The sequence below is a fragment of the Lithobates pipiens genome, unplaced genomic scaffold (genome assembly GCF_037356315.1).
Source record: "Lithobates pipiens isolate NorthernLeopardFrog02 unplaced genomic scaffold, aLitPip1_a1.2 Scaffold_16, whole genome shotgun sequence".
Lineage (NCBI taxonomy): Eukaryota > Metazoa > Chordata > Amphibia > Anura > Ranidae > Lithobates > Lithobates pipiens.
In genome coordinates, this window is record NW_027507748.1 from 261,698,613 (window position 1) to 261,770,701 (window position 72,089).

At 43.7% G+C, this 72,089-nt stretch overlaps 1 protein-coding gene across 2 annotated transcripts; it reads right to left on the minus strand.

Moving 5' to 3' along the window:
• Positions 1–14,991: 14,991 nt before the first annotated feature.
• Positions 14,992–54,238, minus strand: LOC143982530 (triggering receptor expressed on myeloid cells 2-like). Of its 2 annotated transcripts, XM_077481358.1 has the most exons (5): positions 54,088–54,238; positions 41,437–41,842; positions 37,736–37,852; positions 16,470–16,563; positions 14,992–15,298 (listed from the first exon to the last, which is right to left on the minus strand). In XM_077481358.1, the coding sequence occupies exons 1-5, from the start codon at positions 54,128–54,130 to the stop codon at positions 15,287–15,289; spliced, it is 672 nt and encodes a 223-aa protein (XP_077337484.1). In that variant the 5' UTR covers positions 54,131–54,238; the 3' UTR covers positions 14,992–15,286. The 2 variants fall into 2 exon arrangements, with proteins under 2 accessions (XP_077337484.1, XP_077337483.1); XM_077481357.1 differs by lacking the exon at positions 16,470–16,563.
• Positions 54,239–72,089: the final 17,851 nt, after the last annotated feature.

Genomic DNA, 72,089 nt, shown 5'->3' on the forward strand with positions numbered 1-72,089 from the left:
GAGCCGAATTGCGCCAAGAAAGATTCACAAACCCAAGCCAGGCCCCACCACCTACACCCCCCTGATCCAACTAGTGGGCATGTTTCAATGCAAGAAAAAATTATGTGTGATGTGTAAATTTGTCCAGCAAGGACAAAAAAGCTTCTCTACAAAAGGAAAAACTTACCTTATAAAATTGCTCTAGTGATCATGTAGTATACTGTCTGACCTGTCCTTGTGGCCTCCTATATGTTGGCAGAACCATCCGTACCCTCTGCCAGCGGTTTGGCAAGAACAGGGATGCGATGAGCACAGTGTGCAAAGACATTTTTTGACTGAACATCAAAAGTCTACCAAAGGCCTGAAGGTGTGGGTCATAGAGGCCATCTCCGGAGGTTTGCTTGTGGAGCATTTCAAACAACTCTGCAAGCGTTTCGCCTAAACAAAGGCTTCTTCAGGGGAGCCAGTAATTGACATAAAGTGGTTGTAGAACAGGGAAAATTGTGCTGTAAAATAGAATACAACAAAAGAAAATTTAATTGGATCATTAAAAATAGAGTGCAGCCCAGACCTTGCATGCTCGCACAAATTTTAAAGGAATATCAATAAGTTTTAAGAGGCTTATGCTTGGGATAAACACTATGCCTACCTAGCTCCAACCAAAAGCCCCGCCGATACGATTGAGTAGGGATGCCTTTAAAACATGGAGAGCGGACCAATATAGAAATCCCCAAATGGTGGCTGCAGGAGACAAATGGAACAGACAGATGCCCACTAGCGTTAGAATTTATGGAGCCAAATAGGCTCCCAATGTCAAAATACCATGCTAAAAGAATTAACGGTGTGGTTAACCCAAATCACACCCACCTTCACTACCCCATCCACACATGCACTAGGCCTTGAGGTGGTGAACCTGTCCTCGGTCTCCCTAAATAGGGAACAGATTGAAATATTAGAATTAGGTCTCACGTTTTGTCCATCAACCAATCTAGACAAATTTCAATTTGTTAAGGATATACATCTCTTTGCTAGACGCCTTTTGTTCAAGGTAATGTATGACAAATCTCAAGTAACAAATAACCCTGTCCCCTCCCCTATGGAACTCTCGTCCAGTGAGCTTCAGGCCATGGAGGACCTGATGTCGCTGTGGGACGAGGGGAACACTGAGGATGAACAGTCATTGGATCTAATCACACCTTCAGTTTCAGTTTCGGGAGTGTCTTTTCCTCCCTCAGCAACATTTAAATTAAAATCAAAATCCTTCCCTTTGCTTCAAAGCAATCCAAACATATGGGCTTTTGTGAGCCAACTAACTTCAGAAATTAGGAATCTTGAACTGGACGAACAGGAACCCCATAACCTCTCTCACAAACATCGTAAGGCATTTCAAAACCTTCAGAGTAACCTAGATCTGATAATAAAGCCTGCAGACAAAGGGGGTAATGTGTGTGTTATGGATGCCCAGGCATACAAAAAGATGTGCCTCGACATCCTACACATTAAAGATTGGTACCGCCCGATATCCAAACTTATAATTGAAAATTTCAATACTGAATATTATCAACTTATCTTTAAAGCCTATCGTCAGGGCATTGATTTAAATACTTGGAAATACTTGAATGTAAAAAACCCACAAATTCCTACATTCTACTCTTTACCAAAACTGCACAAATCACTTGTTAACCCCCCCGGCCGACCAATTGTGTCGGGATGTCAGGGATTAACTGAAAATGCCAGTGCATTAGTTGACAAACACCTATTCCCACATGTATTATCTCTACCTTCTTACGTGAAAGACACTATTGACTTGCTAAGAATCTTGGACGGAAAACAACTTCCCTTGAATACTTGGCTGGTCGCCTTAGATGTGGAGTGTCTTTACAACTCCATTCCACATACCGGGGGCATTCAAGTCATACATTCTTTCTTGAGAGAAAGAGGACCATCCTCTGAAGCGTATGATGGGTTTGTGCTCCAACTTCTGGAGTTTATCCTCACTCATAACATTTTCATGTTTGACCGTTCCCACTACCTCCAGGTACAGGGTGTAGCAATGGGCACCAAATGTGCCCCTTCCTATGCCAATCTGTACCTGGGGGGGTGGGAACGACAAATTTTCTCTAGCGACCAACCCCAGGATTTGAGTCAGCTCATCCTGGGTTGGCATCGCTATATCGATGATATCCTGATCCTTTGGACAGGTACCTGTGACGAACTACATGAGTTCTTTGATGGTTTAGCCAATAACCAATTCAATTTGAAGTTTACAATGGAGTACAGCCAGACTCAGGTCAATTTCCTTGACTTATGTATTAAATTAGACGATAGGGGTGTAATCAACTCATCCCTTTATCGCAAACCTTCAGCAGGCAACACCATTTTGCACGCTGCAAGTGCACATCCCAGATCACTATTAAATAGTATCCCCTACAGTCAATATTTACGTCTTCACCGAAACTGCACTCAAGATCAGGATTTTCAAGCAGCTGCAAAAGATCTGTCCACCAGATTAAACCAGAGGGGCTACAGTAAATCTTTGCTTAAACGCACTTTCAATAAAGTGATTAAACTAAATAGAAACGATCTAATCTACCCTAAACCAAAATCCACTTTGAATTCACCTATACGCATCATTACCCAGTATTCACGGCAACATAACCAGATGAGGGAAATTCTCACCAAGTACTGGCCTTTACTCCTAGCCGACCAAACAATTCAAAAATATATTAAACCATACCCTCAACTCACATATCGGAGGTCACAGTCTATGAAAGATCGACTAGTCACAAGTCATTTCGATATGCGACGACCTACCAAATCAAATCGCACTGGCACATATCCGTGTGGCCACTGCGATGTCTGTCGTTTCATTTCTAATTCACCACACACCACATTACCTAATGGGTCTCTTCACACCATCAGATATAATGTAACATGCAAAACCATAGGAATAGTCTATTTTGCAAGCTGTACCTGCGGGTGTTTCTACATCGGTAAAACTAAGCGTCCGTTCTTTAAACGGATCAGAGACCATATGTCACCACTATTCAAACGCTTATGCACCACAGCACTGAATAGACACATAGGTCTTTTTCATAACTTTGACCCTAATGTTGTGCATTTCTCGGCCCTTGAACATATACCCCCCCATGTTCGAGGGGGTGAAATCGATTCCCGCCTTTTGCAATTAGAAACAAAATGGATATACACTTTAGAGGCCACAAGAAACCCGGGTCTAAATGAATACATAACTTATAAGCATTTTCTCTAAACTAACCCTGATTTTCTAAAAAGATTGATAAAATAAAAAATTGACATGCATTTGGTGGTATTCATCTATACAATCTGTGAATGAGTCCTTAACATGGCTCGTGCTAGGATCTGTGCTCTGTTGGGTCCTGGGCCAGCTTTCCATTAATTGCTGTGTGCTTTTGGCCCCTTCCCCCCCCCCCCCCCTTTTTGTTTTTTTGTTTTTTTTGTTTTGTTTTGTTTTGTTTTGTGTTTATGTGTTGATTATTTGTTGTCTGTTTTTTGCCTCTTGCACTAATGTTCGATTTATCAAATATTATTATAAAACACTATAGTGCTGTCCATGATGTTCAGGATTTTTATATTTGTTTCATTATTGACTATTTTGTTATTTTTGACCATGTCGGTATGGGACCTACAACTGTGCTATATCATTGTATGCTATCCAATGACTAATTAACTGCTTTTATTATACTAATAATTGTGTGATATATTTGTATACTATGACTATATCATTATCATTTTTCTATTTATTGCTATTGTATCTGAGTGGATCCTGGTTAACGAGTGCAGCCCATCACCTTGCCTGCTGGCTTATTTGATCAATATTTATTTATTCTTGTAATATCATTCTTTTCATACTCTCTTTAGCCTTATTAGCCACATTTTTTCTCCTCCCTGAGCCCATCCTTTTGATGGGGACCCCCTTTTTGGGAGTGGACCTCTCTTTTTGTCCCCATGATTGGTGCCTGTATGGACGCATGGGTCGGGCTGTGTGGAAGCTCGACCCGTTCTAACGCAGGCTGCCCTGTTCTAGCAACGTGTCCCGTTGTGTTTGGTTACTTGCAGCTGTTTGCTGTTCACAGCAAACCTTTTACGCTGCTACTTCCACGGTCTTGGGGATTGTAGGCTCCACCACCCGGGACACATGCGCAGTCCTGCTTTTTCGTCCGCTCTCACTCGGCGTACGTGATATGACGCTGAGTGTTTGGGAGATAAAAGGCACACCCACTGTGCAGGTGTGCTGGCCCTGCAGGACACTTTAGCCTGGATACCACGAGTTGAAGGTTAGTCTGATGATCAGAGCATGGACTATCCACACAGTCCATTTCTCTCTTCCTACCTTTTGGCCATATTTATTTTTCATGTTTTGAACTCTTTGTCACATTTGTGCCCATAGGATCAATCGGTGCGGTTTGATTGACTCGATAGTGCAATCTAGTGTCAGACTCCTCAACTACAGTGTGCTCTAGCTTTGAGTCTAGTGGAGCACTGTAATTCCTTCCTTTTGTTAGTTCATGGTAAGCCCTTTTTCTTTCTAGCAACCTATCCAAGTATTTTGAGCATAATGCCATATTTAAAATTATAGCCTAATTATCTTTTATTATTATTTTTATTTACCCATAAATGTACTCGTTATCCATATATCAGCCTATTTAGGGAAACGTTCTCATTAACTACATTTCAGGGCTTTCCATCCGTATCTTATCCAATTTTGGGAGCTGTTTATCCGTAAATATTCACCCCACTTATGAGATACACCGAATATTAATTTATTCAGGTAGGCTTCCAGTGTCTTTCAATTTTAAACCACACCGTTAATTCTTTTAGCATGGTATTTTGACATTGGGAGCCTATTTGGCTCCATAAATTATAACGCTAGTGGGCATCTGTCTGTTCCATTTGTCTCCTGCAGCCACCATTTGGGGATTTCTATATTGGTCCGCTCTCCATGTTTTAAAGGCGTCCCTACTCAATCGTATTGGCGGGGCTTTTGGTTGGAGATAGGTAGGCATAGTGTTTATCCCAAGCATAAGCCTCTTAAAACTTATTGATATTCCTTTAAAATTTGTGCGAGCATGCAAGGTCTGGGCTGCACTCTATTTTTAATGATCCAATTAAATTTTCTTTTTCTTTTGTTGTATTCTATTTTACAGCACAATTTTCCCTGTTCTACAACCACTTTATGTCAATTACTGGCTCCCCTGAAGAAGCCTTTGTTTAGGCGAAACATGTTGGGACTCCATCAGAACAGCCAAGAATTTTTCGATTTGTATTAATTGACTAAGTGTGGACATTGTATTCCTAATTACTGTATTGGTACTGGTATCTGTAACTTCAAAATTAGAATTTACTTTTATTATTATCCTCCATTATTATGTTCAATAAAGCTTTTTTCTTATTTTATACTATATAGTATTTTTGCCTCTATACTCCCCCTTTGAGGGGGGCATCCCCTGGTTTTAAATTGACTGTACAGCACCGCAATAGTCCCGTTCTGTTCCTCTTCTTTCCTTATATTATATTAATATTTTGTATATATGTATGTGTGTGTGTGTGTTTGTGCAGACATATATGCATGTTGCATGATCCATTAGGTGCACCCCACTTGGTACCCACACCATGAGGACACACACACGCACACATATACATCCCTTGTATACCAACTAGGGGGAACACAGCACCAACTTTATCTTTACTGTTCATTATTATTATTATCAATTCTTTACACTGCAGCCTGTTCCCCCTCCATCACCTCTTCATGTTTACATGCATACATAGTTACATAGTAGGTGAGGTTGAAAAAAGACACAAGTCCATCAAGTCCAACCTATGTGTGTGATTATATGTCAGTATTACATTGTATATCCCTGTATGTTGTGGTCGTTCAGGTGCTTAACTAATAGTTTCTTGAAACTACCAATGCCCCTCACTGAGACCGCCGCCTGTGGAAGGGAATTCCACATCCTTGCCACTCTTACAGTAAAGAACCCTCTACATAGTTTAAGGTTAAACTTATTTTCTTCTAATTTTAATGAGTGGCCACAAGTCTGGTTAAACTCACTTTTTTGAAAAAGTTTTATCCCTATTGTGGGGGTCACAACCCCCCCTTCTTTCTATTTTACTTGCTTGGCCCTTCATACATCATCAACCTCTTCAGTAGGCTTCTATACATATAGAAGCAAACTATGCTTTAAATATTTCCATGAGTATCATTTAACCACTTAACAAACGGCCCATAGCCGATTAACGGCTTCAGGGCGGTTGTCTAACTCTGAGAAGCCGTTAATTAACAGCTTCCCAGAATTCAGCTCTCGCACGCCCCCTGGGGCGTGTACTCGAGAGCATCCGTGACCGCCGGGTCCACAGGACCCAGCACATCACGGATCACGGTAAACGGCCGCTCATCGCAGCCGTTTACCACGTGATCGCTCCGTCAAGTGACGGAGCGATCACTTGTAAACAAACCGGCATCATGTTATGACGCCGGTTCCTCCCTCCCCTTTCTGTACTGATCGGTACAGCGGAGGGGGAAGAGATTGGTGTCAGCAGCGCTGTGGGCTGCATCTGCAGTGCCCACATTGCTGCTCACCAAAATGTAACCCCTTTAATTCCCTGCCAGTACTCTGCAATACTCTGCCATACCCTGCCAATCTCTGCCAATACTCTGCCAATCCCTGCCAATACTCTGCAATACTCTGCCAATCCCTGCCAATACTCTGCCAATCCCTGCCAATACTCTGCATTACCCAATACTCTGCAATACCCTGCCAATACTCTGCATTACCCTGCCAATAGTCTGCATTACCCTGCCAAAACTCTGCATTACCCAATACTCTGCCATACCCTGCCAATACTCTGCATTACCCAATACTCTTCAATACCCTGCCAATACTCTGCAATACCCTGCCAATACTCAGCAATACCCTGCCAATACTCTGCAATATACACCAATACTCTGCAATACCCTGCCAATACCCTGCCAATACTCTGCAATACCCGCGATACTCTGCAATACCTGCCGATACTTTGCAATACCCGCCAATACTCTGCAATACCCAATACCCTGCCAATACTCTGCAATACCCTGCCAATACTCTGCAATACCCTGCCAGTACCCTGGCAATACTCTGCCATACCCTGCCAATACTCTGCCAATACTCTGCCATACCCTGCCAATACTCTGCCATACCCAATACCCTGCCAATACTCTGCAATACTCTGTCATACCCTGCCAATACTCTGCAATACCCAATACCCTGCCAATATTCTGCAATACCATGCCATTTTTTTATTTTATTTTTTATTTCAGGCTTCCCAGCCTAGAGCTGAGATGCGGGGTCTTATTGACCCCATATCTCACTGTAAAGAGGACCTGTCATGCCTATTCCTATTACAAGGGATGTTTACATTCCTTGTAATAGGAATAAAAGTGATAAAAAAATGTATTTAATAAAATGAACAATAAAAAAGAAAAAAAAATTTAAAGCGCCCCTGTCCCCATGTGCAACTTTCACAAAAACCAAATAATATCCACCAATTTGTACTTATTTTTACCAAAGATATGTAGTAGTATAAATTTTGGCCAAAATTTATGAAGAAAAATTACTAATCTGCTAAATTTTATAACAGAAACGAAGAAAAATTCATTTTTTTACAGAATTTTTGGTCTTTTTTTCTTTTATAGCAAAAAAAATAAAAAACCAAGTGGTGATTAAATATCACCAAAAGAAAGCTCTATTTGTGTGGAAAAAAGGACAAAAATTTCATATGGGTTTTGCATGACTGAGTAATTGTCATTCAAAATGTGAGAGCACCGAAAGCTGAAAATTGGTCTGTTATTAAGGGTGTTTAAGTGCCCAGTGGTCAAGTGGTTAAAAAAAGAAAATCTATTTTATTTTATATAATTTTTTTTATATATACATATATTATTATTATTTTTTATAATTGTATATATATATATATATATATATATATATATATATATATATATTATTTTTTGTCAATCCGAGACTGGTCACCCCTGCTTCACCTTGCCCCTTGCTATAATTTATTGTTTACTGATTGGTCTGCTGGAAGTTCCAGTCCCACGGCCACACCCATAGGCTCTCCATTGTGTATATAAAGCTGTCCTCCCCTAGATGGCAGTAGGCCAATAGAAGGAGCAGTCGGCTCCGAGCGCATAGCCTTTCATCACTGCAGCCCTGATTGACAAGATTCCAGCCCTGCCTAGGTCCAATCAGATGCCAGTGACATCACTTCCTGTTCCATGGTCCATGCTGGTCTGTGTGGTGCTGCTTGGCTCCTTTGCTCCTGGAGAAACACTGTGATCCATTCCAGCCAGCTGCTCAATCCTTTCCAGCTATCCGAAACAGTGGTGGGGCAGAGCCAGGTTGAATGCCAGGGCTGCACTTTATTTTGACAAGCATGCATCTTCTATCATTTTGTAAGTAGGGATGAGCTTTATGTTTCGGGTCGAACATGAGTTTGACTCGAACATTGGCTGTTCGATCGTTCATCAAAGTATGAAAATTATGAGTGGCGCGTTACGAGTGGCGCGTCACGCCCCATAATGCACTGTGACATCGTAACACATTGCTGTCTGATGATTGGCCAAGTATGCACTATGACTCACATGCTTTGGCCAATCACAGCACCGTCAGCAAAGAGAGCCATAATTTGCCAAAGGCAGGGCGCCTTTGGCCAATTATGGCTCAGGGGGTTAAGTCCACGCCCCACACTGTATAAGACTGCGGCCCTATGTAGTGTGTTGCTGGTGTTGACCGGGAGAGAGTGACAGGCAATTCAGTTAGCTGCAGTGTATTTAGTATATATATATATATATATATATATATATATATACATCCAGGCTTGTGTATATGTATGTGTGTGTGTATATATATATATATCTATATATATATCCACAATATATACACTGTATCCAGTTTAGCTAGATCTGACTGCAGTCCGTTCCTGGTGTACTGTTTCTAATAAACTTCAGGCAGGCAGGTTATTCAGTTTGCAGCAGTGTATTTAATTCATATATACAGTCAGTCTCGTATATATATATACACTGTATCCAGTTTAGCTAGATCTGACTGCAGTCCTTTCCTGATGTACTGTTTCTAATATACTTCTGGCAGGTAGATGATTTAGTGAGCTGCAGTGCATTAAAAGAAAAAAATAAAAAAAATATATATATATATATGTATGTGTATATATATATATATATATATACAGTCTTCTACATATATATCCACTTCTTTCTAGTCTAGTCAAGCCTATATCTGACTGCAGGCCATTCCTGGTGTACGTTTTCAAATATACTTTCAGGCAGGCAGGTGATTCAGTGAGCTGCAGTGCATAAAATATATATACAGTCTCCTACATATATATATATCCACTGCATTCTAGTCTAGCCAAGCCTATATCTGACTGCAGGCCATTCCTGGTGTACTTTTTCTAGTAAACTTCAGGCGGTGTTATGCTTAGAAAATTTTACAGGAGAGGCCGATGCTCACAGGCCACTAAAAGAGGGCAAGCAGGCTCTGTGTCTACAGCCAACAGTGCCGGTCGTGGACACAGTGCATCCTCAGCTCGTGGCCGTGGGGCACGCTTGTTCTTTTTTTCGGCAGCTGGCCGTGTTGATCCACAACAGGCAGAAGAGTTGGTAGAGTGGATAACTAAGCCGTCCTCATCCTCTGTCACCCAGGCTCAGAGTAGTTTGCCTGCCAATGCAGCTGCCAAAGTGGCCTATTCCATCGGCTCAATGCCATCAGTCACTTCTTCCCTAGTCCCACCAACATGCACAGAGGAGTCCCTCGAACTGTTCGACCACAGTGTCGGGTACATGCTGCAGGAGGAATGCGCAGCATTTTGAAGGCTCCGATGATGGTACCCAGGCTGAGGAAGGCAGTAATGTGAGCCCAGAAAGAGAGGCTGCCCAAGGACAAGAAACTGGCAGTCATGTTCCCCCAGCTGCAGCATACTGCCAGGTTTGCACCAGTGAAGAGAAGGGAGGGGATAATGAGGTCACTGACTTTACGTGGGTGCCTGATGGAGAAGGAGGCACATCTCCAATGAGGCAGGATGCCCTCCAGGGGCCAGCTTAAGGGCAGCCACCTGACTACATCACACCGCAAGCTCTGCATTTGCAGGGCGCTGCTGACTCCCTGCATATTTTGAAAAGTTCTTTGGTGAGGGCATTTTTTGATACGCTGTTCGCAACATTTGTCTGAAGCGTGGCCAAAACAGCAGCCGCTGGGGCACCACATGCTTGACCAGACATATGTCGACCTCCCATGCAGCCCGTTGGCAACAGTACTTAAAAGACCCACACCAAAGAAGAAGGCGAACCTCTCCTTGCTCCTCATCAGCTGGGATCTCCAACCCCACTATACCTTCAGTCCTCTCAGAAACCTGCACTGAGAGGAATGAAGGTGTAGAATTAGGTGTGCCAAGTACTTGCGGTCAATCTGCTATCGCTACACCAACATCTGATTGTAGCAGGCAAATTTCCCTACCCCAGTTGCTAAACCGTTAAAACCCATCCACATGCTCAGCGGCTGAATGCTAGCTTGGCTAAATCGCTAGCACTCCAACTGCTGCCTTTTCAGCTAGTAGACTCTGCTCCCTTTTGTGAATTTGTGGAATGTGCCGTACCTCAGTGGCAGGTTCCCAAACGCCATTTATTTTCGGGGAAGGCCATTCCGGCTCTCTACCGGCATATGGAAGGTAATGTATTGGCCTCATTGGACAGGGCGGTCAGCGGTATGGTGCATATTACCGCTGACTTGCGGTCAAGCAGGCATGGATAGAGATGTTACCTTTCTTTCACGGCACACTGGGTAACTCTGCTGGTAGCTGGGAAGGATGCAGGGCAGGGTGCAGTATTGTTGAAGCTTGTTCCGCCACCGTGCCTCCAAGATGCTAGTAGTGGTGATTCTTCCACACCTCTCTCCTCGACCCCTCCTCTTCTTCTTCCTCTATGGCCTCTTCCTCTGCAGATTTGTCCTCGGAACCAGCGGTGCTCCGTAGGCGTTCAAGGGGCTATGCAAGCACTCAGGCAAAAAGATGCCATACGGTTCTTGAGTTGGTCTGCTTAGGGGACAGGAGCCACACTGGGGCAGAGATTCTGTCACCTCTGCAGGGGCAGACTCAGAGGTGGTTGACGCCACGCCAGCTTCAGCCAGGAATGGTGGTTTGCAATAATGGACCCAACCTCCTCTCCACCCTCTGACAGGGACACTTGACCCATGTTCCCTGTTTGGCTCGAATCCTTAATTTGGTGGTGCAGTGGTTCTTGTGCAGGTACCCAGGCTTACAGGATCTCCTGAGGCAGGCCAGGAATGTCTGTGGGCATTTCTGCTGGTCATATAATGCCAGTGCTCGGCTGCCTGGCCTTCAAAAGGAATGCAACCTGCCCAAGAACAGCCTCATTTGGGAAATGCCTACCAGTTAGAACTCAATGTTGACAATGCTGCAGCAGGTGCACAAGCAGCAGAGGGCCATCAATGAGTACCTGTGTGAGTCTGGCACCAGGACAGGGTCGGGGATGCTTGGCTTTTGTTTGCCACGCAATTGAGCTAATGGCCTGTCCTGCATCCAGTGTTCTTTCTTAATGCACATTCAGTGCTGCTGGAGGCTTTATAACCGATCAGAGTGCGACTCTCCACAGACTCAGTTGATCAGCTCACCTTCATAAAAATTAATCAGTCTTGGATCACCAGCTACCAAGCACCTGATGCTGATTGAACTGATTCATTTTTCAATGAATGTGAGATCCCTTGAAGACTGCCTATGTTGAGTGGTTATCCTGTTATGCTGAGTGACTATCCTATTCCTCCTCAATGTTAATGTTGATAGCTTATAAGAACATTTTTGTTTCAGGGCACCACCACCAGTGCCTAACTTTTTCTGCCCCTGTTTAACAGGGGCTTATAATTATAATTTTTGCTGTAATATTTCGCAGCAGGGCTTGTTCTTGCGCTCAACTAGATTATCTTAATTTTGGCACGTGATTCTCTTTAAAATTCATACCAGACCCTTAAGGTCTGGTATGAATTTTGAGGAGAGGGACCCCCACGCCATTTTTTTAAAAATGTTGGTGCGGGATTCCCCTTAATATCCATACCAGACCTGAAGGGCCTGGTAAGGAATTTGGGGGGACCCCCATGCAAATTTTTTTTTTTTATTTGGTTTGGGGTTCCCCTTAATATTCATACCACACTTAAAGGGTCTGGTAATTGACTGTGGGGGGGGGGGGGGGAATCCCATGCCGTTTTTTTCAATTACTTTTATGCCATGTACACACAACCGGACTTTCCGGCAGACTAGGTCCAAAGGGATTAGTCCATTGGACAATCCGATCGTGTGTGGGCTAGTCCAAATGTTTTTCGAAAAAAATAATTTGACGGACCTAGATATAGAACATGCTTCAAATCTATCCGATGGACTCAATTCCGACGGACTAAAATCAGGAAAACCGTTTGTCTGTGTGCTATCGACGGACAAAATATGATGCAAGGGAAGCTATTGGCTACTGGCTATTGAACTTCCTTGTTTAGTCCCATTTACGGCCTCACGTTCAAAGGGAACGGACTTAGTCCGTTCGTGCGTGGTCAAGTCTGTTTGTTCGGAAAGTCTGTCAGAACTCTACCGAAAGTCCCTTGAGAAGACCGTCGGACCTAGTCTGCCGGAAAGTCCGGTCGTGTGTACGCGGCATTATGTGTATTGCCGGGACCGACAATTCATTATAGCCGCTAGTACTTTTAAATGCCTTTTTTGCTTTAGAACAGTCCGAGAGCAAAATTACATTTCTAAACATGGGAAACATGATCCAGTTTACAGGCATACTATAGACAAGCCCCAGGTACTTTTATTGTTTCACTTTAAGCATTATTAAAATCACTGCTCCTGAAAAAATGTCCGTTTTGAAAACTTTTTTTGCATTGGCACATGTTCCTTGGGGCGGGACCCAGGCTTACACTTGCATATGAGCCTTTAAAATGAGCACTTTTGATTTTTCATGTTGGTGTCCCATAGGCTTTAACTGTGTTTTTCCTGTGCACCTGCTGCATACCGAACCGGGGGGGGGGGGGGGGGGGGGGTGTTCGGCTCATCCCTATTTAACAGGGGAATGTAATTACAATTTTTGCTGTAATATTTCACAGCAGGGCTTGTTCTTGCACTCAACTAGAGTATCTGTGAGGGGTTACAGTGTTGTGGCACCACCACCACTGCCTAAGACTCAATTTTTCTGCCCCTGTTTAACAGGGAGTGTAATTACAACTTTTGATCAAATATTTGACAGCAGGGCTGGTTCCTGCGCTCAACTAGAGTATCTGTGAGGGGTTGCAGTGTTTTGGCACCATCACCAGTGCCTAAGGCCCAATTTTTCTGCCCCTGTCTAACAGGGGCATGTAATTACAATATTTGCTCTAATATTTCTCAGCAGGGCCCGTTCCTGCCTGCGCTCAACAAGAATATCTGTGAGACTTTATAGTGTTGTGCCACTACCACCGCCTAAAGCCCAATTTTTCTGCCCGTTTAACAGGAGCATGTAATTACAATATTTTCTCTAATATTTCACAGCAGGGCTAATTTCTGCGCTCAACAACAGAATCTGTGAAGGTTTACAGTGTTGTGGCACCACCACCACTGCCTAAGACCCAATTTTTCAGCCCTGTTTAACAGGGGCGTGTAATTTTGTAATTTTTGATCTAATATTTCACAGCAGGGCCTGTTCCTACACCCACCAAGAGTAACTGTGAGGGCTTACAGTGTTGTGGCACCACCACCGCACCACCACCAAAGGCCCACTTTTTCTGCCCCTGTTCAACAGGGTCATATAATTACAATTCTTTATATAATATTTCACAGCTGTAAGAGTTAATATGGAAAAAAGGTGTCGGATGCTTTATCACCAATCCTTGTTTCCCTAATAACCCCAAATTTTCAAAATCTTCTGAACAGGGGCACAGAGAGAAAAACAAATGTTACAGGGGTGATAGGCCTTCCCTATGTTATCTAAAAAGCTTAAAAATCGATTTTTGGGCTGGAGCTACACTCACAAATTAAAAACAGATTCAACTGAAGAACAAACCTACAGTCCCTGTCTTGTTTGGACCCCTGTATACTTTTGTTCAGAGTATATAGGGCCTGGAGACCCCATGCCTTTTCTTTTTGTAATTTGGGTGCAGGGTTCCCCTTAATATCCATACAATACCTTAAGGGCCTGGTAGTGGGCTGGGGGGGGGGGGGGGTTACCCATGCTGTTTTTCTCAATAATGTTCATCCACATTGCCGGGACCGGATATTACATTACAGCAGCAGTTTTAAATTACTTTTATTCCTTTAGAAATGTCATTTTGTGCAGGAACTGTTATAAAAACGTGAAACACGTGCCACTTTACAGGCATATTATAGTTACCCCCCAGGTACAATATTTAAAGGCATATTTCACTTTTATTTTTTCACTTTAAGCATTATTAAAATCACTGCTCCCGAAAAAAATGGCTGTTTTTAAAATTTTGTGGGTTTAGTAACACTTTGAGATATCTAGGGTTTGGCATTCTCTTTGCAATGGACATGTGGGGCCATCATGCCAGGAAGATCAGAGCTCTCTCTAAGGCACTAGGAAAATATATAGTTGAGTCAACTATACATTCTGCATCATATCCGTGTGTGATTGATGAGACTGTGAGGCAATCTATCAAAAGTCGAAATGGGTCTTTCACAAGGATACTGATCTAAAGTACAGTAGCAAAACCACCAAGGAATGATTCAAAAAGAAATAGAAGGTTATAGACTCCCCTAGTCCCTGATTTGATTTTCATAGAATGCCTACAAGAAATAATTTAGTCTAAAATGGGCAGTACTAGCTTCAAATGCCAAGGGAGTTCTTAGAGTTCTTACTTTTTCACAGTACACTATTACATCTATTGATATATTTTTTTTAAATAAATGATTGAAAAGGCAAAATGTTCTTGTATTTTTATTCACGTGCATCACCTTTACTTGTAGGCAAGTAAAGTTTGAGTAAAGATCTAACATCAACAATTTTCATGGGGTGCTTAAACTTTCACATGCCTATTTCTTTTATTGTCCCATAATATCATGCTATTCATATTTGTATAGCTTGGTAGGTCATTCATGCCGGTTTGGTTGTTCAAGGTGTCCCCTGTAAACATAATTTATATAGTGTGGACCACTATCTGGTTCTTCATGTCTGTCTTCGGTACGCAATAGTTGCTCAGCTGATAAAAAAGGAAATGATTCATGTTTCACTCTGCAAGAAAACAGATTAAAACATATTTTAATGCACCATTAAATATAGCTAGTTGGAACCTCTAAAACATTAAAAAGAGCAGCATTTCTTCTTAATCAGAAGTATTTATTATTTATCACATTTAATGAGCTGTGATGCATTACTAAAATGTTAGTTGGGCACTGGGGGAGAGATAGTGGAGGTTCCTTAATCCCAGAATACACTGGAAAATAATAGAGAATAGAGTACATAAATAGTCAAATAATCTCAAGAAGAGCATTAAACATGGAGCCACTGAAGGGAAAAGAAAGGAAGATAAAAACTAACCCCGTTTGGAGATTGACATGGCTGCAACGTTGACCATGTAAATCTCAGAACGAGGTTTGTTTTTTTTATTCCTCTTTTCTCCTCACTGGAAGCAAGGCTGGTGTGGTGCAATCAGTAGCCATTTCCTTTTTCACAAAAGAGGCTTGGATTTTACACGTGTGGGCCACCTCCCTTTTTTATTGAAATAAGGTTGGTTTATCTGCCTAATGCTATCAGCTGTTACAATCAGCAATAATTGCTGCACTAGATCAGCTGTGCTCTTTCCGCCCTGGATCCCATATTAAGCGTGGTTCTCCACATAGACTCCACACCCCCGATGATGTCATGTATGATGAATTTAGTAGGGTGGAGTCTAGGCCCAACATATCATACTAGTTTGTGATCTGCAGACTTGTAGATTTATTCAATAAATACCACCATAAATACCACCATGCTTTCTCTGCAAACATCAGAGTGTAGCAGAATTTATTTTGCCGTTTTTGGGGTTTTTTTTGGTGGTGGGTTTTGGTAATGCTATAACAATATATAGCTTAAAGAACATTATTTTACTATTTTGGGCTTGTTTTCCTTCCAAAATAAAACAAAATCAGGAGATATCCATTAACATTTACCACCAAATGAAAGCCCAATCTTTCCTGACAAAACATGGTAAATCCACCTGTATACACTTACATAGTTGGTGAGGTAGAATAAAGACATCAGTCCACCCAGTTCAACCTGTGTGCGTATGTGTATGCATTTATGTCTCTAACACTTCCCATATTCCTGTATATTTGTTACACTAAAATGCCTAGGTAAATGTTTTTACATTGTCAGCTCTTCCCACTGAAACCACTGATTGTGGCAGGGAGTTCCACATTCCTACCTGTTCTAACAGCAAAGAACCCCACGGTGTTAGGTTAAACTGCCTCTCGTCCAACTTCATTGAGTGACTATGTGTCCTCTTGAGCAACCTGAAACTGAACAGTTTTTCTTACTATACTAGAATCACCATTTAGACATTTATATATTGAGATCATATCTCCTCTAAAGCCTCTCGTCTCCAGGATCAAGCTGAATGTGTGTAGCTTTTCCTCATAACTGAGATCCCCCATCCCCTTTTTAGTTTAGTCGCCATTCTCTGGACTCCCTTTCAATTCCAGCACATCCTTCCTGAGGACTGGTGACCAGACCAGAGTTTTGTAAAGTGGTAGAATTATTGATCTATCTCTTGAGTATATCCCCTTTTTAATGCATTCTAATAGTCTGCTGGCCTTGCTTGCTGCAGCTTGGCATTGCATGTTATTACTGAATCTGTCATCAACTAGGACCCCCATATCCTTTTCCATCCTTGATTCCCCCAGGGGTTCTCTTCCAGTGTGTAGCCTGCATTCATATTTTAGCCCCCAAGTGCATCACTTTACATTTCCCTACATTGAACCTCATTTTCCATGTAATTGCTCACCCCACTATTTTATTGAGGTCTTCTTGTAAAGTTTTATTATCCTATATGAAGTTATTTCTCTGCTTAGCTTTGCATCATCCATTTGCAAATACTGAGATTGAACTATTTATACCAACCTCTAAATCATTTAAGAACAAGTTAAACAGGACCTGGGCACCCCACTCACAACTCTAGACCATTCAGAAGCTACGCTATTTAGCACTACCCTTTGGATGCGCCCCTGTAACTGATTCACTATTGGCGATGCCAACAGACCTCAACTTACACATTAGCCGTTTTTTTGGGCTACCATGTCAAATCCTTTGGCAAAATCAAGATACTCTACATCTACAGGCCTTCCTCTATCCAGATTACAGCTCACTTCCTCATAGAATGTTAACAGATTGATTTGGCAAGAACGATCTTTCATACACCCTTGCTGGCTACTACTAATAATACTATTTTCATCAGCAAAATTCTTGGATGTGGTCCCTTGTCATCCCCTCCAATAGTTTACATACTATTGATGTAAGATTGACTGGCCTGTAGTTTCCTGGTATGTATCTCAGTCTTTTTTTAATATTGGCACCACGTTAACTCTCGAATCATTCCTCTGGTACCATTCTGGTCAGTAAGCTGTCCTTAAAGATTGGCAATTACTGTCTAGCAGTGACCTGGCTAAGTTATTTGAGGACTGTTGGGTGTAATCCATCTGGCCCTGGTGATTTGTTCACATTAGGTTTTCAAGTCTTTTAAGAACACTAGCTTATGTTAGCCACAAAGGTGCACTCCTTGCTGTGTTGCTAATTCTATTGTCTTGTCTATTATACCCCTTCTTTTCCATAGTGAAAACCGAGGAAAAGAAAGTATTTAATACATTTTCCTTCTCCCTGTCACTTGAAACCAACTGTCCCTGGCTATGCTTTATGAGGCTAATATGTTCTGACTTTGCTTTTTTACTATTTATATATTTAGAATATTTTGGGGAATTCTTTTTACTCTCCTTCACGGTGTCTTTCTTGAGCTATTTTCACTACCCTGATCTCTCTCTTACATTTATTTCTTCACCTTCTTTGGAATATTGGAATGCTGAAGGTGTCCCCCTGGCCCTATATTTTGTTAAAGGACAGGTTTTTTTATTTTTTATTTTAAGTGCCTTTTTAACCACTTTCAGACCGGACCATTTTGCTGGTAAATGACCAGAGGTCTTTTTACACTTTGGCACTGCGCTGCTTTAACTGGTAATTGCGCGGTCATGCAATGTTGTACCCAAACAAAATTTGCGTCCTTTTCTTCCCACAAATAGAGCTTTCTTTTGATGGTATTTGATTGCCTCTGCGATTTTTATTTTTTGCGATATAAACGTAAAAAGACCGCAAATTTTGAAAAAAAATGATATTTTCTACTTTTTGTTATTAGAAAAATCCAATAAACTCAATTTTAGTCATACATTTAGGCCAAAATGTATTCAGCCACATGTCTTTGGTAAAAAAAAAGTCAATAATTGTATATTTATTGGTTTGCGCAAAAGTTGTCACATCTACAAACTAAGGTACGTTTTCTGGAATTTACGCAGCTTTTAGTTTACGACTGCCTATCTCATTTCTTGAGGTGCTAAAATGGCAGGGCAGTACAAAACCCCCCCAAATGACCCCATTTTGGAAAGTAGACCCCCTAAGGAAATTGATAAGAGGCATGTTGAGCCCATTGAATATTTTATTTTTTTGCCTCAAGCGATTGAATAATGACAAAAAAAAAAATTTTTTTTTTTTTTTACACAAAGTTGTCACTAAATGATATATTGCTCACACATGCTATGGGCGTATGTGAAATGACACCCCAAAATAAATTCTGCTGCTTCTCCTGAGTATGGGGATACCACATATGTGGGACTTTTTGGGAGCCTAGCCGCGTACGGGGCCCCGAAAACCAAGCACCGCCTTCAGGCTTTCTAAGGGCGTAAATTTTTGAGTTCACTTCTCACTACCTATTACAGTTTTGAAGGCCATAAAATGCCAAGATGGCACAAAACCCCCACAAATGACCCCATTTTAGAAAGTAGACACCCCAAGCTATTTGCTGAGAGGCATGTTGAGTTCATGGAATATTTTATATTTTGCCACAAGTTGCGGGAAAATTACAAACTTTTTTTTTTTTTTTTTTTTTTTAACAAAGTTGTCACTAAATGATATATTGCTCATGCATGCCATGGGCATATGTGAAATGACACCCCAAAATAAATTCTGCTGCTTCTCCTGAGTACGGGGATACCACATATGTGGGACTTTTTGGGAGCCTAGCCGCGTACGGGGCCCCGAAAACCAAGCACCGCCTTCAGGCTTTCTAAGGGCGTAATTTTTTGATTTCACTCCTCACTACCTATTACAGTTTTGAAGGCCATAAAATGCCAAGATGGCACAAAACCCCCACAAATGACCCCATTTTAGAAAGTAGACACCCCAAGCTATTTGCTGAGAGGCATGTTGAGTCCATGGAATATTTTATATTTTGCCACAAGTTGCGGGAAAATTACAAACTTTTTTTTTTTTTTTTTTTTTTTCACAAAGTTGTCACTAAATGATATATTGCTCACGCATGCCATGGGCATATGTGAAATGACACCCCAAAATAAATTCTGCTGCTTCTCCTGAGTATGGGGATACCACATATGTGGGACTTTTTGGGAGCCTAGCCGTGTACGGGGCCCCGAAAACCAAGCACCGCCTTCAGGCTTTCTAAGGGCGTTACAGTTTTGAAGGCCATAAAATGCCAAGATGGCACAAACCCCCCCCAAATGACCCCATTTTGGAAAGTAGACACCCCTAAATTTAGGGGTACACTAGTGAGACTAGGTAATAAATGGCGGGTGCCCTGAAACTATAAAAAAATAACTAACCAACCAGCGTCACCTGTAACAGTTATATGGTGATCACTGGTGAAAGGGTTAACTAGGGGGCAATTAGGGGGCTTTATGCGGTAGTATATGGGGGTCCCTGGCGCTATAAAAAGCTGCAGCGAACCTAAATACCTACCTGCCTAACTAGCGTCACCTGTGACACTAATACAGCGATCAGAAAAACGATCGCTTATTAGGCTGGGTTCACACTGGAGCGATGCGGGAACGCCACGAATGCGCGGCGGGTTCCCGCATCGCATGCCTCCCGGCGGCAGTTCACACTGCCCTATGCGAACTGCTGGGAGTGTCAGTGAAATGTTACTGACACCCCCAGATCAGTTCGCATATCGCAGTGCGATCTGCAAACTCGGATCGCATGGTGTGAACACCCATGCGATCCGATTCTGCTGCGGGCCAAAAAAAGGGTCCCGTGCGAATTTGCGGCGGGTGCGGCGGGTGCGGCGGGTGCGGCGAATGGCTGAACTCGAATCGCACAGAGATCGGATGTGATTTGCACTGCAGTGCGGTGCGAATCACATCCGTTCTCATAAACCGCTGCAATGTGAACCCAGCCTTAGTGACACTGGCGACGGGGGGTGATCACGGGGTTAAACCTTTATTGGGGGGGTTAGGGGGGTACCTTAGAACTAAAGGGGGCTAACCCTAACTGCCCTAACAGTTATTAGTCACAAATGACACCCGCCGGGTGATCAGGGGGTTAAACCTTTATTAGGTAATAAATGGCGGGTGCCCTGAAACTATAAAAAAATAACTAACCAACCAGCGTCACCTGTAACAGTTATATGGTGATCACTGGTGAAAGGGTTAACTAGGGGGCAATCAGGGGGCTTTATGCGGTAGTATATGGGGGTCCCTGGCGCTATAAAAAGCTGCGGCGAACCTAAATACCTACCTGCCTAACTAGCGTCACCTGTGACACTAATACGGCGATCAGAAAAATGATCGCTTATTAGGCTGGGTTCACACTGGAGCGAGGCGGAAACGCCGCGAATCCGCGGCGGGTTCCCGCATCGCATGCCTCCCGGCGGCAGTTCACACTGCCCTATGCGAACTGCTGGGAGTGTCAGTGAAATGTTACTGACACCCCCAGATCAGTTCGCATATCGCAGTGCGATCTGCAAACTCGGATCGCATGGTGTGAACACCCATGCGATCCGATTCTGCTGCGGGCCAAAAAAAGGGTCCCGTGCGAATTTGCGGCGGGTGCGGCGGGTGTGGCGGGTGCGGCGGGTGCGGCGAATGGCTGAACTCGAATCGCACAGAGATCGGATGTGATTTGCACTGCAGTGCGGTGCGAATCACATTCGTTCTCATAAACCGCTGCAATGTGAACCCTGCCTTAGTGACACTGGCGACGGGGGGTGATCACGGGGTTAAACCTTTATTGGGGGGGTTAGGGGGGTACATTAGAACTAAAGGGGGCTAACTCTAACTGCCCTAACAGTTATTACAGTCACAAATGACACCAATGCAAAAAAAAAAAAAAAAAAAAAAAAAATGACATTGGTGTCATTGTGACTGGGGGGCAGGGGTAATTGGGGGGGTGATCGGGGGGTAAAGGGGGGGGTGTGAGTGTGCCTGGCATGTTCTACTGTGTGTGTGAGTGTTGGTGCAACTTACTGATCCGCTCTCCTCCGTGTCGGAACGGAAAATACCGACACGGAGGAGAGAATACATCACTTCCTCTCCTGTGTTTACATTACAGGAGAGGAAGTGATGTCACCGGGGATTTCTATTCGTCGGGAGCGATCGCGAGGGGGTGGCCATGAATGAATGGCCGTCCCCTCGTCCGGGATCGCTCCCGCACGAATACCGACCGCCGCAGGCACCGGGCGGGGGCCCGATCGGGCCCCCGACCCGCGGGAGGCAAGGGACGTACATGTATGTCCTTATGCCTGCCCGTGCCATTGTACCGACGTACATCGGCGTGCGGCGGTCGGCAACTGGTTAAGTTTAAATCTAGCCACTCAGATTTAACCTTAGTTCTTTTATATTTGTTGCCCATTGAAATACATTGGCTAATGCCATTAGTTTAAAGCACTCCCACTTTTCCTCCGTGTTTTTTGTTTCTAGAATATCTTCCCATTAAATGTCAACTACACTATGTATTTGTACAGTTTTATGAATGCATGCAAACATTGCAAAATTATGTTGGAGCATTAAGGTTTGTTTTTACCCTAGTTGTGAAGGAGTTACATTATATTTCCACATTTGCATTCAAATTTGAGAAAACCTAACGTGTTCCCATTTAAACAGCATACCTAAAAAAAAAAAAAAAAAAAAAAAGTTGAAATATTCCTTTTCTTTTTAGGTGTTTTTAAGGAGGGGTTTTCATGGCTGAACAGTCTCACAGTGGCTCTGTCCCCACACAGACTGAGCTATACCTCATTGCCATACAGTGCAGGAGGGCAGGTTCTACATTTTAAATCCTTTGTTAGGGTAGACCATGTTCAAATCTAGTTCACAGCTCATAATGAAAAAACACAACACAGTGCAGACAGAGTTAATTATGTTAAGCATTACTGCACATCCCCCTCCTAAATATTACAAAGCTGAGGGAGCATGTAAGGATTTTTAAGCAAGTGAATAGCACTTAAAAAGTTAACAGTTAAAAACAATTAGTTTTTTTTTCTGTTATGCTTTGTTAATGGGAACATGTAACAAATATAAAGCTGAACTTCAGCCTTCCCTCTTGTCTTGCAAAGTTGTAGAAGCAGCAAGTCAGATAAAGTCAGCCTCCTTTTTTTTTTTCTTTGAATGGAAAACATCTAGCACCATCCAGTTCTTTCCTCCTTATACCTTACTTTCCCTGGCTGCCCCTTCCATTTATTCGATTTTTAAACTTTATATCTTTATTTGCTTTTACATAGTTACAGAACAAACATATTTCACATAACATTTTACGTTAAAAAAGGGAGAGTTACAAAGCGGGACACATATGCTCCCCTAACCAGCGCGACTGTGATAATTAGTATTATTCTTCCTTTTTGCCACCAGTACTCTTCTAATCTCTCATACCACACTTCCATACATCCTCTACCACCATCACGCAACACTTCCTTCATCCCACGGCAAAATTCTTTATTCCTCCACTCTACTATTTCTCGTTCCACATCTTCCAAATCTTATCAAATTTCTTAAAATTTCCTTGTTTGATATGTGACGTCCTTTCCTCAAGAATCATTACTTCCATACTCTGTTCCCATTCCCTACTAGCTGAGGGGGAAGTAGACTGCCACCTCTGAGCAATAAGTTTCCTGGCCTGGAAAAGGCATCTCAAAATTGCCACCTGAGTATCTTTGGGTCTACCCTCTCCCTCTATCCATCCCAGGACACAAAAAGTGGGATCCATGCCAATACGTGTCTTAAACACCTGTGAAATAGTGTTAACCACCCCTGTCCAATATCAAAATAGTTTGGGACATCTCCAAAACATATGAATGAGATCCCCTCCTGCTCTACCACATCTTGGGCAAGTATCGCCCGATCTCCAACCAAACCTAAACAATTTTTGTGGGGTATAGTAAACTCTATATAACAAAAAAGATGAGACATCTTCTGGGATGGGGAAAGTGATACCCATGGGGCAAGATCAAGAATCCTTTCCCATTGTAATTCCGATATATTTCCCACGTCATCTTCCCATTTCTTCCTGTAGGGCTTTGTCTGCAGTCCTTCCCGGCTCCCCTTATGTATACTTAAATATATTTTAGATATAAGGCCCTTCCATGTCTTAGCCTTAATGATGTTCTGTAGTACCGGCATAGAACTCCATTCTATTACCCTCCCTTTGAACTGTTGTGTGAGAGCATGTCTCACCTGTAAATACCTAAAAAATTGATTTCTTAGGGAGTGCAAATTGGTCTCTTAAATCCTGAAAAGATCTCAACTTTCCATCGTGGTAGAACTGGAAAATAAGCTTTAAACCACATCTTTCCCATTCTCTAACTAGACCCAATTTCTGTACCTCCCCCAACTTACTATTTTCCCACAAAGGGGAATATTCTGAAAATCCTCTTTAGCCCAAGATTTATTTTGCAACGTCCCAGACTCTTACCATCAAGTCTAGAGTAGGAAACCCCCTCAAGAAGGACCCTGCTTTCAAGTCTTAAATCAGGGACTTATGGATCACATTACCAAGAAGAGTTTTCCTCACACTCCCTTCACTCACAGTTTCACAACCTCTCATATGTTGCAGTTGAGCCGCCAAAAAGTAACTAAAAAAAGGGGGAGGGCTATCCCTCCCTCATTATTTGGGAGTTGCAGTGTACTGAGGCTAATACGCGATGAGCCCCCTTTCCAGATTAGTTCCCTCAATGTAGTATCTATCTTGTGGAACCACTTTTTGTAAATCCATATGGAAGAATTATGAATAATAACAGTTGTGGCACAAAAATAATTTTTATTAGGTTACAACGACCTGCCTCTGATAATGGAAGATTTTTCCAAATTTTAATTTTGACTATTATTTTTAATAAATTGTTTGGGCTCTCTAGAAATGTTTATGCCAAGATACTTTATTTGATTCACTATTTGTGTCCGTTCTACTTCTTGGGGAAGGGAGAGGTCTAATGTGTCTATGGGCAACAAAGTGGACTTTTCCCAATTTATCCTCAGTCCTGAAATATGTCCAAAGGAGTTAATTTTACACATGGTCCCCCTTAGTGAGTTCTGAGTATCACTTAGCAATAGGAGGAGATAATAGTATTACAAATAGTATTACTTTCTCTTCTTCCTCTCCTCGTTTGAATCCTTTTATCCCTGAAGTGGATCTAAGAGTTAAAGCCAAAGGCTCGACAGAGAGGGCAAAGAGGAGGGGGGACAAAGGGCACCCCTGTCTTGTCCCCCTCAGCAATCGAAACCTGGCAGAATATTTGTTATTTACTTTTACCCTCTCCCCAGGAGACCCATACAATAACTTGACCCAATTAATAAACTTCGGTCCTATCTGGAATTCTGCCAGAGTTCCAAAGAAACGTCCACTCGAGGGTATCAAAGGCCTTGGTGGCATCCAAGGAGAGAACGGCCCTGTGACTGGCCTCATCCGTAGGAATTTGAAGATTTAAGAATAATCGTCTTATGTTAATACTAGTAGACCTACCGGGTATAAATCCCGATTGGTCAGGATGTACCAATTTCTGTATAACTCTATTTAATCTCGCCGCCAGGACCTTTGATAAAACCTTGATGTCCGAATTAAGTAAACAAGTAGGTCTGTATGAGCGGGGGCTAAGCGGATCTTTATTTTCTTAAGGGATCACTATTATAGTAGATTCCATCATGGACAGAGGGAGCTCTCCCTTTTCTGCCGAAAAGTTAAATACCTTCAACAGTTCAGGGAGAAGAACCTCACCATAATGCCAGTAAATTTCAATGGGAAGGCCATCCGGCCTGGAGACTTCTGCCCCGCCATTTCTCGAACCGTATGCCGTAACTCCTCCAGAGTGACCGGGATATCGAGGTCAGCCCTGTCCTCCTCAGAGAGGCAGGGGACCGACAGATTGTGAAAAAATGTATCCATTTCTTCCTTATTATCCTCCTGGTTAGACCTATAAAGATCCTCATAATAGTCTCTGAATCTATCCACTATCTCCGGTGTGTATGTGGATGTCCTACTCTCGTTAATAGTAATCATTGATATAACCGATGATGGGGAGTTAGTTTGAACTAGATGAGCCAACATTCTACCAACACTTTCCCCTTCCCCAAAAGCTATTTGCTTTTGGAAGATTTGTTTGTTCTCAGCTTTACCTAAGAGTATTAGCCGATAGTTCTGTTGTGTCTCTGTCTAGGCCCTAAAGTTCTCGGGTGACGGGTCATTTATATACTTTTCTTCTGAGGATACTACCTTGCCTGCTGCGAGTTCTTCCCCTTCCTTAGAATGTTTTTTTAATTTTGTTAGATTTATTATTTTATTTATTTATTAGATTTAATTTTTTTTTAAATCACGGAGGCTCAGCATCATATGTGGCCATTGCCTAGGGCAGTCTGCATGCAAATGTAGCCTGCATAGAAATGCAGACTTCTCCAAACTTACACCCATCCAGGAGGCATTCTGATGTCATTCCACTCCTTTTATCGGAGCTGAGGGGTCTTGAGAGGAGTAGGGTACAGCAAGGCAGGGTATTGAGGCGGCAAAATTCTAATGGTTGTAGGGGATATCACTACACCCAAATACTTAAATTATGTTACTACAGGCATTAGGCAGTAAACTCCTAATTGGGGTTGGACCCCTTGATCAAGTGGCATTATAGCTGATTTAGACCAGTAATTGTAAGCCTAGAAAATTATCCAAAGTCCATTGACATGACATTTTTTAGTGAGGTGTCTGTTTGCTAGTAGCATAGAGCAGAATTTTCTCCTGTCATCTACCATACTTGAGCCTCACTATTTTGTTATGAGCCCTGATGCATGCTGCCAGTGGCTCTATTGCTAGAGCAAATAAAAGAAGCAAAAGGGGCAGTACTGCCTGGTTCCCCTTCCTAAATAGAAGCAGTCAGATATTTTGCCTCCCTCTCTGATGGATGCCTAGAGTGGATTATATAATAGGCGCTCCCAGGATATAAAAGTGGCACCAAATCCAAACTTCTCCAAAACTGTCCATATGTCAGGGCTGGCTTAGCCCTTCCTTCTCTGGGCTGGCTGCTCAGCTATCGGCTAATTGGCAGCTGTCATCTCTCTCCACAGTTACCAGCTGTTCCTGATCATGCTCGTCTGACCTGCCTACTTAAAGCTGTCCTGCTCACTTCACCTTTGCCTTCGCCTTGGTCACATCACAAGAAACCATCTCCTGCGGTTCTGTTTAAAGACTGGCTTGCTAAAATCCCTTCTGGCTCCTTATCCTGCTTACTGTTGCTCTACTTGGATCCCTGACTTCTGGCTTGGCTGATTACCCGATCTAGTTATTGAACTCTGGCCTGGCTGACTACTCGATCCAGTTACTGGACTCTGGCTATGCTTTGACTACGCTTTTTCTATTTACCTTTTTATTTTTTAATAAACAAGTGTGATTTAATTGTACTTCTATCTCAGTCTGATTCATGGTTTCTGACCGTAGGCGAAGGCCATGAATTCAGAAGATACAGTCAATCCACTTGTTGATAATATTTTTCCCAGATTGGATGAGCAAGATCACCGCATGGATCAGTTTGCCATGGCGCTGTAAACGCTCCTGAGTCGCTCCTGAGTCTCACCTGGAATCCCCCACAGTAGCTGTTCCGGTACAACCTGAGTCGCAGGCTGTCCCTGCTGCTGCGCCAGTCTCTGTGCAGGCACCCACCTCGAGTATTACCTCTATAAGTGGTATGTCTGGTTCCGCTCCGCTTCCCCAGCAATTTGGGGGTGATCCAGTTCAATGCAGAGGGTTTCTCAATCAGGTTGAGATATACTTCGAGATGCGGCCCCAGGCATTTCCCATGGACAGAAGCAAAGTAGGTTTCGTGATATCTTTGCTTTCTGAGAGAGCCTTGGCCTGGGCTAACCCTCTATGGGAGACGCAAAATCCTGTTGTCTTGAGTTACCCTGAGTTTGTGGCCTCCTTTAAAAGGGTATTTGATGTTACCGCATGCTCCGCTTCTGCTGCCAAGTGCCTCATGTCCATTAAACAGAGTACAAGAACTGTTGCCGACTACTCCATTGAATTCCGTACTCTGGCAGCAGAGGTTGCTTGGAACATTGTGGCCCTCGTGGCTGCTTTTTCTCATGGTCTCTCAGATTCCATCAAGGATGAGATAGCATCCCGAGATATACCCACTGAGCTGGATAGCTTGATCTCGTTTGCCACACTCATTGACTCCAGACTCAGAGAAAGACTTTCTCTTAAGGAGCGCTTACGGAAGCCTCCTGTACGCTTGCCTCAGAGCTTTGTAGTCTCACCCATGCCTCCCTCACCTCCCATGCCTCCTCGTACCGAGTCGGTAGGTGAAGATGAACCCATGCACCTGGGCTTCACGCGTCTCTCTGTGGATGAGAGAGCCTTTAGGAGGAGGGAGAGATTGTGCCTGTATTGTGGCCAGGCAGATCACTTTTTGAAGTCTTGTCCTACCCGTCCAGGGAACGCCCGAACCTTGAGGTCCTGTCATGGACAGGCCTTAAGTGCCGTTGTTTTTCATCCCCAGTTTTCCAGAAGGATAAGCCTTTGGTTTCAGTCACCCTTTCTTGGGCTGAGTTGTCCATCGAGATACAGGCTCTAATCGACTCTGGGGCTGCAGGCCTGTTCATTGATGCTGCATTTGTTTTACAGCCCTCGATTCCTCTGCCGCTGCATGACACTCCACTTGCCATTGAGGCTCTTGACGGGAGACCTTTACAGCCTGCCCATGTGACTCATGGGACGGTTCCATTGTCCATGGCCGTAGGGGCTCTTCACCATGAGATAATCCAATTCCAAGTTATTTCCTCACCCAGGTTTCCGCTGGTTTTTGGTTATCCTTGGTTACAGAGGCACAACCCCTCTTTTGATTAGCTCAGTGCTGAGGTTCTCTCCTGGTCACCACAATGAAGTGAGACATGCTTCCTGAAGGTATCCAAGGTCCTGTGCACCTCTTCACTCCCCTCCCTGCTGGAGGAGTACCGCGATTTTAGCGATGTCTTTGATAAAGGTCAAGCCGATAGTTTGCCTCCACACCGGTCTTATGATTGCACAATTGACCTTCAATCTGGTGCCATACCTCCTCTTGGCCGGGTTTACCCTTTGTCAGTCTTGGAGGATAAGGCCATGGAGGAGTATGTTGCTGACACACTTTCTCGAGGTTTCATCAGCAAATTCTCATCTCCTGCTGGTGCTGGTTTCTTCTTTGTGAAGAAGAGCGGTGAACTGAGACCTTGTATAGATTATAGGGGTCTCAATCGTGTCACGATTAAGAATGCCTACCCGATTCCATTGATTACAGAGTTATTTGATCGCCTCAAGGGAGCAACGGTTTTCCCAAAGCTTAACTTGAGAGGGGCATAAAATCTTGTGCACATTAAGGAGGGCGACGAGTGGAAAATTGCATTTAATACCAGAACAGGCCATTATGAATACCTGGTAATGCCTTTGTAACGCCCCGGCAGTTTCCAGGAATTTATTAACGATGTCCTCCGAGATTTGTTGCAGTTATGTGTGGTGGTTTATCTCGATTATATCCTCATATTTTCCAAGTCCCTGGAGAGCCACCACACAGATGTCTGTCGTGTGCTTCAGAAACTAAGAGAGAACGATCTCTACTGTAAACTAGAGAACTGCGAGTTCCATTGTGAACAGGTTACATTCCTGGGCTATGTCATTTCCACTGCTGGTTTTTCGATGGACCCAGAGAAACTTTCGGCAGTCCTACAGTGGCCTTGACCCATGGGTTTACGTCCTCTGCAGCGTTTCCTGAGTTTTGCCAACTACTATCGGAAGTTTATTCGTAACTTCTCGTCTCTGGTCAAGCCCCTGACTGATATGACCAGAAAGGACGGTAACCCACAGAGTTGGTTTCCGGAGTCCATTAAGGCCTTTGGGACTCTCAAGGCTGCCTTTGTTTCTGCTCCTGTGTTGGCAAATCCTGATCCTACGTTGCCTTTTAGCCTAGAAGTTGATGCTTCTGAGACTGGAGTTGGCGCCCTTCTGTCTCTGAGAGCGCTATGCATCCGTGTGGCTACTTTTCCAAAAAATTGTCACCTGCTGAGTGCAATTATGAGATTGGTGACAGAGAGCTGTTGGCGATCATTTTAGCCCTGAACGAATGGAGACATCTCCTTGAAGGTACCACTCTGCCTGTTCAGGTTGAGAACCATGAGGAGTATGAGGTACAATCCATTGTTGACTCCCGTAGGTTCCGTGGGCGCATACAGTACCTGGTGCATTGGAAGGGGTACGGTCCGGAGGAACGCTCCTGGGTTTCATCCTCGGACATACATGCCCCTGTCCTCCTCTGCGAGTTCCATAGATGGTTTCCCCTCAAGCCCGGTGGCCCTCCAAGGGAGAGGGGTCTTTGAGGAGGGGGTACTGTCAGGGCTGGCTTAGCCCTTCCTTCTCTGGGCTGGCTGCTCAGCTGTCGGCTAATTGCCAGCTCTCATCTCTCGCCACAGTTACCAGCTGTTCCAGATCATGCTTGTCTGACCTGCCTACTTAAAGCTGTCCAGCTCACTTCACCTCTGCCTTCCCCTTGGTCACATCACAAGAAACCTTCTCCTGCGGTTCTGTTTAAAGACTGGCTTGCTAACATCCCTTCTGGCTCCTTATCCTGCTTGCTGTTGCCCTACTTGGATCCCTGACTTGTGGCTTGGCTGATTACCCGATCTGGTTATTGAACTCTGGCCTGGCTGACTACTCGATCTGGTTACTGGACTCTGGCTATGCTTTGACTACGCTTTTTCTATTTACCTTTTTATTTTTTAATAAGCAAGTGGGATTTAATTGTACCTCTGTCTCGGTCTGATTCGTGGTGTCTGACACCATAGATATGTCATTAGATGCCTTATTGTCATCTAATGACAGCGAGGCCCTTTTGCCCTCATTGCCTGCTAGAGTTTGTATATTAACGTACAACCTGCTAAGGTTAATAGCCGTCGACTTATTAGGCATGACTCCTGCCTGGTCATCACAAATAATATCAGTGTGGTACAGTGTTTAATCTCCTCGCAAGGACCTTTGCTAAGATTTTAATGTCAGCTTGGAGAAGTGAGTTGGGCCTATAGGAATTGGACTCTATCACTGGCTTTTCTGGTTTCAACAATAAGATTAAACTGGCTCTCGAAATGGAAGGAGGAAATTGTCTGGATCGTGCTTCACGAATAGGGATGAGCCGAACATCCCCCGGTTCGGTTCGCACCAGAACTTTCGAACGGACCCCAAATTCGAACGAACTTTAGAACCCCATTGAAGTCTATGGGACTCGAACGTTCGAAATGAAAAGTGCTAATTTTAACGGCTAATATGCAAGATACTGTCCTAAAAAGGGTTTGGGGACCTGGCTCCTGCCCCAGGGGACATGGGTCAATGCCTAAAATGTTTTTAAAAATTGCCGTTTTGGCGGGAGCACTGATTTTAATGACGATTAAAGTGAAAAAAAAAGTGAAATATTCCTTTAAATATGGTGCCTGGGGGGGTGTCTGTAGTATGCCTGTGAAGTGCCACGTGTTTCCCGTGTTTAGAACAGTCCCTGCACAAAATGACATTAAACGGAAATAACACCATTTAAAACTGCTTGCGGTTTTAATGTTATATCTGGTTCTTGCAATATGGTTGAAAATCCTTGAGAAAAATGGCATGGGTAGCCCTCCCTGCCCATTACCAGCCCCTTTAGGTCTTGTACGCATATTAAGGGGAACCCCGTACCGATATTAAAAAAAGGAAATGCGTGTGGCCCCCAGGCCCTATATACTCAGAACAGCAGTATACAGGCGGTGCAAAAAAGACAGGGACTGTGTAGGTTTGTTGTGTTAAGTTGAATCTGTTTGTATATTTCAACTAGTACATTTTTAAAGTGTAGCTCCAGTCAAAAAAACTATTTTTAAGCTTTTTGGAAAACATAGGGAAGGGTTTTCACCCCTGTATAATTTGTTTTGTCGTCCATCTTTTTTCATCTCACTTGCTGTTGTCTCCTTCCGTTTGCAAGTAGGAGATGTTTGTAAATTGGATGTTTGAAAGTAGGGGCCTGCCCTATATGCTCTGCAGAAATGGCGGAACAAGGTGTTGGTTTTGCCACAACATTGTAAGCCCTCAAAGTGACTCTTGGTGGGTGCTGGAGCGCCCTGCTGTGAACGATTACATCAAGAATTGTAATTACATGCCATTGTTGAACAGTGGTAGAAAAATTGACCTTTGGTGGTTGTGGTGCTGGTGCCACAACACTATAAGTCCTCACCGTTACTCTGGGTGGGCACAGGAAGGGGCCCTCCTGTGAAATATTATATCAAGAATTGTAATTACATGTCCCTGTTAAACAGGGGCAGAAAAATTGGGCCTTAGGCACTGGTGCTGGTGCCACCACACTGCAACCTCTGCCATATACTCTAGTTTTATTGCAGGAATTAGCCCTGCTGCAAAGCATTGCATCAAAAATTGTAATTAAACGCCCCTGTTAAACAGGGGCAGAAAAATTGGGCCTTAGGCACCGGTGCTGGTGCCACCACACTGCAACCTCTGCCATATACTCTAGTTTTATTGCAGGAATTAGCCCTGCTGCAAAGCATTGCATCAAAAATTGTAATTAAACGCCCCTGTTAAACAGGGGCAGAAAAATTGGGCCTTAGGCACTGGTGCTGGTGCCACCACACTGCAACCTCTGCCATATACTCTAGTTTTATTGCAGGAATTAGCCCTGCTGCAAAGCATTGCATCAAAAATTGTAATTAAACGCCCCTGTTAAACAGGGGCAGAAAAATTGGGCCTTAGGCACTGGTGCTGGTGCCACCACACTGCAACCTCTCCCATATACTCTTGTTTGATTGCAGGAATTAGCCCTGCTGCAAAGCATTGCATCAAAAATTGTACTTAAACGCCCCTGTTAAACAGGGGCAGAAAAATTGGGCCTTAGGCACTGGTGCTGGTGCCACCACACTGCAACCTCTCCCATATACTCTTGTTTGATTGCAGGAATTAGCCCTGCTGCAAAGCATTGCATCAAAAATTGTACTTAAACGCCCCTGTTAAACAGGGGCAGAAAAATTGGGCTGATGGCATCAACCAGAACCAGAAATGTTCTTCCAACATATCAGCGGAGGAGGAAGAGGATAGACAATCAACATAACAGGACAGTCACTCAGCATCAGCATAGGCAGTCTTGAAGGGATGTGATATTTCAAAAAAAATTATTCTGTTACATCAGCTTCAGGTGCTTGGTAGCTGTGGGTGATCCAAGACCGATTCATCTTGATGAAGGTCAGTCGATCAACTGATTCGGTGGACAGGCACACCCTGTGATCGGTAACAAAGCCACCAGCAGCACTGAAGGTGCGTTCCGAAAGAACGCTGGATGCAGGACAGGCCAGTAGCTCAATTGCATACTGTGCAAGCTCTGGCCAGTGATCCATCCTCAAGACCCAGTAAGCCAGAGGATTTTCGGTGGGAAAGGTGTCCAAGTCTGACCTTGCCCCTAGGTATTCCTGCACCATGTAAATCAGACGCTGGCGATGGGTGCTGGAACCGATCATACCTTGGGGCTGCGGACTAAAAAATTGTCTGAAAGCATCAGTCAGACGGCCACCTTCTCCACCGCTCCTTCTGACCGATGCCTCAGCAACACGTTGTCCAGGACCAGGAGTTTGTAACCTCCCAGTCTCTGGGAATGCGTTGCACAGACCTTTCTGCAAGGCCTCCCGGAGATGTCTCATCCTCTGCTCCCTCTGCGATGGCAAGATAAGGTCGGCAACCTTACCCTTGTACCGTGGATCAAGGAGAGTGGCCAGCCAGTAATGGTCCCTCTCCTTGATCCGAAGAATACGAGGATCCTTCCGCAGGCTTTGCAGGATCAGGGAGGCCATGCAGCGTAGGTTAGCTGAGGCATTCGGTCCGGAGTCCTCTGGGTCACTAAGGACAACATGATCCGCAGCTACTTCCTCCCAGCCACGTACAAGTCCACGTGTTTCTTGGGACTGTAAATCATCCCTACAAGACTGCTGCTGCTGCTGCTGATGCTGATACTGAGTGCCAGCCTCCACCTCCATGCTGACACAATCATCCTCCTCCTCCTCTTCCTCCTCCTCATCCTCTTCCTGTGTGATGGGTGGCACAGCAGGAACACTGTCTGGTTAAAGGGGCTTTGAGAGGCAAGGAAGTCCTCCTCTTCCTGCCTCTGTTCTGCCTCAAGTGCCCTGTCCATTATTCCACGCAGCGTATGCTCCAAGAGGTGGACAAGAGGTACAGTGTCACTGATGCATGCACTGTCACTGCTCACCATCCTTGTGGCCTCCTCAAACGGTGACAGGACAGTGCATGCATCCCTGATCATGCCCCACTGGCGTGGTGAGAAAAAACCAAGCTCCCCTGACCCTGTCCTGGTGCCGTAGTCGCACAGGTACTCATTGATGGCCCTCTGCTGCGTGTGCAGCCGCTGCAGCATGGCCAATGTTGAGTTCCATCTGGTGGGCATGTCACATATAAGGCGGTTCTTGGGCAGGTTCAACTCCTTTTGGAGCTCAGCCAGCCGAGCACAGGCATTAAATGATCGGCGGAAATGCACACAGACTTTCCTGGCCTGCTTCAGGACATCCTGTAAGCCGGGGTACCTGCCCAAGAACCGCTGCACCACCAGGTTAAGGACGTGAGCTACACAGGGCACATGGGTCAGCTGTCCCTGTCGGAGGGCGGAGAGGAGGTTGGTGCCATTGTCGCAAACCACCATTCCTGGCTTAAGCTGGCGTGGCGTCAACCACCTCTCGGCCTGCCCCTGCAGAGCTGACAAAACATCCGCCCCAGTGTGGCTCCTGTCCCCCAAACAAACCAGCGCAAGCACGGCATGGCATCGTTTTGCCTGCGTACTTGCGTAGCCCCTGGAACGCCTACAGAGCACCGCTGGTTCTGAGGACAGAGCACTGGAAGAGGCCATGGAGGAAGAAGAAGAGGAGGGGGTGGAGGAGATAGGTGTGTCACAACCAATAGTAGCATTTTGGAGGTGTGGTGGCGGAACAACCTCCAACACTACTGCACCTTGTCCTGCATCCTTCCCAGCTGCCAGAAGAGTGACCCAATGGGCCGTGAAAAAGACAGGTAACGTCCCTGTCCATGCCTGCTGGACCATGAGTCAGCGGTAATATGCACCTTACCGCTGACCGCCCTGTTCAGCGAGGCAAGGACATTGCCTTCCACATGCCGGTAGAGAGCCGGAATCGCCTTCCGGAATGGCGTTTGGGGACCTGCCACTGAGGAACCGCACATTGTACAAACTCACGGAAGGGGGCCGAGTCTACCAACTGAAAAGGCAGCAGTTGAAGTGCTAGCAATTTAGCCAAGCTAGCATTCAACCACTGGGCATGTGGATGGCTGGGAGTGAACTTCTTTCGCCGGTCCAGCAGCTGGGGCAGGGACATTTGCCTGCTATAATCGGACGTGGGTGTACCGCTAGCAGAGTTCCCGGAAGCACTTGGCTGTGACACACCTAATTCTACACCTTCATTCCTCTCAGAGCAGGTTTCAGAGAGGACTGAAGGTCTAGTGGGGTTGGAGATGCCAGCTGATGAGGAGCAAGGAGAGGTCCGCTTTGTTCTTTGGTGTGGGTCTTTGAGGTACGCTTGCCAACGAGCTGCATGGCAGGTCAACATATGTCTGGTCAAGCATGTGGTGCCCAAGCAGCTGATGTTTTGGCCACGTGAGATACGCTTGAGACATATGTTGCAAATAGCAGCGGTGCGATCTGATGCACTTGTCTCAAAAAAGGCCCACACCAAAGAACTTTTAGAATAACGCGCAGAAGCAGCGCTCTGCACAGGCGGAGCTCTGCGGTGTGATTCAGTCGTTGTGCTGCCCCTAAGCTGGCCCCCGGAGGGCATCCTGCCTCGTTGGACATGTGCCTCCTCCTCCTCCTCCTCCTCCTCCTCCTGCTCCTCTCTCCTTCCAGGCACCCACATGGAGTCAGTGCCCTCATCATCCCCTCCCTCTTCATCGCTGTAGCAAACCTGGCAGTATGCTGCAGCTTGTGGAACATGACTGCCAGATTGCTGTCCTTCTTGAGCATCCCCTCTCTCTGCGCTCACGCTACTGCCTTCCTCTAGCTGAGTGTCATCATCAGAGCCCACAAAACACTGGGCATCCTCCTGGAGCATGTACCCAACACTGTCCTCAAAGAGTTCAGGAGACTCCTCAGGAGGACGTGGTGGGTCTAGGGAAGGAGTCACTGATGATGACATTGAGAGGAGGGAAGACGATGCGTTGGCAGCTGCTTTGCTAGTACCCTGAGCCTGGGTGAGAGAGGATGAGGAGGATGAAGAGGGCTTGGTCATCCACTCTACCAAGTCGTTGGCATGTTGCGGCTAAACATGTTCAGCTGCTGAAAAGAAGGACAAGCGTGTCCCATGGCCACGTGCTGATGACAATGCACCGCGTCCACGACCAGCACTGTTGTCTCTAGACACAGAGCCTGCTTGCCCTCTTTTATCGGCTCGCGCCTGTCTGCCTCTCCTTGCTGGCCTTCCAGACATGGTAATGGCCTGAAGGGAGTTGGGTAAAAAAGCAGTTGGGTAGTGTATATTGTGCTAGAGGCACACAACACCCACTAACTCCTGCAGATGCCTTTATTATAGAACACCAGAGATAAAGTGGTATATACAGATGTATACTGTGCTGTGCTGGAGGCACACACAACTTCCAATAACTCCTTCAGATGGCAAGTGGTCTCAAATAGAGAAGAGCTATGTAGGTGGATATAGCGGTATGTACTAGGTACAGAGCACGCAGACAGCACGCACTTGCTCCTAACACTACTGACTGCAAGCTCTATTATAAAAGATAGATCACTAGCTATATAGGTGAGGTGAATATAGCGGTGTATACTGCGGTCAGGGCACGCAGACAACAACCACTACACAACAGCAAGATCGAAAATCATGTGAAAACGATCGGTGTGTACTGTGTTGAAGGTACACAGAACACCCACTAACTCCTGCAGATGCCTTTATTATAGAACACCAGAGATAAAGGGGTATATACAGATGTATACTGTGCTGTGCTGGAGGCACACACAACTTCCAATAACTCCTGCAGATGGCAAGTGGGCTCAAATAGAGAAGAGCTATGTAGGTGGATATAGCCGTATGTACTGGGTACAGAGCACGCAGACAGCACGCAATCTCCTAACACTACTGACTGCAAGCTCTATTATAAAAGATAGATCACTATCTATATAGGTGAGGTGAATATAGCGGTGTATACTGCGGTCAGGGCACGCAGACAATAACCACTACACAACAGCAAGATCGAAAATCGGCCGAAAACGATCGGTGTGTACTGTGTTGAAGGTACACAGAACACCCACTGCTTCAGACGCCAACACACTACACAAGGCCGCCGCGCTGGCGGCCTTATATAGTGTGGGGCGTGCACTACACAGCCTGAGCTATGATTGGCCACAGGCATCCTGCCTGTGGCCAATCATGGCTCTCCTCGCTGCCGGCACTGCGATTGGCCAAGCATGCGGGGTCACAGTGCATGCTTGGCCAATCATGAGCCAGCAATGCACTGCGCCATCGCAGTGCATTGTGGGCCGTGAGCGCCACATGAATTTGGCGCGAACGGACCAAAATGTTCGGACTTCGCCGAACGGACGAACAGCCGATGTTCGAGTCGAACGTATATTCGACTCGAACACGAAGCTCATCCCTATTCACGAAAAACTTTTAATAACCTGGGTAGAAATAAATCTGAGTACATTTGATAGACTTCAATTGGCAGTGCATCGTCCATGGGAGCTTTAGACATGGAGAACAGACTTGACTGCCTCCTGTGACTCTTACAGAGTTAGGGGAGTATCCTGGCTAGGCCTTTGAGAATCCAAAAACTGTGATGGTTTCAATAAGCCATTTACATCACCTTGCTAGCCCCTGCCACCAGCCAAGATCTGGCTGCATTGCATAGAGAAGCACAAAGATCCATTGATGATGTTTCTAGGTCTAAAATGATGTATGTACTGAAAATGGATAAGTAAAATACCATTAGCATGTTGATGGGGTTGTGAGGAGGAACCAGGGAAGGCAAAATATAAGCAGGCAAAAAAAAATTTCTCCTTTAACAATGCAGCATAAAACACAAGGGTGATGCCATGGTCAGATGCCTTGCAATATGAAAAGCCCTAACCCTTTCAAGCATAACATGGCTTGCATCTGTTCTTACCTTTCTGTCTGTATTTTCCACCAGCTGTAGATCAGTCCCACCACTAGCACTTTGCAAAGCAGAAGGCTGCTTCCAAGAATGAATATCATCAAATGGAGTTGAGTGTCAGACTGTGACCTTTAAAATATGAAACACATATGACTTAATTAATAAAAATGCATTTAGTAACCTAACTGAAAGGAGTTGTAAACCCTCTTTGTTTTTCACCTTAATGCATTCTAGCAACAGGAGATGGGAGCATGCCCGCACGAATGCCCTGAGGGAGATCGCTTCTCCAATGAGTCACTTGAGAAGAGGAGGAGCCAGGAGCACCGCTGAGGGACACCAGAAGAGGAGGATCAGGGACACTGTGCAAAACCAGCTGCACAGAGGAGGTAAGTATGACATGTTTTTTTTTTTTAAACAAAGGTTTAGTTATCCTTCAACTCACTTTATGAGCTCTGTCCCACGTAAGAGTAGTGATTAGTTCAATGCACATGGTACCTGAAGGTATGTGCATTGCAGTGTGCTTTTTTGCATTTTACAAAGCCCCAATGCATATATTCAGTAATAGAACATGACATTGCACAGATGTGAAGACTTTGAGCCCTGGTTCACAAGAGATTTGTTATGCCATTTGACATGTCAAATGGCATGCCAAATCAGCGGATATTGCCGGCAATGGCACAGTCCAAATCACTGCAACGCTGACTGCACCGGTTCCCAAAAGTAGTTTCTGTACTACTTTTGGTGACTTCGGGGTGTGATTTCAATAGACATCTGTGCAGGAACCCACTCAGATTTCTCTGAAATCGGCCCAGAAGTCAGGATTGACATGCGGGTAAGAAATTGTGCAACTGAACTCGCACGATTTCAATTCAGCATGTCAGTGTGAACCCCTAGGCTTAATGCTACATTGTTTAACACATGAAAGCACATGGTTTGTCCATTAAGAAGATTTCCTTTCACTTCCTATTCTGTTTGTCTCTTGGAAAGGAAGTGAGGAGAAATCTCCCTAATTGAGAGTGCACATAGCCATAAAATCCTGATAGAGACACTAAACATTCCTCACTCACTTTTTTTGTGTCTCTGGGTAAATCTGTTCCGGTGACAACTGTCTGAGGCACCCCTGGATGACGTCAAACGTATGGCGAAATGCGTAGGGAGGAGGAACCGTTACACTCGTTTCCTGGAAATACAGGTTTTTGTATGTGTGCCGCCAAACACATACGGATTAAGGAGTTTTTACATTACATATCTTGTAGGTGCAACTTCTAAGTTCACTAAAGCTCTTAAGATTTTGCATTGTGTGGAGTCTTCTTTATTTTGGGGAACCGTTATGATCGCCCTATGAGGAGTATCGCTATTCCTTGTCTAGGAGACTTACTGGATTTAAAAAGCCATGGCTGGGTTTGGAGCCACAGGTGTTTCTGACCTTTTGTAATAAGAGGTCAATTTGATCTGGTAAGAAAGCCCTTTTTCAGGCTTTGGTGGTGGTGTTAATTCACAAGATCACTTTCCAACGTGTTGGATGGTGGTGAAGAATTACTGACCCCTTTATTGGATTATTTATGTTACTGGACTTATTTTCACTGGTTTGATCTAAATTGGCTATTGGCACATCCATAGTCATTAGATCATCTTTCTTTGGTTTATTAATTTTGTTATATGTGTTTATATGTTATTGTTTTAGATAAGTAGGGAAGGGTAAAACTGCCGAGATTGCTTTTTTTTTTTTTTGCCGTGTTACATTAGATAGACTTGCTTTCCAAGACTCAACAGGAAGTGAGAAGAAATCTCTCCAAAAGTAAAGAGAATCCTTTTTTAGACAGTGTTAACATAGAAATGTTTTCCTTCTCTGACATTTAAAAAATTTAGATTTCCATCTCAAAATGGTCACCAGGACACTGAGCAGGTGAATCTCCCCAGCAGGGGCACTAACCATAATAACTAAGCTAAAACAGAAAAAATATGGCTATGCACTTTATGGATGTCAGACTGATGAGCTTTGAATACTTAAATAAGAATAGTTGTTGGGGACTAAAGTATATTTGAACCCTTACTTTGTAAAATAGCCCATTCAGTTCAGAGTGATTGTAAAGGATTTTTTTTTTAATAACAACTATGTCATACGGCCCCACTCTCTGCTCACTGGTTGGGATTGACATATCCAGTTAGGAGAGGGAGAAGCTGCAGCTCTTAGTACTGGATTGAGAATGGGCTCTGGTAAGTATAAAGGGGGGCTGAGGGAGGAGCTGAACACAAAATGTTTTTTATCTTAATGCAAAGATGCCCTTAAGATAAAAAAAAACCTTCTGCCTTAACCCCACTTTATGAAAAAACATTATCAATTCCTTTTTTTAACCACTTTCCAACGTCATGGACTTTGAGTGGAGATATCTGGATGATGCCTGCAGCTGCAGGCATCATCCAGATATCTTTTTTTTTTTCTTCAATCAGTGATTCTCTACAATGTAAAAGCCATCCTAGTGGCTTATTAGCTGTTGGATTGCTTTTACAGGTAGCAGGAAGGAACGTCCCCCTCCCACTGGAACCTCTCTGGGCTCTCCCATGTGACCGGGAAGCCAGAGATCTGATCCAAAGGTGGCGTGGGGTTACCACAGGGCTGGCTGAGGACTGGATGGTCCCTGGTCATCTCTATGACCCTGGGAGGCTGGAAGCAATGTCGCTTCCAGCTCTGACAGATGTAAACACTTTTTTCCCCATAGAAAGCAGGGACCCTAGATCTCTCTATAGAAAAGACCCGTTGTGCCTTATTTCCATCACAAGGGATGTTTACATTTCTTGTGATCGGAATAAAAATGATAAAAAAATAATAATAGTGTAAAATAAAAAAAAACAGGGACAGTGTAAAAAAAAATACACTTTAAAGCGCCCCTGTCCCCTCTTGCTCACACGCAGAAGCGAACACATATGTAGGTCGCGCCTGCATATGTAAACGATGTTCGCACCACACATGTGAGGTATTCCCGTGAACGCCAGAGTGAGAACAATAATTCTAGTGCTAGACCTCTTCTGTAACTCTACACTGGTAACCTGCAAAAAATTTAAAAGCGCTGCCTATGGAGATTTTATAAGTACCATCATTTGACGCCATTCCACGAGTGTGTGCAATTTTAAAGAGTGACATGTTAGGTATCTGTTTACTCGTTATGTTACAAAAAAAGCCACTTTCAGACATTTCTTATTCACATGCACTTACTCCACAGCTGGGTGCATATCACTGCTCAAGACCAGCTAATGCAAACAGGGGACTATGGCTGTGCAATCTATATCAGCACAGTTGCTTGTAGTCTCCACCAAGTGAATGTGGAATGGGTGACAATGCAGGAGCACAGTTGGGAGACAGTTGTCACCCCATAACTGTGCTTGCATAGGGACATTCATGGCTGGATCTCAAAGTTAACCATGGCAGGATGACTTTCACTTTTAATAAAAGCTGGCTATTTAAAAACCCAGATAACATTTAAAAATACACGAACACACTAAAGTTTAGAAATACTTGAAATCACGCTAAAAATGTGTACTAAAAAAATCATGTATGCTGTTTATTTCACACACACACAATCACTCTTATTTGCAGTTATATTTCCACTACAGTATGACAGGTCCTTGTTAATAATTAATTTGTTAAAACTCTGAAGATTAATATGTACAGAAAAGCCAATTAATAATACAAATAACTGGAGCCTCTTTCTTACCCAGAAATACTATACTGGACTTTATCCAAAGGTGAAACATTTCCTGGTAGATTTTCTTCAAGTACTAGCACTCTGATCTTCTGTAGAATGGCAATGTCGCCAAAAATGGCTGTCCTGCACTGATATACACCAGCATCATCTTTTTGCAGATTAGTAATATTTACTGTAACCGTGCTTTCATATGCATTATCAGAGATTGTGGTGTTCCCGCTTGTTTTGCTGCCAGACAGAGAATAACGATGAGCACTGACCACAGCCTGGCAAGAACCAGCTTCATCCTCTTTGCACCATAACTTCCTTGCCCATCGATCTGCGCGGTGTCGGTATGGACAAACAATGGTCAGTGTTTCTCCTAGTTGTCCTGAATATACAGTGATATTGTTTGCCAGACATGAGACTGAAAAACCTGATAAATAAGCACAATGACAAATCCGCTGTGAAATTATTTCAACAACTGAAAGGAAAATAATTATTACTCTTAATAAAAATGTTTTATAAAATTTTATAAAAATGTATACAGTATACACACACGCTGGACATAAGCCATTGACTTGGACACTATTTCAGTTACACAATTGCATATACATTAGTATGACGAGACGTCCCCGTTTTGCGGGGACAGTCCCTGGATTGGGGATGCTCTCCCCAGACCAAATATGTCCCCGGTTTTGTCCCCGGATTGGCACCGCAGCAGCCATGACCCATTTTTGGCTGCTCAGGTGCTTCCGCATTTTGGGTCCAGCCGGCCACCCAGGAGTCGTGCCATACTGCCCATTGCCTGTCCCATCAGCACTTCCCGACTCCTCCCTCACTCTGCCGCCTGTCCAATCAGACACTCTGCCTCAAATTGGTTCCCGCCCAACCCTCCAGCCACTCCAGCCTCCTGCATGCACTGCGTGCACTGTGCTCAGCCTACCTGTGAGAACCAGCCTGAGAGGGAAAGCATAATTGGTGAGTGAGCCATCCACTCTGTGAACAGCTCTCCTCTCTCACCAGACCTCTTTGCTTTGTCTCTTTCCCTTCTCATTTCGTTCTCCCCCCTGTGCAGACTGGGGGAGGGGGATTGTGCTGACTGGGGGGGGGGGTTGTGCAGATTTGGGGGGGATTGTGCAGACTGGGGGCTTACACAGTGCTCTGGATGGTGGTCTGAGAGGAGGCCTGTAATGTACACAGTGCTCTGGATGGTGGTAAGAAGTATCTTTCTTTTTTATTTCATGGACAAAATAATGTATATATAATACAATCATTACATAAACACATACCACATACACTGCTTATATGATTTGAGGGAAATAGGATTATAAAATTATTTACCATTTGCCAAAAAAAAAAAAAAATATATGTTTCCGGATTTCATTTTGAAAATCTCTCTCTTAATATACATTCATGTTAGCAATGTGTGTTTACTATAGTATGACTGGGTTTAAACGGCCTAAATTCCTATGGCAGCAAATGTTACAATAATTTCTATGTTCCATTTCCTTTTAGAATCTGCTTGTATACAGTATAGGTTATTAACTTTCAAACTACTTACTACTTATAGTATCTGTGAATTTGGTATATTTGTTTAGTATGGATATGGGGTTTCTTTAACATTTATTCGTTTTGTGTGTGTATTTCTGTATGTTTCATGTACTAATGAAGGAAAAAAATTAAAACCAAACGGAAGTTGAAAGTTTTTTTTTTTTATTTGCCACTAAACTTTTCTATCTATTTTAGTAATCTTCTTTCTGATAATAGCCCCAAATCTAGTCCTAGCAGTAGCCCTAAGGCTTTGTTCATTTTCCTTTTCTTTAATATAAAGTGGATTTTCACCCCCTGCTCCAATTAGTTTTTTTTTAAAGCACCTGCTTACCTGGTAGTGTGTTCTGCACATTACAGATACTCACCCACCCAGCAGATCAGCATTGTCCTGCTAAAATCCTCTTCTCTTCCCAAAAACTTTTGTTTAAAAAAAAAATGTACATTAAAAAAAAATAAAAAAAAATAAGTGCTTTCTGAATAGAGGACTAGAGAAGGGGTGGGGAGGAGGGATGGTTAGTTACATTAAAGCTAAGAACCAATGACTGCGCTAATGCCCCATACACGCGATCGGACTTTCCGACAACAAAACCATGGATTTTTGTTCGAAGGATGTTGGCTCCAACTTGTCTTGCATACACACGGTCACACAAATTTTGGCCAAAAATTATGAATGTAGAGACGTACAAGACATACATGATATCTCCATTACGAGCGCTAGTTATATCTCTGGCTAATGCTTGATTCCGAGCATGCGTGGACTTTTGTCCGACAGACTTGTGTACACATGATCGGAAAGTTCGACAACAAACATTTGTTGGTGGAAAATTTGAGAACCTGATAGCCAACACACGCTCGGACTTTCCACTAAAAAGCTCACATCCAACATTTGTTGTCAGAAAATCCGAACGTGTGTATGGGGCATGACAGTTACAGGAAAATGGCTTCAAGTAAATCCATAATCATAAATGTATAACAGGGCTTATGGAAGTGAAAACACACCTACAGTGAGCAATAACACACACAAAATGCTCAATCAGTGATCAATCCTACATTTAGCCCTAATTAAGTTTACCTATATTTAGACACTGCAGTTCATGAGGTTGATTTACTAAAGACTGACAGTAAAAATCCGATTTTTTTGCTAGAAAATTACTTAAAACCCCCAAACATTTATATTTTATATATATATATATATATATATATATATATATATATATATATATATATATATATATATAACCTGGGGGACAGGTAGCAGGTATAAAGCTCCCTGGGATGAGCAGTTTCTCAGGCACAGATACCAAGTCCAGAAATGAAGTGACCAACAGTGCTGTGTTTATTTGTGGTATATACAAGTCCATATACAGGTGCTGTACAGTGCTCCAGAAAACAAAATAAAGGGCAAAGTAGCAAAACAAAAAACCTAGCCGTGTCACGGCTCTAGCTATACTGTCTGCAGGCCCTCACTACCAGGCTGACCAAGCCTAGCGCTTGTCAGTCTCTACAAAGAACTGCTTAACAGGTTTTACCAACCTTACTCTCTTCACAGACCAACTTTGTGTGAATGTCCCAGGCAGAGAGCAAAGGCTGTCTGCTCAGGTGAGCTTAAATTAGCCTGAGGAAGAGGACCAAGACCCGAACTGGATCATGGATCACAGATTCCTGAATGTGTATGAGAGGAGCCTGGGAGAGGTATAAACCCCGAACAGGACTTTTCTTGGCTCTCTCTGGGACGCTCTGCTACATATCCTCCCCCCTTGTTTCAACCCCAGGGTTGGAACACCTGTGGCCCAACAGGAGTGAACACGGGACAGGGCATCTACATTCCCCATCTCAACACCTGGCCTGTGTTTTACGGTGAAGGAGTAATCCTGTAGAGCCAAAATCCACCGGTTAACCCGTCTATTAGTCTCCTTCTTTTGGGCCATTCACTTCAGGGGAGCATGGTCAGTTACTAACTCAAACTGGCGCCCTAACAAATAGTATCTAAGCGCATCCACGGCCCACTTTATGGCTAAACATTCCTTTTCAATGACTGCATACTTTTTCTCATGGTCATTGAGCTTTCTGCTTAGGTACACCACAGGGTGTTCTTCCCCATTGTGTACCTGCGATAGTACTGCCCCGATACCAACATCAGACGCATCCGTCTGAACCAAAAAATCTTTGGAGAAATCGGGGGCATACAGTACTGGCTGTGCACAAAGAGCCTTCTTCAGGACTTGGAAAGACTCCTCTGCTACTGAGGACCATTACAGAGTCTTTACCTTTCGTCAGGTCTGTCAGAGGGGCAGCTATAGTTGCAAAATTTGGAATAAATCTTCTATAATACCCCGCAATGCCAAGAAAGGCCCTGACCTGCTTCTTGTTTGCAGGACGTGGCCACTCCTGGATGGCTTCTATTTTACTCACTTGAGGTTTTATGACACCACGGCTTCCTCTAGACCAATGGCAAATTTTTTTGGATTTGCGGTAAAACCGCATTTGAAGAGGGAATCAAGGACAGCCTGGACACGAGGCAAGTGAGACTCCCAGTCAGTGCTATATACGACTATGTCATCTAAATAGGCTGCTGCATATCGTCCATGGGATCTTGGGGTCCTATCCATGGCCCTCTGAAATGTCGCAGGGGCATTTTGCAACCCAAAAGGCATTTTTTTATATTGAAATGAACCCTCGGGGGTCACAAATGCAGTCTTCTCTTTGGCGCTACCAGTCAGGGGTATTTGCCAATACCCTTTTGTCAAGTCCAAAGTGGTAATATAGCGAGCTTTGCCAAGTTGGTCTATAAGTTTGTCTATTCTGGGCATTGGGTATGTGTCAAACTTTGTAACTGCATTAAGCTTCCTGAAGTCATTACAGAACCTCCAAGTGCCATCCGGTTTTGGGACTAACACGATGGGGCTAGACCAGTCACTATTGGATTCCTCAATAACATCTAGCTCCAACATTCTTTTAACTTCATTGCTGATGTCTTTTCTCCTCGCTTCAGGAATTCTGTGCGGTTTGAGCTTGACACGCACCCCAGGTTCAGTAACAATATAATGCTGAACTGCTGAAGTCATGCCAGGTAACTCTGAAAATTTCTCTATATTCCTTATCAGGAACTCTCTAGCTTCCTGTTTTTTGTGAAGATGACAAGGTATCTGGAATTGTGACCTCAGGGATCAGAGGGAACTCAGTACCCTTAGGCGTTACCGGGAGGGATCTCACAGTTAACGCCAGTCTATCCTTCCAGGGCTTTAACAGGTTTACATGGTAAACCTGCTCAGGCTTCCTTTTTCCTGGTTGATACACCTTGTAGTTGACTTCCCCAACTCTTTCAATTACTTCAAAGGGACCCTGCCACTTAGCCAGGAACTTGCTCTCAACAGTAGGAACCAACACCAGGACCCTGTCACTAAGTGAGAAAACCCAGAGTTGGGCCCCCCTGTTGTATATTCTCTGTTGGGCTGCCTGGGCCTGCAGTAAGTGTTCTTTTACCATCAGCATGATTGCTGCAATCCTCTCCTGCATTTGAGCGATGTGCTCAATGAGACTTTTATGGGGTGTCTGCTCCCCCTCCCAAGTTTCTTTGGCTATGTCTAAAAGTCCCCGAGGGTGTCTCCCATGAAGCAACTCAAATTGAGAGTACCCCATAGAGGACTGGGGAACCTCCCTGATGGCAAACATCAAGTATGGTATCAGGAACTCCCAGTTTTTCCCATCCTTGTCAACAACCTTTTTTAACATGCTCTTTAACTCTTATTGAAGCGTTCCACCAAGCCATCCGTTTGAAGATGGTACACTGAGGTTCGCAACTGTGTCACCTTAAACAACTTGCACAGCTCCCTAGTTATTCGCGACATAAATGGGTTGCCCTGGTCTGTAAGGACTTCTTTAGGGATGCCCACCCGACTGAACACCATAAACAGCTCCTTGGCGATGTTTTTAGCAGAAGCGGTGCGTAAGGGAACCGCTTCAGGGTAACGGGTAGCATAATCCATGATTACTAGGATATGCTGATGACCCCGGGCAGACTTGGGGAGTGGATCCACAAGGTCCATGGCAATCCTCTCAAAAGGCACTTTAATAATAGGTAATGGCACTAAAGGACTTCAGAAGTGGGGTAGTGGGGCTGACATCTGACACACAGGACAGGATTGACAATAATTCTCAATATCTTTCTGTACCCCGGGCCAGTAAAACCTACGCAACACCCTTTCAGTCGTTTTTTCAACCCCTAAATGGCCTCCTAACAAGTGCCCATGTGCAAGTTCCAGCACCACCCGTCTGTATGGCTTAGGGACCACCAACTGTTCAACCACTTCACCATTCATTTTACATACACGATATAGTAAATCCTCATTGCTGCTGAAGTAGGGAAAACAGGGCCTGTCCCCTGGTTTGACAGGTACCTCATTAATCACTACTACATTTTCCCAGGCCCTGGTCTTTTCTTTGCTCAGTACCAAAATTTTCTTTGTGCACATTAAGGTCAGCAAACTCCAACGTAGGCTCGGATTCAGCAGACGGCTGTCCAGCTCTACTGGTGGTGGGGACTTCCTCAGACTCCTCCAGTTCTCCTGCCATAACCGATAGAGGAAAACCCAGGGAGCCCTGAGAGGAATCCTGTGTACCCACCTTGTCAGTAGTGGCCAGGAATTCTGGCTCTGCCACTGAGTCACGCACTGCGACCGGGTCGGGACGATCCCACAGTTCCCAAAACTTAGGGAAGTCCCTACCAATGATGGCCCTGTGCACCAAGTTGGGGACAAGTCCAACCTGATGGGCCACCGTACCTAAGGCAGTTTTAAACTGAACAGTGGTTATAGGGTACTTCCTGGTATCCCCAGGAATACAGGTCACAGCAATTTTTTTAGCATGACAATTTACAGGTTCAACCATTTCAGCTGTAAGCAAAGTCACTAGACTTCCAGAGTCCAGCAAGGCTATAATAGGTTTATCATTAACAGTCATTTGGCACATTGGTTTTCCCACATTTGGCGCTGCAGCGCATGAAACAGCTGCAAACATAGACTGTCTCCTAATGGAAAAATTGCACTGCATCGGTTCATCTGTCAATGGACAATTTGCTGCAACATGTCCCAGTTCTTGGCAACGAAAACACCTGACGTTTCCCCAATTTGGTTTGCTGACAGGCAATGGCTTCCCTTGTTTGGGACACCAAACTTCAGTCCTGGCAACAAAATTCCTCGTCCCTATTTCCTTGCCATCTTTACCACCCACTTCGCCTGGAACAGTCTTACCGGTTGCCTGGGAAGACCGTGGCTTTGGGTGGAAAGTCCATGCAGTTGTAGGGGTGGTGACCAGGTTTTCTGCAGCAAAGTACCTTTCAACGAGTTCCACGAGGTTGTCTGCCGATTTGGGGTCTCCTTGACTCACCCACTTCTGCAGGGAATTGGTAGTGACCTCAGGAACCGGTCCATGACCACACGCTCCACTATTTGTGGCCCAGACAGGGACTCCGGCTGTAGCCATTTTCTCACTAGGTGAATTAAGTCGAACATCTGCGATCTTGGGGGCTTCTCCCCTTGAAAGAACCAACTTTGGACCCGCTGTGCTCGAACTGCTACGAAGGGATACCAAGTCGTGCCAGGATTTCCCGTTTGACCTTTTCATATTCTCCCACTTCTGCTGATTCCAAATCATAGTAGGCCGCCTGCGATTCTCCAGAAAGCAAGGGAGCAACCAGTCCTGCCCACTGGGTTTTAGGCCAACCTTCCCTCTCAGCGGTCCGCTCAAACGTTAGCAGAAAGGCCTCTGGATCATCATCTGTAGTCATCTTAGAAAGAAAGCGACCCACATGGATGGCTGAGGGCTTGTCTCCAACATCAATTTTAGCAGGTGACCACTGTGCTAGCGTCTCCACAACCTCCATCAATGTTTTCCTATCCGCTTTGGCATCAGTGGCTAGCTGTTCAAACAGCCTCTGTGATTGCTCCTGTGCGATAGCATTAGCTTGCTGTAGTGCAGCATTAGTTTGCTCCTGTACAGCACTAATCTGTTGGAACAGCGCCTTGGTTTGCTCCTGTGCGATAGCATTTGTTTTCTGCTGTTCAGCGTTTGCTTGTTGTTGTGCAGCGTTGGATATCATCAATTGTTTTAGGATTTCCTCCATGTTTAGTCACTCTAGGTACTGGCCTTTTAAGTAGTAACTTACTACAGCTGGTCGCAGCCTCCACCATATGTAACCTGGGGGACAGGTAGCAGGTATAAAGCTCCCTGTTTCTCAGGCACAGATACCGAGTCCAGAAATGAAGTGACCAACAGTGCTGTGTTTATTTGTGGTATATACAAGTCCATATACAGGTGCTATACAGAGCTCCAGAAAACAAAATAAAGGGCAAAGTAGCAAAACACAAAACCTAGCCGTGTCACGACTCTAGCTATACAGTCTGCAGGCCCTCACTACCAGGCTGACCAAGCCTAACGCTTGTCAGTCTCTACAAAGAACTGCTTAACAGGTTTTACCAACCTTACTCTCTTCACAGACCTACTTTGTGTGAATATCCCAGGCAGAGAGCAAAGGCTGTCTGCTCAGGTGAGCTTAAATTAGCCTGGGGAAGAGGACCAAGACCCGAACTGGATCATGGATCACAGATTCCTGAATGTGTATAAGAGGAACCTGGAAGAGGTATAAACCCCGAACAGGACTTTTCTGGCTCTCTCTGGGACGTTCTGCTACAATATATATATATAATTTTTTTTTTTTTTACGGACACCATAAGGAATAAAATGATAGTAGTTAAAAAAAATTATGTCACACTTTTTTGCACAGTGGTTTTCAAACGCAATTTTTACATTTTAATTAATTAAAAACCAAAACATAATATATGCCCCACATTTTTTTGTATAATATGATGATGTTATGCCAAGTAAATAGATACCTAACGTGTCATGCTTTAAAATGCTCTAAAACAGTTTAGAGTTACAGAGGAGTGCTATAATTATTGCTCTTGCTCAGTCATTCCTGTCGATACCTCACATGTGTGGTACAAACACCGTTTACATATGTGGGCCTGAGCTACGTATGCGTTCACTACTGTACAGGAGCACGCGTGGATGGGGGCACTTTAAAAAAAATATCTATTTTATTTTTATGTTATTGAAAATATAATTTTTTTGACACTGTCCCTTTAAAAAAATATTTTTTGGTCACTTTTATTGCTATCGCAAGGGATGTAAACATCCCTTGCGATAATGCAGCATGACAGGTCCTCTTTATAGGGAGATCTAGGGTCTAAAATACCCCAACTCTCTCCTTTACCCTTTAAAAGCAAAAGATTAAAAACAAAACAAAAAAAACATGTTTACATGCCAAAACACTGCAGACGCCGCATGGTTCCTGGGCTCACTGATCTGTAACGCAAACCCAGGAACCACCAGGAAGCAGCGGAAGAGGGGGGACACCTCTTCCGACACTTCTAAAAGGGATCCAGTGGCAAATCTTGTGGCTGGGATCTCTTTTATTTGAAAAGCTAGTTGCCTGAGGGAAAAAAAAATGCTGGGGTTATGGCATCTTGTTGCAGCCATAACCCTGGTATTTAACATCAAAATGATGATGTAAATTCCCAGATAAGTAGTCGGCAGTGGTTAAGGGCTCATTCACAGGGGTACTCTGTGAATGAGTGGCTAGTTTGTGTGGTTAAAGCCATCTGTTACTCTATGGGAACGCAACAACTGTATGAACAGAGCTGCAGGTCCTAATTTGACTAGTGTGCGGGTGTGAAGCCCAAATGTACACAGTCCGTGTTCAAAGCCATATACTTGCACCCATACGCCTGTCCAAATTAGGATCTGCGACTGTTCTTACAGTTGCTGTATTCCCATGACATGACATAGGCTGCCTACACACAACGCCAGATCGCTCCAGTCACATAAACTTTTGATTCACACTATGCAGGACACAGCACCCCTATGAATGATCCCCAAGACTTAATTCAAACACAGAGCTTTATTTCAATACAGAGCTTTAACTTAATAGAGCTTTATCTTTTACATTTAGTAGGAATTGTGTAACGTATGTTGTGTTTGTGTCAGCTAATGATGATTTTAATGTATTTTTAGTGAAAATATAATTTTGCTAAATTTTTCTTGTAGTGATCAAGTGGCTAAACTGCTGCCTGATCACCGTTTACAAGCAGCAGAAAAGTACCCAACCCCCCCCCCCGGCTTGCATCACTGTTTTCAGGCTCTCCTGTCCTACTAGGGAGCTTGGAGTCACAGTGGGTTGTCTCAATGGGTGACCATAGTGACAAAGGTTGAACTTTCGTTCCCTAATCAGCTCTTTGGTGTATGAAAACGGAAGCAAGGACGATTTTGTCATTTCCAGTTTCAGCTGTTTGTTTACTAGCCAATACTGGCTAGTAAACCAGCTGATCTCAGTTTTATCAGCAAAGGGCAAAGGAGAGATCCGGGGTCCAGGAGCTAATCAGAAAAAAATTCAAGAGACTGCATAAAACAAAAATGAAATAAAATAAATAAAAAAAAAAGTTTAAAGCACTACCATGCTCCTGCGTTTTTGTGCAAATGCGAAAGCACATGTAGATCCCGGACACATATGTAAACCATGATTGTACGTATCACATATCTTAAGTATCACCATGAATGTCAAAATGAGAGAAATAATTCTAGTGCCAGACCCCCTGTTGAACTCTAAATTGGTAACGTGTAAAGGTAAGTTTAATCTATGGATAATTTTATGTACTGCAGTTTGTCGCAATTCCACAGGTGTTGGCAATTAGACATTATACTGGTGTTTGTGTGCACTATATTTTTCTTCCCCTAGAAATCTGTGTCTTAAAAATGGCTGCGCAAATGTCGTGTGAGATAGAAAATTTCAACAGTTACCATTTTATTCTCCAGGGCCCCTGCTTTAGAAAGTGTATATAGTGTTTGGAGGTTCTAAGTAATTTTCTAGTAACATAAACACTCATCTTTATTTGTACAGTATATGAAAAATGCCAGCACTGGCCTGGGCAACAGGTGGTTCATTTATTATTAGTTTATTATTTAAATAGCTTAGCTTTAAACCTGTAACAAACCAGAGCAGGTAACAACATTTTATGCACTGAACACATTAATACATGGGATAAAATTGGTGGATGACCCAAGCACACACTATATGTTGGTCTTGCTGTGTCTACAGGTTAAACAATCCAATAGGTGGACCTTGGGAGATTGGCAATACAAGGGATATGGCAGGTTGGAAAATGTTCTCCCATGTTCTGGGCATGTGGGGATGGATAGCAATAACCAGATCTACCTCTTGAGGAGAAATTGGACAAAACAAATCAGATTGGACGGAAATGCATGACTTTACTGTAAAATTCCTTAGTAAATTTGAATTAGTATTTTATTTCTGGTGAGCTTTTATTTATTTTTATTTTTTTTTGCAAAATAAACAGGGTATACAAATTCCACAGAAAAATAAATCCAGAAGTACAGCTAGTATTAGTAAGTGTACTGTCAACACCAAAAACATTGCTATACATACAACAGTTTTCATCTCATTCGCATGTACAAAACCTATTTCTTTCTTTTTTTGGAATCCCCATAGGGTCACAGCATAATCCCCATCCCCCCCCACCAAGTCATCACCAATGGTGTTTGGTGGCCTCTTGATTATAAAAGTATACGGTCCATAACCAAATAAACCAGGGCTAAGCCCAGAAGACCCAGCCACAGGGACCATAATTTGTCACATTTTCCCCTACTTCCCCTGTGCTGGTAAATAAACTTCTTCAGTCTGATTGTTTCCCCCATTTGAGCAATCTATTCCTGCAGTGTTCTGTAGATTTCTAGCGTCTCAATATTACTTACTAAACGGACCTGAAAAAGGGCTCTTGCGATAGCCGGCCTATGGGCATCTTCCACTTGGAGACTATACAATATACCTAATAGACAGTTTTTAGGGTCCTCTGGGATCTTAGCTTGGAAGACCTGACTGAAAGTGTCTATTACCTTCTTCCAATAAATTCCAACATCCCTCTAACATTGGGCTACTGCCCTGAGATGACTCTGGTAGGAAGAGGTTCAGTAGCATCGCATAACTGCCTGATATAAAACCCTTTATATGTGGTGACCTCAAACATGTACTGTAATTAAATATGGGGGCAGGTTCCAGCACCCACTGATCTACCCCCTTTTGGGCCTTTACTGCATGTTGAAGTTGCAAATAGTAGAAGTGCATAGATCAGGGTTTATCAACCCTGATAGATGGAGGTTGCTAGGAGTTCCTTGAGCAATGAGCAATTTCTGTCTCTCAGAGAAGTTCCCACTCACAACATTTTAACATTTTTGAACATTTTAGCTATCTCTAAGGGGGTAATTCTTCCCGATTGACCACTAGTGTAAGAAGCATTCTTCCCACTAACCATCACACAAAGAGTATCATGAGTTGTAGAGATAGTAATTTTTAGCAGGGGTTCCCTGAGACCGTAAAGTTTTTCCAAGGGTTCCTCCGTGTTTAAAAGGTTGAAAAAAGCTGGCATTGATGAAGGGAGTCTGGTGAGCTTTTTAATACTACTACTTTTTTTTTTTTTACTCCAAAGCACAATATGAATCTGAATATGCATGATTAAATTACAGCTATTGCCATAGGAGAACTGTAGACCAGAGCTGTTGCTGCAGAATTCTTACCCAGATTTAGACACTGCAGTTCATGGGGTTGATTTACTAAAGACAAATAGGCTGTTCACTTGACAAAGTCATTTTTTGGGCTTAGTGAATGTGGTGAAAATACATTTAGCAAAGAATACCCAATCACATTCAAGGAAAAAAATAAACAAATTGGATGATGGCAAGCCTAACCTCTTTGTCTAAGCTAAGGGGAATTTCAATGCAAAGTGAACGGCCTGCTACCATTTAGTAAATCAGCAGCATATATCTACATGTCCACTCCTTGGCAGTGAGCAATGACACTTAAAGAACTTGGACAGATATATAGGAACAAGACATATGATTTACAAAATGTGTTCTTTTTTTTTCCTACTTTCCAGAATTGACTCTTTTAAAAAGCAAGAGTTCTATCATCATAAATAATTTGCTAAATATGCTTTACTAGTCAAATATCAGACCTTGGTAGAGATATTGAACATCTAATATGAAAATATAGCATCTTACCCAAGAAAGTGAAGATACATATGAGCCAGGAGCAAACGTCCATTTCTGAAATATCTGGCACAGCAAATAAACCACAAGACTCCCTCTTTCCGAGACCACACCACAAATGAAGTAAAAGAGAGGAACAAGACAGTTTGTACAATGTTGATTGTGTAATGTGCTGAGCTAGACTTCATTAGGGCTAAATGTAGGATTGATCACTGAAGAAACATTTTGTGTGTGAAGAAATTGCGTAATCGTGGCATAATGTGAAAGGAGACCAAACGGGTACATAGTGATAGTTTGTACCTTTAGCTCTAAGGTGACATGAACACAATACTAAATGTAAATAGAACTCTAGGCCAAAATTAAAAAACATAGTGCAGTTATATACTGGTCATCTGTCCCACACCAGTGATGGCTCACCCTCACCGGGATCCAAGTAACACCATTTAAACTTTTAGCTGGGCTTTATTAAAACTAGCAATAACCCCTGAAAAGAGATAAACTGATTAAGAGAATACCAATATTAAATGCAATGATATATTACAACTCCTCTGTAAATTAAAACAGGATTGATGTTCATTCACTTTAACTGCCAGGGAGAGGCCTTGCCTGAAATGCACTGAGCGAGAGGTGAATGAAAATGTCAGTTGCACAATACAAAAATAATGTTTAACAATTTCCCAAAAGTGATATTACTGATACTGACTATAAGAGCCTATCTAGGTCTTGTACGTTCTAGCTAACCTCTGGCTAGTGGGAATTTTATTCACACACAGTCTGCCAGCATTGGGGGCCATTTAAATCCTGTGTTTGAGTATTCAAACTTTTGTAAAGCAATATATGTAATCCACAGAATGGAAAAGGGTATCTTTGCAAAGCGTCACAAGGTAACAAATATTAACTGATGTGATAATCCACCTTCAGATAGAGCTGCATTAGTGGTAAATAGGAGTTAGCAGGATTAAGCAAGATCCACTTACATAAGATCTCTCACCATTAGATGCACTTGATAAATCTTCCTTCCAGCAATTGGTAGCTTGATTGCTGTCTCAGTCAACCGGATGGCGATGGGAGCAACACAGGCCACAGAATTCTCCAAACAGGATGATGATGATGATTGCTGCAGTACTGATACTAGATTTCACTGCACTGTTAGAACATCTTCGGTAATCAGGCAAAAGGGCAGAACACGCTGCAAACTCCCCTCACAGGCTCTGGAAGTGCTCAGGAAACAAACACATGGGACACTTTGCCCTGTCTGGCTGCCACAATGCCAGTCCGTGTCTCTCCTCCTCTGTCTTCCTCTCTCCCCCCAATCACAGCTCTCCTGTGCTGCTATCCAATCCTGTCCTTCCTTGTTTTTGTTGTTAGGGGTGGGCTTCATTCTTAGTCACAGCAGTAACCAATCTGCCTTCAATCCTGCAGCTGCACCCAATAGAGTATCTCCTGGGCTTCTATCAGTTTAGACAGAAAATACAATGTTTCAGAGAGCAATACTCTGCATATATTACAGAGACAATACTAAGCCAGTGCTACATCCACTCCTTCCAAAAAATCTTTGGTCCCCAAAGAGATAAATGATCGTGGTTAATAATAACATAGCATTTGTACAGTAACCTTACACATGGACCAACAACTTAGACCTATGATCTTAGACTGATTTTACGACATTTCCTAACAAATGCATTAGGTAATGGGAACTGCCACCAAAGTGTATTGAAAGATGGGTTTGGGACATCAGTCACTGGTACCACCATAGAATGTGCCTGAGAATCAGGAAGTCTGCAAACAGTGGGAATAGCTTCTTCTGAGCTTGTTCCATCTGAGTCGGGGCCTCACTGTTCTCTTAACTCTCTGTTTTTGGTCTCAAGATGAATCTCTTCAGAGGATTCTCCATCCGGTTCAAGGTGGCTTTCCTCAAATGGTTCTTTTTCAAGTTCAGACGAACCCTTATCCGGAAAGCCTCTGTTGGGTTCATGGACTAACTGGTAGGCTCTACTAGCTCTGAATTGCCTTGCGCCTGAGGCACAAATTCAGATGCACACCGGAGGGCTGTTTAGCAGTTGATGTGAAGGGAGTGGCATCTATAAGCTCAGATGGTCACAACCATCCTACCTCCAGATCATCATTACTGTCATCTTCTATTATTGTGGCCTCATCTGGCAGTAAAGGTTGAGACCTGGTAACTGGAACTTGCCTGGAAGAAGATGGTTTGGGTAATGAAGCCTCAGTTCTCATAGGTACCCTGAAGGTTTCACTCAGAGGCAGTAGATGATTTTGATGCCAGGTCTTCAGGGGCTCTGCTTTCCCATCAAGCCGAATTTGGTATACAGGAAGGCCAGGCAGTTGCTTACAGATGACATATTGTTGAGAACCCCACCAGTCAGCTAACTTATGCTTTCCAGCAAGACCAAAATTCCTTAGCAACACCTCGTCCCCGGCTGTAAATAATGAATCCTAACTTTCAAATCATAATTCTTCTGCTTCTGTTGACCTCTAACACCAGAAGCTTCTTGTGCCTTCTCATAGGCTGTCTTTAGGTTTTCTGAGCCTATCCACATAGCCCCTGTAGGATCTAGTTGAAATTCTGTCTATTGAGACACTGAAGGCCAAGTCCACTGGCAGACGAGCTTCTCTTCCAAACATCAGTCTATATGATGAGTAGCCCGTTGCGTCATTTTCAGTACTATTGCAGGCATGAACCACAGTGGAAATGTGCCTGCTCCAATGCTGTTTTCTGTCAGATGGAAGGGTTCCAAACATGTCAAGTTGGGTTCAATTAAACCTCTCTGGTTGAGGATCCCCTTGAGGATGGTAAGGTGTCGTTATCGATTTCTTGATGCTAAGAAGATCCAGTAGCTGTTTAATGAGCCTTTCAAAGTCTCTTCCTTGGTCAGAGTGAATTCTCTGAAATAATTCATAATGAACAAAGAATTTCTCCACTAACACTTTGGTGACTGCGGCAGCTCATTAATCTCTTGTTGTATAAGCCTGGGCATAACGGGGTGAAATGATCAGTCACTACCAACACATTCCCTTGACCACTCGCATCGGGTTCCAGACACAAGAAATCAATGCACACCAGATCCATGGGACTTTGACTCTGTAGATGGCCCTTTTTAGGCAGCTCTGGAAGGCAAAGTCTTTCTCTGGATGCAGCTAAGGCAGGAGTGAGGCCGCGTACACACGCGGGGACTGTTCGCCCAACTTTGTCCGTCAAACAGTTTCAGCAAACAGTCCGCTCAAAATTAGCATGGACGGACATGGCCACACACGACGAACGAACAGTTTGCTGAAACCGTGCGCGATGACGTGAACGGCACGTACGACGGGACGAAAAATACGACGTCCTATACACTGCATTATAACTTTCGGCGTGTAAATCCTTTCTGAGCATGCGCGGAACTTAGTTTGACGAACAAGCCTACACACGAGGGGACTGTTCGCTGAAACAAAGTTTCAGCGGACAGTTTTTCGGAATTTCCGAAAAACCTTGTTCAGCGGACTGTTCGCTGAAACTGTCCGCTGAAAGCCCACACACGGGCGGACTGTCCGCCGAAACACTGTTCAGCGGTCAAAGTTGGCCGAACAGTCCCCGCGTGTGTACGCGGCCTGACAGTATTTCGATTTCAGTTTTCATACATGGCCAGAAGAAACGATCCCTAACTAACTTAAATGTTCTATCAGGTCCCAAGTGTCCATGTTTATCATGTAATGCATTCAGCACTGTCCCCCTATGCCAACTCTCCTCTGGATCATACGAAGGGCCCCTTCAGTAAACTACCCCATCTGAGAGCTGCAGTCAATTTCACTCCTTGTGAACCAATCAAGCCTCCTTTGGGGAGTCTGCTATGAGTAGAAGTTATGGGTGACGACTCTCCAAGGCTTTCAAGTTCAGAGAACAAAGAGGATCTTCTGTTTGATCCTTTCTCAAGTCTTTCTTGGAAAGGGTAGGCAGTCCCTCATCCCTCACTTGGGTCAAGTCACAGTAGAGCTTTGGGACCCTAACAGTGGTGACTTCAATAACTGTGGCCCCTGTTGCTCCTCTGGCTCAGTAGTCAATCCTGAACACAAAGCCTGAATGCCTTCTGTCGTCAGTTGAGTCCACCCTTCCTTATGAGTTAGCGGGTCATAGGGTCTCTTTGATAGAGGATTGACATCCCTATTTCCAACTCCAGGTCGGTATTTCAAGCTGAAACAGAAACTAGAAAGTGCTGCCAATCATTGATGTCCCATGGAATCCAGCTTGGCCATGGTAAAGACATATGTGAGCGTTATGATATCCATTTTGACTTTGAATTCTGCACCATACAGGTATTCTTTCTCAGACGTCCATCGTGTTCTTGGTACAACACACCACCTAGTCTTTCTCTGCTGGCATCAACATGGAGCTCATAGGGCTTGTGGTTGTCAGCATAGCCTAAAACTGGTGCATTGGTCGGGCTCCGTTTCAATTGAAGGAAAGTTTTTTTGCATTGATCAGACCACTCTCCCTCTATGGATTCCCGAGACTTTCTCGTTCCACTAGTTTGCTGGACTACTTCTGCTCTCCATCGTCTCCAGCCTGCAAAAGTTCAGTGAGAGGTCTGGCTATCTTGGCAAATCCCTCCACAAACCACCTGTAGTAGTATCAGAACCCAAGAAAAGATCTCAGCTCTTGCACATTTCTGGGCTTGGGCCAAGTGGTAACAGCTTCCAACTTCTTGGGGTCAGTGGTCACTCCCTCCGCTGAGACAAAATGCCCAAGGTAGGTGACTGATGACTGGTAGAACTGGCACTTCTCAAGGGACAGCTTCAACCCCTCTTCATAGAATTGCTTCAGAACCTTCTCTAGACGCTCCTCATGTTCTTCCAAAGTCTGTCCCAAGACAATTATGTCATCTAGGTACACTAACACTTCAATTAAGTTCATGTTACCAACAGTCCGTTCTGTAAAGCATTGGAATGTAGCCAGGGCCGTCTTTAATACTGATTGGACCCTGGGCAAAAATTTTCTCAGGCCTCCCCCATACAATTTCGCTCTCCACCTTCTCTGAGACATACAATAAATAGCAGCTAGACTTAAAATCTGTTTACTGTATCAGATCAGGCAGCGATTGTGATTGGTTACCAGAGGTTACAGCATATCATTACTGCTCACTGACTGGTTGTTAGAGGTTACAGCACTCCTTAAGGCTCACTGATTAGTTGCAGCACATTTCTGCTTGTTGATAGGCTGCTAGAGATTGCTGTACAGTAACACTGCTCACTGGTTGCTATAGGTTACAGTACATCTTCTCCTCACTGCAGGGGGGCATGATATACCTATGAATGCTGCCTTTATTTACATATCAATGCAGTTGGCCTTAGCTATTTACATAAGCATGTGACTGCTATTTACATATGAATGCCAGTATTTACATGTAAACACAGGTCTGCAGGTGAGTCATCTGTACACAACAATAGGGCAGAGCTGGGCAGCATTAGTAGCAGCACAGGACTAAAACTTCAAGGGAATGTAAACTGGGATAGTTGGCAAATATGAGGCAGCTGCTTTGGGCCCCACAACAATGACAGGGCCCAGGGCAGCTGCCCCTTTTGCCCTGCCTTAAAGAAGGCCCTGAATGTAGCAAGGGCTCCAGACAGACCCTGTGGCATCCGTTCAAACTCAGTGCGATAATCAATACACATCCTTAATGATCCATTTTTCTTCTTCACTACCACAATGGGAGAAGCATAGGGACTTCGGGACGCCCAAATAATTCCCGTCCTCTTCAACTCCGTAATATGTTCTCTAAGGTCATCTAAATCAGCTAATGGGATTCGTCGAGACCTTGCTTGAAATGGCCTATCTTTTTGTTGCCGAATATGATGCTGTCACTCTCTGCACATCCCACGTCAAACTAATTTTTGTTGTGTTTTTGCCCGTTCTTTCCATTCAGATGTCATAGGAGAGCCTTTTGGATAGAAATACTCCTCTGGTAACTCTTCCTTGGCTTCCCCCACTACACCATGTTGTGTAATAGATGGGGCCGGATTTACCTGTCTTATCATCAGTCGGGCCTGAAGCTTCACTGGAGAATCAGTAACATTACAAACACTGACAGGAACCTTTCCATGGGTTCTCTGTAAGGCCTTCATAGAAATGACTTCTGGAATCAATCCCAAACTCGTATCTGTCTTCTGTGGGTCACCTTTAAGGGTAACATAAAGATCATGTTGGTCCCAATTCAGTTTGACTGAAGCACGCAGACATGCTACTTCCCCTGGCTGCAAGACCTTTTCTATTTTATCCAACTTCCACAATTTTCCCACTCCTTCTGTTGGGGCCTTTTGTTCTTGGACCAATCGCTGGTACACTGAGCGCAACATCGGATGTACACTTTTAACTGCAGTCTCATCCTCTGAAACCTATCACCAGAGTGAGTAACCTTCAAACCAATTCAGTGTTCGTCCCCACAATCATGGAACTCCATGTAGCCCCCGGGGGACGGGGACATACAATGGCCAATGTGTCGGAAGTCTGTCTGCCTACAACAGATGGGCCAAGTTCAAGCTTGCCTAGAAGATATCCATCCTAGGGGAGCTTCTTAGTGCCTATAACCCAGATCTCTAGACTAACTTCTGCAAGGGCAGGTGTTTTAGATGTTTATCATAGAAATCACAGTAAATTAGAGTCACTTGGGCACCAGAGTCTAGAAGGGCTTTTGTGTATACACCTTCCACCTGAACTGGCACTATAGGAGAAGGATCCACCAGCTTGTCAGGGAAGTTGCTTGGCTGTTTTGGTGCAGCTTGCTCATCTGTTTGGGCTTGAATCCCTCTTTTAGCCTGTGCCTGTTCCCATTGTCATCTGGACTGATGGTTTTGGGTGTGTTGTGCACCGATCTGTGATCTGGGACCCGACTCTGAGAGTAGCTTGGGTGGCCTAACTGAGGCATTGGGTGAGCCTTGGTACAAAGGTTTAGGCCTTACCCGTCCTTCAGTTAAGACTTGGGAACTGGAGCAAGTTAACTTAGATGGGCACCCTGCTGGCTCCCTCACTAAGGCTCTCTGAGGTTTCCCGCCAGCTTATGATGTTCTCTTCGTGGCTTTGGTGGGCAGGGACAGTCACGTTGATAATGACCAATACCCACCACAATTATAGCAGGCCACTGAACCAGATGGTTCTCTCGCAGGAACATTCTGTATTGCCTTTGCCCTTGTTGGTTTCAATGTCTTTTCCCCCTCTGGTATGGCAATCCTGGCAGACAGCGATGTTATCAACTCCATCATCCATGACATCTGATTTTTCAAAGCCATTACTTCGGGCTGGACTTCCACTATGCCGATGGTTCCTACTTCTACAGTGAAATCTGCATGTGAAGCCCTAGCAGTTTTTTTTTTGCCTTAATTAAAGCTTCTTCTTCTAGGTTAGCTGTGACCAATTTGGAATAAGTCAATGGCTTGTTCTGGTCTCTAGTCCAACATTTCAACATTATGGGATCCAGTGGCAGTGCTCTTTTAATAATTTGATCCAACAAAGCTTTTCTTGCATGACTCGCCTCCATGCCTCCTTTTAGAATGACCTGATGAAAGATTTTATCCAGCCGTCGGACATGATCCAGCATACTTGGCTGTATAAGCTGAGCTTCGAGGTCCCCTGGTAACTGTATGATAACTTCCTGGAAACAGGTCGGGATTGTTCTTTTCCAGTCTAGCAAAGCATAGGTGCGAGAGGTTGTCTGACCAACTTTCAGGTCCGATATGAATGTTTTCTGATCAGGCATCAAAGCTGACACTACTTGCTGGACCTGTTTCTCAGTCCAGGTGGCACCAGTGAGACTCATAATTACACAGAGCCCCAAACTGCCATTTTGTTCTTCACACCACTTGGCAGCAATGACAGGATCCATCATGGTGACTTGGCTGGTAGAGGTAGTCATCACTCTGTGACAGGGACCAGGTATCCCGGACAAGAACCCCCATGTGTTGCGATACCCCCGGAGGAGCTGCTGTAATATAAGGGTCTCTGTACCACACCAGTGATGGCTCACCCTCACCTGGATCCAGGTAACACCAATACACCGTTTAAACTTTTAGCTGGGCTTTATTAAAACTAGCAGTAAGTTCTGAAAAGAGATAAACTGATTAACAGAATACCAATATTAAATGCAATGATATAATACAACTGCTCGGTAAATGAAAACAGGATTGGTGTTTGTTCACTTTAACCGTCAGTGAGAGGCCTTGCCTGAAATACACGTGAGTGGTGCACAAAACTGTCAGTTGCACAATACAAAAATAATATTCAACAATTTCCCAAAAGTGAATATTGCTGACCATAAGAGTCTATCTAGGTCTTGTATGTTCTAGCTAACCTCTGGCCAGTGGGAATACTACACACACACACACACACACACACACACACACACACACACACACTCAGTCTGCCAGCGTTGGGGCCCTTTAAATCCTGTATTTGAGTACTCAGACTCAGAGTACTCAGACTTTTGTGAAGCAATATTTGTAATCCACAGAATGGAAAGGGGTATCTTTGTAAAGTGTCACAGGGTAACAAAGATTAACCGATATGATGATCCACCTTCAGATAGAGCTCCATTAGCGGTAAATAGGACCTAGCGGGATTAAGCAAGATACACTTACATAAGGATGGCAGAAGAGCTCTCAGCATTAGATGCACTTGAGATATCTTTCTTCCAGCAATTGGTAGATTGATCGCTGTCTCAGTTGACTGGATGGCAATGGGAGCAACACAGGCCACATAATTCTCCAAACAGGATGATGATGATTGCTGCAGTACAGGCATACCCCACTTTTAAGTACACAATGGGGTTTATTTACTAAAGCTGGAAAGTGCAAAATAAGGCTCACTTCTGCATAGAAACCAATGAGCTTCTAACCTCAGCTTGTTCAATTAAGCTTTGGTAATAAAACCTGGAAGCTCATTGGTTTCTATGCAGAAGTGAGCCTTTTCAGCTTTAGTAAATGAACCCCATTGTGTACTTAATAGTGGGGTATGCCTGTACTGAAATTCGTCTTTAGATTTCACTGCACTGTTAGCACATCTTCGGTAATCATGCAAAAGGGCAGAACACGCTGCAAACTCCCCTCACAGGCTCTGGAAGTGCTCAGCCAAACACATGGGACAATTTCCCCTGTCTGGCTGCCACAATGTCCCCTCTGTCTCCCCCCCAATCACAGCTCTCCTGCGCTGCTATCCAATCCTGTCCTTCCTTGTTTTTGTTGTTAGGGGTGGGCTTCCTTTTTAGTCACAGCTTACCCCCGCTGCCGAGCCACCTAGCTGCGTCCACTCATAGAGTCAGTGTGACTGTACGAGCGCCAAGCGGTCGGGCAGCTCGGCGGCTAACCCGCCCCCCCCCCCCCCACTCATGGGGCCCTCCTCGACTGCAGGCCCCATAGACAACTGTATAGAGTACAAAATCTGGTGCAGCTCTGCATAGAAACCCATCAGCTTCCAGGTTTTTCTTTTATCAAAGCTTAATTGAACAAGCCGAAGTTAGAAGCTGTTTGGCTACCAGGCACAGCTGCACCAGATTTTGAACTCAAGTTTTAGTAAATCAACCACACAGCATTTCAGCACACTCCAAAACTCATTGACCAGAGAAGTGATACAGGAAGCTGCAAAGGAGCAGCAGTGAAGAACGGTGTCACTGTAGTTGCTATGAATCGAATAACAAAATAATTTTAACTGCTCTCATATTATAGCGTTTTATTTGCAGTGCAGCTGTTTGTAATTGTTGAAAACAGTGGCCCAGAGAGGTTGTATAATGTTCCACAAACCAGACCAAATTAAATCTGCACAGTGAATATAAGTTAGTTCTAAAAGTGGAACTGACCTCAAAAAATGTAAGATTTGGTCTGTTATAGGGAACATCTAGAAATGTAAACTGTTGCTAAGCTGTACCCTGAAAAATGTGCTGTTTGCCTGAAAATCCTCCTGAAGCATAGCAGTAAACTTCTTTCTATGTGGGTCAGCCTAGGAACTTCTGTGCCTACAGCCTCAGATATTTATCTGCTTTGTGGAAGGCTGCCTTTGACTGCTAGTCTCAGGAGGTTTGGAGTGTGAGATTTTGCAATGCAGAACAAGGCATTGTGAGTCAGCTGCAGGCAGACCCCAGGTAACACTGTTGATTAAAGAGGAAGTATACCCTGATGGGTTGTACTTTCTCTTCTGCTCCCTGCAAAGCCTGCAAATTAAAAGCATAATGCATAGTATGCATTTCATATTAGCTCATTATGTGACACTTACCTGCAAACGAAGCCTGCGCTGTCCCCTCTCTTGACAGCGTCCATCTTCGCCCCTCTTCCTTCCGGGGCCGCGGACTCCGACTCTGTGACTGGACGTGACGTCCCGCCGGCACACGCATGCGGGAGCCACCAGTCATGGCACACGCTGGAGAAGAAACAGGACGGAGGTCCATTTCTTCACAGCTCATGCACCGATGACGACATTGGCGCACTACAAGTGAAATGTCTCCTAAATGGAGCATGTTTAAAAGATATTTCCACTACCCATAGGTAAGCCTTATTCTAGGCTTACCTATAGGTAGAAGTCACACACAAGCGTTTGCAAGCACTTTAATCCTTTGCCCTCTGCCTACCATTTTTGGCCACAGTTCAGTTCCTCTCTAAAGTGCTCAGTGCATCCAAAGGATGAAGTTCTGTTTCAGGAAATATCTGTGACACTCACTGCCACTCAAGACAAGGACAGAACAGGGTTTAAAATTGGGTAATATGTCACCTGTGGTACATCTGACATGAGAGTTTGCAGTGATTTGAGTGCATGGGGTTTTCCTTTTTTTTATTTCTTTATTTGCATTTCAATGTATTTATTGCGTTTTCAAAATTGTTAATCAAAGTAAATGGTACCGTATCCACAGTGAACAGTGTCATGCCATTATTCAAAAGTGCTCAAACAAAAGAACAGGAAGAGTTACAGAAGCTACCTTGTGCCCAACTCTGAGGACCATTCGAAAGGTCATGGCACATACGTTGCCATCAGATGGTACAAGAAATGTTTTATGAAATGTACATAAGGGATAGAGTAGATAGGGGGATAAGAAACACACAGGAAAGAGGGGAAATAAGAGCATATGTGAAGGGATGGTAGAGGGAAAGGGCACAATGTAGGGGGATTTCACATATCATTAGTGGTTGATGTAATAGGAGCCCAATTTAGGTGGTAATATTTGGATGGCGATATGTGATCCATGCGCTGTCCCCGATTTTGCAGAACTAGGTAGGATTGTTAGTGAGGATGTTGGATAGCTGTTCATTCACGAAAAAGACATTGGTTCAGGATTCAACTACAGAGAAGTACTGCAGGTAAATAGTTTTTTCCACACTCCGGCTATGGTTTTTTCCTTTTTTTGTTTTTAAAGGATACAAAGAACTGCTGTGAAAAAAGAAGCTCTTGAACAGACTGTCTGCAGCCACTAACTACTGTACCTGATGTGCTGTAATCACCCCAAACTAAAATTTATAATTTAAAAAAAGCAAATGTTCACAAACAATAGAAAAAAAAAGCTAAGGTGTTATGTCACGCACACGCGATCGGACTTTCCAGCAGACTTGGTCCAGTGGACCAGAATCCGTCGGAAAATTCGATGGTGTGTGGGCTCCAGCTGACTTTTTTTTCCCAAAAGTTTGACGGACCTAGAAATAAAACATGTTTCAAATCTATCCAATGGACTAAAAATGGGGGAAAACCGTTCATCTGTGTGCTAGTCTGATGGACCAAATACGACGCAAGGGCAGCTATTGGTTACTGGCTATTGAACTTCCTTGTTTAGTCCCCTTTACGTCATCACATTCAAAACGAACTGACTTTCGAACTGACTTAGTCCGGTCTTGTGTGGGCAAGTCCGTTTCGTTCAGAAAGTCCGTCGGATCTCCGTCGAAAGTCCGTCGGGAAGACTGTCGGACCTAGTCTGTCGAAAAGTCTGGTCGTGTGTACGCGGCATTAGAAATTGAAGAGCTAGCGGGCAATCAGTTTTGTAGACAGATATTAACTCATTTTTGGTGTACGAATCTGTGCACACAGGCTCAGCACGTAAGAAAATATGCCCTAGCACTGCAAATCAAAGAACTTGAGCATAATTTGCTAAAGTAGAGGTAAAACCAACTATTAAAATCTCATATAAGCCATACAATACTATCGGGAATTAGTCTAATGAAAGCTGCACATTTAAAACATTTAAAAAATTACTTTCGAAACGAATTTAAAATATTAAAGCTTTTATGAGATTTTAGTGATTGGGTTTAGATACACTTTAATGCATTTGGAATAATGTTCCCAAGCTTTTAAGAAACTACAGTTATCATTTTTTTTATAAAAAATGGCATTATATTTTTATTATAACTGGAGCAGATTCTCAATTTCTTCTTTTATTTCAGTATTATTTTCAAGGGTCCATATATATCCACATATATATTGATGGGAAAGTTCACATTCAAAAACCCATACTTTTTTATTCTGTTATAGCTGACCTTGTATTCTTAAGTGACTTAAGGCTCGTACACACACACACACACACACAGTACAAAAATCAGGAGGGAAAATTCTAAAGATGAGCTGTCTGCGGATTTTCAGATCGTTAGTAAGGTGCATTTGACAGACGATTTGACTTTTACATCAGACAAAAGCTGGATGTGCAGGCTATAAAACTTCTGTCTGATGTGAACTCATTGTCTGATTTTTGGAAGGTCAGTGCACAAATCTGTCACACAAAAGTCGAAAGTACAAACACACATGCTCGGAATCAAGGAACGACTGGGTAGAGTTTGGTCTTGTAAACTACTGTTCGTAATCTAGAATTAACATTCGTGATGCTGCAATTGTTGAAATGTCAAAATCTCATCTTCTTTAACCCCCCTGACGGTATTCCCGAGTCTGACTCGGGGTGGATTTTTCATACCAAAAGCGGTATCCCCGAGTCAGACTCGGGACTGCCTCGCTGGATCCAGGAGGAGGTTTACTCACCTTCTCCCTCGGATCCAGCGTTGTCTCCCCGCTGTACGAGCGAGCCGTGTCTCGCTCGATGCATTACATCGCCGATCTCCGTGCCCTGCGAGCGTTGCGACGCACGGGCACGGAGATCGCCGCCAAATTCAAAAAGTGAAACAAACAGTAAACATACAGTATAATGTAATCCTACAGATTACATTGCTGTATGTAAATATTTCACATCCCCGTTGTCCCTAGTGGTCTGCCCAGTGTCCTGCATGCCGTTTTATATAATAAAAACTGTTCTTTATGCCTGGAAACTGGAGATTGCCCATAGCAACCAAAACTGTCCCTTTACATCAAAAATGATTTTAGACCAGCTAGAAAATAGCGATAATAAATTAGAATCACTCGCAGAATTGAGCGATAGCGATTTGTGGGGAGATCCGTCATCAAATACTGAAAAGTAATGACAGTGACAATTCTGCAACTGAGCAAATTTCAGTGTTTTTAATTTGATTACATTATTGAATAATTTTTATTATTGTTATATTATTATTTGGTACAATTATTTAGAATTATTTATTATATTATAATTTATGATTTAATTTTTCAAACTTTATCATACCCGGGATGTCTGCTAGACTCTGGTTTGGACAGATTTAAGAGAGTTATTCCTAAGAATTACAGGACTACAATATAAAACGCCAAATTTTCATGCAAAATAATGGTACCGCTTTTAGCACCTAAAATCCGAAATAATCGTACCGCCAGGGAGGTTAATGGGATAATAATAAAGCTGCTTTGCATGTAGTTATACCAAACATATTTTAAAAGGCATTTGTTTTGTACGATCTAAAAATTGCGAATGAACGCTCACCAAACTTCTACTAACATGAAATTAGCAGAAGGGGCCCAATGGGTGGCACTTGAGAAATGAACTTGCTTTTTAGTCTCTAATAGTACATCACCATTCGTGTTTGTCAAACGACAATTTGTGGATAGTTAGTATGCAAGAAAAAAATCCTGCACAAGCCCTTTTGACAAAAATCAGACTGTGCTTTAGAGTCATAAATTGGAACAACCTACTCAAAAGGGACTCTAGGAACTTTTAAACCTGCATGTGTAATCAAATGAAGGAAAACTTCAAACAAGCTTAATAGCTCTGGGTGGCTCCCACATTGCAAGACTTCCCTTCATGGGCACCCAACAGTAGCTCTAACCATATACAGTGCCTTGCAAAAGTATTCACCCCCTTGGCATTTTTCGTATTTTGTTGCCTCACAACCTGGAATCAACATGGATTGTTTAAGGATTTGCATCATTTAATTTACAGAACATGCCCACAACTTTGAAGATTTTTTTTTTATTGTGAAGCAAACAACAAATATTACAAAATAACAGAAAAAGTCAATGGGCATAACTATTTACCCCCCTAAAGTCAATACTTTGTAGAGCCACCATTTGTGGCTATCACAGCTCCAAGTCACTTTGGATAATTCTCTATGAGCTTGCCACATCTTACCACTGGGATTTTTGCCCATTCCTCTGTGCAGAACTGTTCTAGCTCCTTCAAGTTGGATGGTTTACGCTTGTGAACAACAATCTTTAAGTCTGATCACAGATTTTCTATTGGATTGAGGTCTGTGCTTTGACTAGGCCATTCCAACACATTTACATGTTTCCCCTTAAACCACTCAAGTGTTGCTTTAGCAGTGTGTTTGGGATCATTGTCCTACTGGAAGATGACCCTCCGTCCTAGCCTCAAATCGCACACAGAGTGGTACAGGTTTTGCTCAAGAATGTCCATCCATATTTCCCTCAACTCTGATCAGTTTCCCAGTCCTGACTGCTGAAAAACATCCCCACAGCATGATGCTGCCACCACCATGTTTCACTGTGGAGATGTTGTTCTTTGGGTGATGTGATGTATTGGGTTTGCGCCAGACATAGCGTTTTCTTTAATGGCCAAAAAGTTACATTTTAGTCTCATCCGACCAGAGCACCTTCTTCCATACATTCTGGGATTCTCCCACATGCCTGTTTGCAAACTCAAAACATGTTTACGAAATTTAGTTTTTTTGCTGAAAGTAATGGCTTTCTTCTGGACACTCTGCCATAAAGCCCAACTCTATTGAGCGTATGGCTTGTTGTCATCCTATGTACAGGTACTCCAGTCTCTGCTGTGGAACTCTGCAACTCCTCCAGGGTTACCTTAAGTGTCTGTGCTGCCTCTCTAATTAATGCCCTCCTTGCCCGGTTCATGAGTTTTGTTGTGTGGCCGTCTCTTGGCAGGTTTTCTGTTGTGCCATGTTCTTTCCATTTGGTTATGATAGATTTGATGGTGCTCCTAGGGATCATCAAAGATTTGGATATTTTTTTATAACGTATTCCTGACTTGTACTTCTCAACAACATTGTCCCCTACTTGTTTGTAGAGTTCCTTGGTCTTCATGGCAGTGTTTGGTTAGTGGTGCCTGTTGCTTAGGTGTTGCAGCCTCTGAGGCCTTTCAAAAAGGTGTGTATATGTAATGACAGATCATGTGACACTAAGGCCGCGTACACACGGGCGGATTGTCTGGCCAACTAAGTTCGTCAGACAATCCGACAGACAGTCCGTCCAAATTTTGAATGAACGGACTCGACCACACACGATGAACAGACAGTCCGCTGAAAACTTGCGCGATGACGTGTACAGCACGTACGACGGGACTAGAAAAACGACGTCCAATACACTGCAATGCAACCTTCGGCCGTGTTAATCCTTTCTGAGCATGCGCCATACTTAGTCCATCCAACTTGCCTACACACGAGCGGACTGTCCACTGAAACCAAGTTTGAACGGACAAAACCAAGTTTGGACGGACAAAATTACGGAAATTCCGAAAGACAAAGTCCGTCAGACTGTCCGCTGGAAAAGTCCGCTGAAGCCCACACACGAGCGGATTGTCCGCTGAAACACGGTTCAGCGGACTAAGTTGGGCAGACAATCGGCCCGTGTGTACGCGGCCTTAGATTGCACACAGGTGGACATCATTTCACTAATTATGTGACTTCTGAAGGTAATTGGTTGCACCAGAGCTTTTTATGGGCTTCATAGCAAAGGGGGTGAATACATATGCACATGCCAATTATCAGTTTTTTTTATTTCTGCAAAATTGTTTTATGTATATATTTTTCTAATTTTACTTCACCAACTTAGACTAATGTGTTCTGATCCATCACATATAATTCAGATAAAAATTTTTTTTAACTAAAGGCTATAATGTAACAAAATAGGTAAAAGGCAAAAGGGGTAAATACTTTTGCAAGGCACTGTAAATAAACTAAGAACTACAAGACCAAAACTGTATGAAAGAGTCAAAGATTTTATTTGTTGGTAAAAAAAAAAGTAATATAAAACATCCAATGCATTTCAGGGCAACACCACTTCCCCTTCATCAGTGCTCAACACAGGATAAAACTCGGATAGACTCAACAGTGACTTCACAGAACTATATGTAGCGCAACCCCGAAGGAGCCTCTTGAATATTGTTGGTTCTTTACTCTGCCTCCTTAACCACAAGAACAGACTCAACCCTACTGGCACACCTGACAGTAGTGTAAATACCACAGTAAAAGACACAGCTTATAGCGAAATCAGAATCCAACTTTTACTGTGTGCTTGCTTAAAAGAGAATGAAACAAACAGTCACAGTAATATGAAGCAAAAAGGAGGTATAACAAGACAAATTTACAAGAAAAATCAACAAGGTCAAACTCATATGCTCTTAGGGGACTCCGTTAAGTGAAATGGACCCAAGAGCAAAGGTAAACACATGAGAATAGCAAGTCAAGAAAATGCACTGGACTTCAATAGAGCATCTGACAACCCCAAACAAATTGGGCTATATGAGTCCAGGCAGAAGGAAGGTAAAGGAAGGTAACGGAATGACCTTATCTTTATCTGTGAGTCCTCTCCCTTCCTTACCCTAGCACCTGTAACACCCTCTACCTTAGGTAGGTAGGTGCTAGAGTAGTGTTTTTTTTCTAGTACAGCCAATGCAGGTAAATTTAGGCAGGCCTATCTGTGAGCTAGGCCTGTTTGTTTTTGGTATGGGAGCTGGGGAGTGGTTTAGTGCAGCAGCAGGTGACTGACATGTACTTTATCCCTCTGGCGCCACCTTTGTTTCCAGGGGGTTCTGGAAAAGAGGCAGGGCAAAGAGTGAGAATAACATGGAGTGTATCTGGGAGCCATAACCAACCTCCAACTAGGATTGGCAGGGGGCAGCCTCCTATAAATACAATGATCAGCCTGCTGTCAGAGGAGTTGTCAGGTGGAGGAACTGAATGATTGAGTGTTAGACTGCCGTGGCCCTTGAGGGAACCCCCTTTCTGGGGGGGGTGAACTCGGGTCTGGAGATCAGGAGCTGGGCAGGAGCCTCTCTCTACATGGTCAATGAGAGTAGTACTGGAACAGGAGCAGGAGGAGGACAGTTTTGAGCATTGCAAGTCATTCAGGGGGGATCCATGCCAGGATCGGTGAATGAGAAGCTCTTGGAGAGACATGCCAGGATTGGATGTGAAGCTAGAGGGAGAGACTGTGGTGTCAAGTTGTTGCAGCGAGGAGGGTTGGCAGGATTTGCAATATACTTTCTGGGATCAGTAGTCCACCAAGTTTCAGTTAGCACATTGTCCTTTTTTTCTCTTCAATAATGGTTGCTACCCCAGATGGGACTGCAGACCCCTTCCAGCAAATGGTTACCAGTAAGATGCTGGGACATATTCAGAGTGAGGCCTAATTATGTGCTAACGGTGACAGAATCTAAGATTGTACAGTGGAAAAGCAAAGTAATTTCAAGTAGTGTGCTGGAGGAAATGTGAAGGCTGGGAGACTGTAAACTTAGATTCAACTATCTTTATTCAATCAAGTGAAATTCATCATATGGTCATCCCATGTCCCTTTCTACCATCCAAGTTTAATCCCCTAAATAAAACAACAAAAAAACAAGCTAAAGACTGATAATTGGGAGGAAACACATACACAATATTGGTATAATGTTCAGGGCTAAACCATCTGATGAAAAATA

What these genes read in the sequence shown, in the direction of transcription:
- LOC143982530 (XM_077481357.1), bottom strand. Translation starts at nt 54,130, where the DNA reads ATGGACGTTTGCTCCTGGCTCATATGTATCTTCACTTTCTTGG. An exon ending in ATGTATCTTCACTTTCTTGG is followed by an intron (nt 41,843 to 54,087) that starts GTAAGATGCTAT and finishes CTTATTTATCAG; the next exon opens with GTTTTTCAGTCTCATGTCTG. An exon ending in GTCCAGTATAGTATTTCTGG is followed by an intron (nt 37,853 to 41,436) that starts GTAAGAAAGAGG and finishes CATATTTTAAAG; the next exon opens with GTCACAGTCTGACACTCAAC.